Here is a 72,089-nt window from a genome sequence, read left to right as displayed (position 1 = left end):
CAGCCAAAGGGAAGGAGAGAGCAGCGACTTACGTGCCCTGCCATGCTGCAACTGATGCCCCCACACCATCTCGCAGCCTCCTGCCAGCTCAGCAACTGAGTGCAAGCACTGCCAGTAGCAGGGCAAGGAAGGGTCAAGGCTTGGTGTTGCCACAGCAGAGGAAGGCTGGAGGATCCTGCTCCACCTGGTCAGTGTCCTCGAGCCACCCCTTCATACTGCAGGGCAACCCTTGCCTTTGATCCTCTGCAGCACACCCATCTAGGTTTCACCCCAGATGTTTCTTGACAAAACCACAGTTTCCACTTGAGATAACATCATGACTTGCTATGGGGAATCCCAAGTGAGATGGTTTTCTTCCTGTAAAGACAAGCAAAGCAACCCCTCACTCACCTTGTTGTTGTTTATCTGTATACAACTTCAGCAAACTTTTATATGTGCAAACTTAGCATAGAATCAAAGGATCATATGCTCACAGATACAGTTTTTCTTATTTTTTTAGACTTTTCAAAATCCACAGGCATTCTCACAGCCCTTTCCAAATTTTCCTTCCCAATTTTTTTGTCATATTTTTGGAAGCACTGATGTCGGAATTGGATATGGCATTCAACAGTGGTCTCACTGTTGGTGCAGAGAAAAAGCAAAACAAAAAAGCAAACAAACGAACAAAACCACATCACCTCCTGAGTTACATTTATTTCTTAGGACAGTGGTATGAGGTTGTTTACCACTCACAGGACAGTTAGGCTCCCGGCAAATTTTCAACTTTCTGAGCAGAAAAAGATTGCCTTTCTTAACGCTAGACCAATTTAGTTCCAGTGAAGGGCCCTTTAAAATCTTATCCATAAAAAGTCCAAGTCCCTTTTCTCTGACCTATATATACTGCCTTCCAACTGAGTTCAGATTTTTATTCCTACATTACTGTATTATGGACAACTTGCAGGTGTACCTGACCTTCTTCTATAGCGACCTTCTTCTATAGCTTCTTAATGCATTTCTGCCCTAAGATGAGAGCAAATATTAGAGTAAAAACTCATTCTGAAACTGTTGTTTTTTTGAAACTTAAATCATAATGCAGGCCTGAGAGGAACACCCTACAGAAGTCTGTTTTATGAATATTTCTTTTTCCAACTAAGCTGGTGATCTCAAAAATTACAGTGTTTGGCAGACTAGATTAAATGTCTGTTTTCTTATATTTATAACCATTGATTTTCCTCTAATTTCTTGTTCTAGGCTAGACATTCCATGATTCTCAGCAGGATTTATGGCTATTATAATTTTATTACCAAGATTAGTCTCTTTGTCCTCTTTAGCTGCTACAAGATTGGCTTTTCTCCTTTTCCACTTCTGTATATTAATTTAAGTGGGGACTGATATTTCTACACGGACCTTTCTCTTTCCTTTATTTATCACAATAAGAGGTATTAGAAATACGTGACCTTAAATTTAGACATCTAGAGGAATTTTAGCTGCCTGCCATGTGATATTCACAAATGGCTGGTAAATGTAACACAGTTCTGATAGGAAACTTTCTGAGTGACAAGAGAGACCACAAAGAATACTATAGGGTATCTGAAATGGTGGTAGACTCCTGTGCCAATGAATCTTTCCAGGATGTGATACAATCAAGAGATGTGTGGACACTATGCTAAGAGATATCTGTTGTCTCTTGGGCTTTGAGCCTGATGAAGCATGTCCATTTACAATGGGACAAATGGCAATTCTATTAATTTGTCTCATCTAAGACTACAATGAGCTGGACAAGTATACTAATAGCTCATATCCCTTCCTCAGTGCATGGTGCCCAGCATTGTGTTGGGACCAACACAGATTAGCTCCTTGTTTTTATATATCCAGTCTGTCACGAGATTAGTGTCATCATAACTAAGAAAAGAAACAAAAACATTTGGTACATAGACTGTTTTAAAATGCCAAGCTAGAAATACATATACTTTGCCCTGAAAAATAATAATAGTAATTAAAAAAGCAAAAAAACATAACAAAACTAGAAGGGAATTGCAGCACCTGATGGAATGGGAAGTGAGTCTATATATTGGTCTCTATGCATTTATACGTATCAGACTGATGGTAAGAATGCATCCACCTTGGGAAGCTTTTAATAGAATCATGGTCATTTTCACAGAGCCCAGAGTCATACCTTAAAACAGTGAGCCTTCTACTTTGACAGGAGAATAGACTAGGAGATCACCTCTTTCTTCCTTTCAGTTTAGTGGCAAAAAATTAGCAAGAAGCTCTTCCAGCACTTTATGTTTCTACAGCTGCCAAAATACAAAGTCAAAATCTGCCAGAGAATCCAATCACTGCCTTGCTTATAAGCAGGAATGCTCTGGCCTGGGTAGTTTAATGCTAACCAAAAACACAGAAAGGAGGGCAGACCAAAAATAAAATAAAATAAAATAATAATAATAAAAAAGATAACAGTAATGAAAAATCTATCCTAGGGTGCATTCATCTTCAAGAATAGGAACTTTTTTATTTCTTCTTTGGAAAGTAAACTATACTATGCTACTTTATCTTTGCCCTTCTCTTAAGCTCTTTGATAAGTATTATACTTTAAGGAATATCATCAACAGTTTCAATTATTTATGAATGCTGAATAAAAACAGATCAAATAAGACATGGAGCTGAGGCTGAGCCTCAGACAGGCTGAGGAGCACAGAGCTCTGACACACAGAGATGGGTTAGTTTTTCAGACTTTTTTTTTTTTTTATGAGATTTTTCTTGACAAATATAAAAGCATACTACTACATACTAGGAAGGCTAAATGAGGATCTTTCAAACTTCCAATAATAAATGTCATCTAAAATAACGTAATAAAAAAAAATTCATTTAACAATGAGATTCAAATTCCTGGTTTGAAAAAAAATCATTAATAGTAGAGCTCATGTTTTTATGGTGCCCTAAAACTGTTTTAATCAGTTCTTTCAGTCATTTGAGAATAAGACACCCAACTAACGTGCAGTAAATGTAATCTCCTTCTCATGTCTGTATTTTAGCTAATGCTTTCTAACATATGGAATGGTGACATGAACTATACTGCTTGCAGCAGGTATAGGGCAAGATGTCATCTCCCTGTCTTCCTCCACCCACACCACAAACACAGTAGAGATTTCTTTTCTCGGTAATATTAATTTGTTTTCCTGATTATCACTAACCTACATATTAAACCAGCTTGAAACAACCCTTTTCTCACAAAGGTGTTTTCAGGTGTGTCATTTCTCAGAATTGATTTAAAGTCTGCATGACTAAACCTATTCAAAATGAAACAAGCAAGCAAACGAAAAACCCAAACCCAGTGACAGGGATCTCTGTCAAAGGCAGCAGATAAAGATGAGAACAAGCAGCTGTGTGTGTAGTGGGGGGGTATGGTGTCAATAAAATATTGATTCAGCTTGGCTGTAATCATAATAGATCCTCTGACCATTCCCGTAGTCCTTATCTCCCACTCCATCATATTGTCTTTACATGACTTCTTTAATTGAAGTGATATATCTTTTTGGTTACTTGCCTTGTGGTAACATATGATGAAAGACTAACAGTCAAGTGAGGGAGGAGAAAGACAGGGGCAGCTGTTACACTTTGCATTCACCTTCCTAATACTTGACTGGAAGGATCTGGAGGCATGTCTCAGGCAGACATCAAAACAGCTATTTTACAAATATGTTAGAACATCAAAGCAAAAGCTCTCGTGTACCCTAGTTGATTTCCATTGCAAATGCAACGCTAACTCATTTATTTTCCAGTTTGCGCTCATGATTATTTTAATTTGCCATGTTTGTTTGGAGGCAGCCGTCAGGTTGATGCCGTGGTGTAGTGTCACACAAGCTGCAGCCTGAGATACCCCAGCTGGGCATCTCGGTATCAGGAGAATTTATTCATGCTTTGTACAGGAAAACTTACAGTGGTATTTCAGAAAATAGCAAAATCTGTTACTTTGGAATGTTACAGATATTTTAAGAATCCCATATGGGCATATCTAGTCTACTGTTTCTGAAGATTGTCAGAATATACATGTACCTTAGTGGCAGATAGAAAAATCTCAGGATGCAGTTGCTGGTATCAAAAGCAGGTTGCCTGCAGGTCCAGTTGTCCTTCTGCATGAGAAAAGCTGAATGGAAGCTGCTGGGTTAGCGGAACTGTCACTGGTGCCAAGGTTGACACCTAACTGAAACTTTATTAGAGGATCAGTTACAGATCTGTCTCAAAGCAACAGTTCTACCAGTTTTTGAAGAGGAAGTGTCAGCTCTAGTTGTGAAAAATCATGCAAACACACCCTGGAACCACACAAAAGAAAAAAATAAAAGAAATCTTAGCTTTATAACCACTGGATTTAACCTCACTGGTCTGTTGCAGGTATCTCACGGGTTCATGGAAATTAGGACTGGAAGGGACCTTAAGAACAGGTTACAGTAGAGAAGTTTTTTTTTAATGTTTATCCTAAATGTATCTTGCTGCAATTTCCATAAACATTTGTCATGTTTGTCAGGGAGCAGTGTCAGTGGGGCTGTGCTCCAGAGGAGGATGCGCCAGGAGTTAGGGTTAACTGCCACACAGGCAGTGCCCTCACCAACCAGGGTGCAGCCTTGCAGCATGTCAGCATGGCCAACAGAGTCAAGCGCTTGTAGCAGGGTCTGGACACAAGCGAGGGGATGAACAAATGCCAGGTCCATCCAGGGGCAGCTGGAGATGGAACAAGATGTGAACTGGAGACAAGATGACAACATGAACCTGAGATCCACCTGGGAAGCCCCACCAGAGAAGCAGGGCAGGGGGCGTTGGCACTGGGTTCTGGGCAAGGCTCGTCACTCAGGGCAGTTAGGAACTATAGGTGCTGTCAGAGGCCTGACAGTATTCACAGTGGACATAGTGATTAATTACATTCTTTCATTTCTGTGGAAGTTACATCTGCTGTTTTTATCTTTCCTTTGAAGTTGCACTCTTATACTCATGGAAAGGAAAAAGAGAATTGTAAAACTGTACTTAAAAAAAGTGTATAATATCATCCAACTCAGTTCTCAGGTTTGGTGTTATCTCTATAGAAGCTGGGTTTATCTTTATAGAACCCCAAACTTGTGCAGAATTTGCTGTTCCATCTGGATGAATATATGTCTATGGGGCCTAATGGAATTCATCCCAGGGTACTTGGAAAGCCAGCTGATGTCATCACAAGATCTCTCTCAATTATTTTTCAATGGTCTTGGGAATCTGGAGAGGTCCCAGTTGATTGCCAGCTGGCAAATGTTGTCCCAGTGTTCAAGAAGGGCAAGAGAAAAGACCTTGGTAATTACAGCCTTGTCAGTCTCACTTCAGTATCTGGTAAAATTATGGAGAAAATTATTCTGGGAGTTATTGAAAAACACCTGAAGGACAATGGAGTCACTGGTCACAGCCACCACAGGTTCAGAAGGGGAAGGTCCTGCTTAATGCACTTAATTTCTTTTTAGGACAAGGCCACCCATCTAGTTGACCAAGGGAAGCCAGTTGATGTAATCATTTGGGATTTCAGCAAAGCTTTCCACACTGCTTTTCACAGTATCCTTATGGACAAAATGTCCAGCATGCAGCTAGACAAATGCACAATATGATGGGTAAACAATTGGCTGATGGGTCAGGCTCAAAGGGTTATGGCAAATGGGGTTACATGAAGCTGGCAAATAGTCACTGTTGGGGTTCCCTAGGGCTCCATTTTAGGGCCAGTTCTCTTCAATGTTTTCATGAACGATTTGGACATAGGACTAGAAGGTATACTAAGTAAGTTTGCATACAACACTCAGCTGGGAGGAGAATGTGAGTCTGCTGAACGCAGAGAGGCCTTACAGAGAGATCTGGACAAATTAGAGAGCTCAGCAAGCACCGAGCACATGAAGTTCAACAAGAGCCAGTTCCAGATTCTGCACCTGGGATGGGGCAACCCTGGCTATCTGTACAGACTGGCGGATGAGAGGCTGGAGAGCAGCCCTATGGAAAGGGATCTGAGGATTCTGGTCAGCAGCAAGTTGAATAGGAATCAATGAGGGAAGTTATCTCGCTGTGCTCTGTGCTGGTGTGGCCTCACCTGGAGCACTGTGTGCTGTTTTGGGTGCTGCAGTGTGAGAAGGACATAAAACTATTAGCGATTGTCCAAAAGAAGCCTGAAAAGATGGTGAAGGGTTTAAAAGGCAGGACATATGAAGAGCAGCTGAAGTCCCTCAGTTTGTTCAGCCCCAAGCAGAGCAGGCTGAGGGGAGGCCTCACGGCGGCCTGCAGCTCCCTCACGAGGGGAGCGGAGGTGCAGGCGCTGAGCTCTGCTCTCTGGGGACAGCAATAGGACCCGAGGGAACGGCATGGAGCTGGGACAGGGGATGGTCGGACTGGGTGTTAGGGAAAGGTTCTGCACCCAGAGGGCGATCGGGTGCTGGAACAGGTTCCCCAGGGCAGTGGTCACAGCACTGAACCTGCCGGAGTTCAAGAAGCATTTGTATAATGCTCTCAGACACATGGTCTGATTTTGGGGTGGTCTTGTGTACAGCCAGGAGTTGGACTTGGTGGTAGTTGTGGGTCACTTGCTACTCAGGATATTCTACTATTCTCTTATACTAAGGAAGGAATCCTCACCTCACCTCACCTCACCTCACCTCACCTCACCTCACCTCACCTCACCTCACCTCACCTCACCTCACCTCACCTTGTGTTTTCCCTTCCCTTCCCTTCCCTTCCCTTCCCTTCCCTTCCCTTCCCTTCCCTTCCCTTCCCTTCCCTTCCCTTCCCTTCCCTTCCCTTCCCTTCCCTTCCCTTCCCTTCCCTTCCCTTCCCTTCCCTTCCCTTCCCTTCCCTTCCCTTCCCTTCCCTTCCCTTCCCTTCCCTTCCCTTCCCTTCCCTTCCCTTCCCTTCCCTTCCCCTTTTTCTTTTTCTTTTTCTTTTTTTTCTTTTTCTTTCTTTTTCTTTTTCTTTTTCTTTTTCTTTTTCTTTTTCTTTTTCTTTTTCTTTTTCTTTTTCTTTTTCTTTTTCTTTTTCTTTTTCTTTTTCTTTTTCTTTTTCTTTTTCTTTTTCTTTTTCTTTTTCTTTTTCTTTTTTTCTTCGTCTCTTAGCAAAAACAAGATTTTTCTTTTGCTTTTCTTTGGTTTTTGAACTTTACTTTAAATTCAGATATACGAACATGTTCAAAAAAGCTGTCCATGAGAACTGCACACATTCATACCTTGCAGTACTATTTCTTTTATCAAAACAGTTGTATAAAGATTACTTTTTTTTTTTTTTTTTTTTTTTTTTTTTTTTTTTTTTTTCCCCAGAGGTATTATGAAACAATTTAAGCCTACAGTCTGGGAAAATCAGGTAATACGCAAACAACATGCACTACAATTGGTTACAGTTCCAGTTAAGATAGTTGAGAACCCAAATCTCTGTCATCTTCTTCAGCTTATGCATCCAGCTGTTGTAGTATGAGAATTGTCAGTACTGCCTCTAAGCAGTATATCGTCCTCCATGTTTTTCATATATTCTGGAACTAGCTGCTTTTTTTTTTTTTTTTTTTTTTCTATGAGCTCATACAAAAAATGTAGGCTGATATCTGATAATTGCCTCCTATTATTTTTCCAAACTATCAATGTTCAGCTTTATTTAAGAGAGAATAGAAAGAATGAAAATGTGAAGATGAGGACTGTTGAACATATTGAACTGAAAGTCTAAATAAATTATATCTAGGTCAGACTATTTAATATAATTTAATTAAATGAAAGACCTCAGAGTTTCTACTTTGTAGCATGTTTTATTGGAATTTCTGTTCCTCTTTCAAAGAGTACACAGAGCTATACCTAGACACATTGCGGGGTATTTCACACACATTGTGTGAACAGGGCAAACACTGAGTTATTTAAGAAAAAAAGTATTTTGACAGAGAATAGCTTTGTACAGAGAAAATGCATATATTTGAGAAATAGATCCATTTACAGTGCAAAAGCTTCACATGCTCAGCTCTTTCCCACATTTTTTTTGCCATATGTTTTATTAAACTAGGAACTTTTGAACCTTTGTCCCTGTAGGGAATTTAATTTAATCAAGGCTCATTCACAGGAGCGACAGATACTATATCTTGTCTCAAAGTACAGTCTAATTCTGCCTTGATGCTACTGCATAATGGATGCATATTTTACACTTACATTTCAGAGTGTATTTTTTAGCTAATATACTCTTCAAGTACTGTAGAAAAATCATCTAAAATTGAAATGTGCGCCAGTCAAATGGTAGAGATTAATAAAGATTGCTACCTGCATGAAAAACCTAAACTGGATTTCTAGTGAGCAGATATTTTATTAGCAGAACTAAGAAGTTCTTTTCTGAATTCATTCTCATATGATAAATTAAATTTGGACAGTATGGACATTAAATCATTCACAGTTACCTTAAAACAGCTGTCAACATCTGTGCCCTTGCTGAGATTCCTTCAGTTTCCAGCAGCAGGAGCACTCAGCTAGCTGGAAAAGAAAATGAGTTATTTATATAAAAATACTGAGCCACCTTCGAGAAAAAGTCTCCCTGTACAGTGACTGGATAAAGGGATCATCTGAGATTATTCACTTTGTAAACCCCTTGCTTCTGTAGTTTCTAACTAATAACCTTTAAGACCAATGACATTTTGCAAGCTTAGATTCCTTATCTATGTTTTTTTTTTTTTTTTTTTTTTTTTTTTAAGACAAAGCATTTATATTTTGCCCGGAGCTCACATACTATTGAAGTTTTCCATGTCACTATAGCTAAATAAGACTATCCAGATGGATGGTCATCCAGATTTGATCATCAAGATGACCAAATTCATCTTTTCTATGACAGAAGCTTGACTTTCATCACCTGGGGGCATGGGGAAGGGGACAGATGGACAGATAGGACAGGACAAATTTCCTTATTTGTTGACAGGCACTGAACTTTCATTTGTTAGCAAATGATCTTAGAACATTCTCATTTTCTTTCCTTTAAAAAATAATCAAAAAAATCAAACTATTGGTGATGCATCTTCAGAACCCCGTTCACAATTCTTGTATTTTATTTACCTATTGCAAATGGATGGTGTACATTATGATCTGATAGTCTCCCAGATTCATCCGATGCATGTTTTTTTTCTTATTTTATATACTTCATCTTTGCCAAATTTCATTAGTTATGAATCATACTACTGTATTATGTCAGGAACCTGTTGTGTAAGAAGACTGGAGTGCAGTTTAAAGAGAAAAGAAACAAAAAAGGCATTTTCTTTCTCAATTTCAGTATAAAAAAAAAATAAATAAATATGTTTATGGACAGTCCAACTAGCAACAGCAAAAAATGAATGAAAAAATGAACACAAAACCAGTCAGCATGATTACTAGTGATCTGATGTTTCAGACCAGATTTGGCTGCTTACTTTACAAAATAAATAAATAAATAAATAAATAAATAAATAATAAATAAAAAAATCCCGTATCTCTGATTGTTATAGATCCTCTCAGCAGGGGTAGCAAGTCAAGAGCATAAGACCCATCATAAAGATAAAAAACAAACAAACAACAAAAAAAAAACAGCCCACATCATACATGGCTGACAAAAAATAAAAAATGACCTATGCACAGATATAATTATAGGCTGCAAGATTCAAGGAAAGGCACTGTTTAGCGTGGTCAAAGGGGAAATCTGAATAAAGAGGTGATGCTCATTACTTAGGAATTCCATGTTAGTAATAAACTAACCTTTATCACTGTATAATTTTTGCAACTGTTGTGATATAGAGCACTACATAGTTTTCATAAGTGCATTAATATGTGTGAAGTTTTATGTTCTGTACGTTCTTAGTGTATTTTTTCTTAATTTATGAATCTGTTTGGGTAAATGAATTTTATTGACTCTTGGATACTAGATCAAATACTTAAAGGATCTGCAGAAGAAAAAAAAAAAAGAACAGACTAGGGAGAAAAACATATAGACTAAGCTTTTCTGAGCAGGTTAACCTCATACGGATTATTGCTGTTTTAGAAATGTACATCAGTGGTATCTTAAAGACTGACTACCTACACCATTTGCAAAAACTCCTTTAGGCTTTGTGTTATTTTCAGGCCTTATATGCTGAGGGCCCAGCATTTAGACAATTATATAAATTGATGAATTGCTTGCAAGTATCATATATTAAGAGTGTTTCGTTTTACAACTAGTGAAGGTTCAAAGAAAGAGAGAAAATCATGTCTTTTTCAGTTCTAGTCACAAAATTTCTCACCATTTTGCCAGTGCTCAGAATTTCACTTAAAGTTAGTTAACATCCGGTATTCTTCCGAGAACACCCATAAAAACATACGTATACACAACATTGGCTGTGCAAGACAATAAAGTCAAATAGGATTATGCATTTAACAGATCAGCACAATCCTTAGTGCATTTAGTACCTTCAGTATTGTCATACTACTTGTTGAAGTTTTGTGTAAGGAAGGGTACGTTGGGTAAATTTAGCTTAAGCTGATTCTGTACCAGTTCAGACAAAGCCATTGTGAAAGTATCTTAAATATTTGTCTACATCAGCGTGCTGCAGTGACTTAACAACATGAATATTTTTATTTATTTATTTATTTATTTTCTCATGCAGTAAAATCCAAGCTGAGAAATACACCCATTTTCCAACTGGGCTATCAACTGACGTATTAAATGTTCTTTTACTTAATAAAGGCTATGATGATCTGCTATCATTTATAGTGCTAGGGTAGAAGAAAATTGACATCCACGTAACAGAGAAAGATGTACCAAGCAGAAGAGCGAAGATTCATTGCCTGTGATTTGAGAGGACCATCCAGAACATGATTACAGGTTGAAGGGTGTTCCACTTATACATACCATGTGGTTAATTTGTAACATGTGATGTTTTGAAAGGATGGATCCAAATTCCTCTGAAATTCAGACTGCAAGGTCTTGATGACATCCATAACACGAGGTGATTCCCAGGGTTTGGTGGTTGCTCATCCATAGACTAACACCAGAACTTCTGAAGGAAAGAAACAATTAGCTTGTCCTGTTTCTGAGGAGGGGGTAGACTGCAATAGGAGTGATGAGAGGCACACAGGCGTACCAGGGAAGTTCAGTCCTAGAACCAGTCCTCCATGATTCTGAAAATTAATTTTCCCTTTCCGAACTTCAGTCAAGTAGTGTTTGTAGAAAGGCTGTCATACGAGGAACTGATGGTGAGAATGCAGGGGAATGGTTTCTGAGCTGATTGTCTGTGTTTCTAGACCATCAGCAGTCAAAGCTAGGATGCTGGTTATCCTTTCATCTGGGGAAAAGCTTCCTAAGAAACTGAAAAAGAGACCAGAAATCAGCTTTGCTGTCTCACAGTAATGCTGGACTCTGTTTCTAATGCTTTCTCTGACAGTGCTGGATTCACAACTGGCTCTCTCTTGACCAGACCTCTGGCACGATGCAGTAAGCAGTACAAAAGCACCAAATGCAAGCTTAATTTTATGCTCTAATCTAATTTAGGTTCTTTTTAATGGTCATCTCTTCAGAGAACCCATGGAAAGAGCTCCCAGTGTCTTAGCACAGGACAAATATTCTTCACTAGGCTTCAAAAAATTCAACATACATTTCCTATAGTTTATTCAAAATTGTTTTTTGTTTGTTTGTTTGTTTGTTTTCTCCTCTCTGCCCACATCAGTTAGATATACCTTCCATTTCTAATGAAGTATTAACCTGGGCATAAGCTTAGTATATTAAGCGAATGATGGGCTGATGAAGATTTGCTGTTACTCCTACTTTGAATCACAGAATTGTAGGGGTTGGAAGGGACCTCAGGAGATCATTGGGTCCAACCCCCCTGCCAAAGAAGGTTCCCTAGAGCAGGCTGCCCAGGTAGGTGTCCAGATGGGCCTTGAATATCTCCAGAGAAGATATGAGTGAGATGTGCTAGAGTAAGGATAGCATTTTTAGAAATGGTTGAATGACAGAAAACTCATGAACTGGAAACCCAGTGAGAACCCATGGAGATGATACTGTACTTCATTGCCAACTAAAACTTTTAAGGTAGGTTCCTATTTTCTTATTGGATGAATTTAACCCTAATGATAATTTTCATGATAACAAATGAGATTGAACACGCATTACCCTGTTACTGCCAGAGTCCCGTGTCTCTGCACACCCATCCAGAGATGCCATATGCTAGAATATATGAAAAAAAAATGACTGCAAAATATTAGGAATATAGTCCAAGGAAAATCATGTGAAGATTGGACTTATAACTCAATGGGTTTATCTTTGACATTATTTAATCGTCTTAATCTTCAGTAGAAAAAAAAATCTGTTTTGTTCTTATTTTGTCTTTGAATTTTCAGGTTTTCAGAAGTTTCAGCTCAGATGAACAACTGCAAGTAGCTAGCCTGGAAGAAAATGAAAGGGGAGATGGCACAGGTGTAAGACTAGAAAACAAATACTTAGAAACACTGTTGAAGATTATGTACTTCAGCATTTGAGAAGAAAAAGAGACTACAATGGAAATTACATCTTTCTACTCCATTTTTCTACCTAAACTATGCCCTCCAGCCCCTAAAACATTCTCCTAGCTGCAATTCAGTCTTAGTTTACTCACAAAGCATTTGAATGTAATGAATAAGGAGAGACATTTTAGTAAACTTGACTGACACATGTAGACAGATCTTGCTGTCTGCCAAATTCACTTTGTGCCCTGTAACTCAGAAGTAGCCAGAGCTGTGTGCTGGAAAATAAACTCCCTATGTGAGAAATTTTCACTGGCACAGAACTGCCAGCTCCAGACATTTTGAAATCACAACTCAGGCCTCAGAAGGGTGCCATTCAGCTTTTAAAAGTATGATACATATTAAGAGTACTACATTTTGTGTTTTGGCATTTAGAATTCAGGTTTGGACTTCATCTTGTGCAAGCTTTCTTCTACAAGCATGGAACCTAGGATCTTATATTTTCGTAAATGAAAGCTGACATTCATTTGAAATGTTGTGGTCCAGCAGCAGGTCTCTATGAATATTTGTAGAAGTTGCAAGGCTTGGGATAATGTTGCAAGAGTTGGCTGTAACTCTGGCATAATAAAGGCTACATCCTGCACAGGAAATCCCCTATCAGGTGTAAGATAGATAGAAGATTGGTAACAAATAATATATCAGACTGAAATGAAATATGTCAGAGAAAAATGAGGGAGTAGATGAACTGAACTGGGTTGTCTCTTTTTATTGACATGAACACAGGTTCTGCCTCCTCAACCTTGTAACTCACAGAGGGCTTTCATAGAGGGAGAGCATTCCTCCACCATATCAGGCTTTTGCTATCTGTCTTGGTCTCTCTATTTCTCATCTCTATGCAATCCAGACAGGAAGGGAGAATGTAAAAGCCACTGACACGTTATTAAATGAAAAATGTTCAGAAGAGGTCAGGAACAAAATCTCAGGGCTGTTTAAAGTTGCTTGATTGCTGCCTGTGTAGCTAATAAGGCAACCATACAAAGGTCACCATGTCTCATCCTATTACATCAGTGCCCTTTGAAAGCACATTGTGTCCCTTCAAGTTGTGTCACATCAAGAACTGGTTGAGTGCTTCATTGTGACTGATATTCATTGCTAATTTAACTTTCTGTTGCTGGTAGATTTTTTGTGATTTTTTTTTTCTTGTTTCTGGAAGCACATTTGTTATTTGGAAGCGTGTTTAAACAATTTGCATATGCTCCATTTGATCATCCCCATTGCTAGAATAGTCAAACAAAACACCTGATTCCTTCTACTTCTTGTTCAGATGACAAGAGCAGAAGAACAAACTGAAGAACAGCATTAACAAAACATGTATTCATTCATTCCTAAATAACTTTATTCAACTTTAAAAAATATAAAATAATCTGCCAAAAAAGTCCGTGTATTAAGTGGAAAAGGAGCATGAACTTGTAGGATTTTCAATGCTGACTGTACTTACCGTACAAGGGTGTGAGCTTGCTTTCTTTCATTCTTTTTTCATCATTACAAAACCAGTTAACAGTCTAATCCCTTCGAATGCTACGTTAAGCGTAAAACTCGGAATTCCCCGCTAGAGGACACTCTCTTCTTTTAAATGACAAGCTCAGCTTTCAGATAAGGAATGGAAGACCATATCGTTTGGTCCTGCCCATCAGAGCGGTTAGTTTATAAAAATGTGCGAATGAGGTCAATGCTGAGGGACTTGTGCGAAGTCTCAAATGTTCACTCTCTAGCTTAAAATGGAAAAAAAGATTCTTAAAGCAGCATCCAGTTCAATTAACCAAGCTAGTAGATTGAACCAAAGTGCATGGAAAATCTCACTCTGACACCTGTAATGTTTTATACACACTGATGAACTCAGAAATATCTTCACCTCTTTCTATCATTCACACTAAGAAATTTATCAAATGTGATTCTTACCCATGATTAGAACACGTTGTTTAAGTTTGACCTCACTGAATGTGGGAATGTTTGTGCTTAATGTAAGCTAATAAAACATGAGGGAAATGTTGCTTTTTCTTAGGGTCCATTTTCAAATCAAACCTGCCCCAGTTTAATGGAGAAATGCTAATGAAAGGGCTAATGTCCCCCATTAATCTGCTTGTACCTGGCTGTGTGTTCCCTCTGCCTTTTCTCTTGCAGACCTAATGATGGTGCAGCTGCAAGGTGAGCTGGGATAATCAACTGGCTCAACAGAGTTAAAAAAAAACACCGAACAGTCAGACAGGCAGACATAGTCAAAGCACTGGGTCCTCTGCAAGGGAGAGGGAGATACTACACAGCTGGCAGGTGGATGGCTGAGAGAAAAAAGCAGCAGCAGGACTTCCTTGCAGCAGTAGGACTTCCTTGCAGCAGCAGTTTGCCATTTGCACCAGACTAGGTGCAACATGATACCGCAGATTTTCAGGCCACGAAAAATGTCATGCAAACACCACTTCAGTTTTTGTTTGTTTTGTTTCTGAAACCAAAGTTAGGTCACATCCTGGCTTCTGATCTGTAATGTAAGATTCATGTACTTTCCTGGAGTTCACCGGGTTCACAGCTGCTTAGTTTATATGCAGCTACAAAACAGGTGGCCTGAGAATTAGACCAAAAAAAAAAAAAAAAGTATATGTAAACTTGGGTTTACCACTTCCTCCCCTCTGCCACCCCCCCGCCCTGAACAATATAGTCACATGGGTATTCTCCATAACACTATAAACTGTATTACTCAACGGACGCAGCCACTGAAAATAATGAAAACAATATACTTTGAATCCATGAGTTTATAAAAATAGCCTCTACAGTGCCTTTTGAATAGACTAGAGACTTGCTTGGACAATGTCTATCACATGCACTCAAGTCATAACACATTCTTAAATGTATGGTATATGTATGCTAAAAGCCAGATCTTCTCTCACTAAGAATATGTGTTGAAAACATATTCTTGTGTTGAAAACACATATACTTGTGTGTGATGATTTCATATTTTCCCCAGTCTGACAATTTTGTTACCACTCCCTGTTTGGAATGAATAAGAGAGAGATTATAATTATTAAAATAAAACTAACAAAAAAAAAAAAAAAAAGTAGTTTAACATTCTGTATATATATATACATATATTTTTCTTTTAGGTGTGATATTTTTTTTATATTGGTCTACCTTCTAGGTATTTATACATTTGATAACATAATCAAATCTTTAAAATACTTACTGCTAAACATGTTTGTTTGTTTGTTTGTTTGTTTGTTTGTTTTTTTTTGTTTTGGTACTTGCTTTTGAAACCTACAAATAAAAAGTGAACAGACTTTTGGTAGACAGCCCTAAACCCAGAGACAGCAAACTAATATGTAGATCCTATGATGCCAGTTAAGCATCTTGCCTTTCTTCTTGACAGACTTAGGAACAAACCATCTTCCATTATAAAAAGCTAGACTGTTTATCTCAGTGTTAGTTACTCAACACTGGATGACACATATGGTTTAAATATACAACAGCCCACAGCCTAGAAAGGGAGGCTGGTATTGATATGAAGTCACAGAATAAGTGTGCATACTTTCATGAAAAAGTACAATCAAATTGCAAGACTTGTTGAGGTTAAAACCTAAGAACTACAGGTAAGAAAACAATTCTGTTATCTACCTCTTTTCATATGAACAAGTAGCTGTGTTATTTAAATTTAGCATTCTGAGTTTAATTTCAAGACAGACATATCAAGGGCTATGATGTGTGCTGTGTTCCCTTACAAGGGAGTGGAAACCATTTTATTTGTACTCAGGATAGCCCTCATGAATTTTGGTCTGGACTGTTAGCCTATTTGTCTGCTGCATGATGCTGCCTGAGGAAGGAAAAAAGAGGGGAAAATCTGGTCTGTAAGCTTCCACTTGCTGTCAAGTGCAACTAATACAAGGAGAAAAGTCATTGTGGTATACTGCTAATACAGGCCCACAGCAGGGCTATGACTGAATCAATTCTTCTTGTGTGACTCAAGGCAAAATGTAATTAATAGTTCTTTGCTTATCCATCTAGTTTTGAAGTCTCACACCTTGCCATGGTAACCATAGGTAATGTCTATTCAATACATGCTGAAAAGTTCTGGAAAATAAAAAGGTGGCAATTTTAGCTGGACTGCTGGTGGAAATAATCAAAGTTCTGAGTGTTAAATTTAGACAACAAGATTCAGACTGAATTAATATAAAGCAGATTATCAAGACAAAACAAGCCATTCAGTATTGTCAAATTATGCTTTAAAACTAGCTAGATAGCATACAGTCAGCAATGCAGCGTCTTCTAAGAAGCCTGCCAGGTGTGGATGATATTTTTTTTTTTTTTTTTTATGGAATAAAAAACAATAATTTGGCGAGTATAAAGGAATGACCAAAATCACAGAAGTGAGAAGAACCATCAGTCGTTTATCAGGAACCCAAAAAAATAAACACAAACAACGTTAGTGAAACTGAAAAGGTGGCAGTATTTTGGAAAAAGGTACATCTTTTCTTAGACCAGCTGATACTGTTGGATAAAATCTGTGTCTCCTTTCCACTTTATGTGGTGAAGGTACCTTTGTTTCTGTGAGGCCTATGCATAGGTGGCAAATGAAATTCTTTCCTGATGATAGTAGTGGAAAGGTCCTGGTTTCTAACTGTAATTTTGAAATCCTCAGTTTCCTTTGGAAGCAACGGTCAGTATCTATCCTCAATTGTTTTAAAGTCTATAGAAGTTAAAACCAGAGCAATGGAAAAGCTCAATTATGTCACCCGGCAGTAGTTACCTACAGATGGTCAGGTTGGTGCTGTCCATGCTGCCCTCTGGTAGAATTTTGGTTGTCACATTCAAAGCGTTGGTCTTTCTCACTGATAGTGACCCCAGACCTTGGCTCTTGATATGTGCTCCTGCTCATAATCATCCAATACACCAGGAATGGGGTTGGCAGCTTCAAGGCACAATGGTGGTCACAGCAGAGCTTTCCTGAAAGGCACACCAGCACCATGGAGTGATTCCTCAGAGTCTGTGAACCAGTGTACCCCTTTATTACCTTCTGCTCTAAGTGCAGTTCTTTGACCTTTTCCCCCCTTTGTATAAATTTACAACATGTACACTAATAAACACTGAAAAAGCAATCCTTTTTCCCTATCTTGTTCTCATAAAAAAAAAAAAAATCACTACCAAAGGTTTTTCTCTACACAGGCGCTTCTCCCTGGGGGCAGGATGAAAGGAGAAACAAGTGACAGATGTTAGCTGTTTTGGTTAATGCACTATTAGAAAGCACTCAGACACTATGGTAATGAGGGCATTATAAAAGTCCATGTGGAAGAGAACAGAATAGGCACATTGCATGTAACATCAGAGGCACAATTGCATACAGCTTGTTTTCTGCACCTTGCTAAAGAGCTTTGTCTGCTGGCCAAGCCACTCCGCTTGTTCTGTCCTGCTGTTGGCGACAATGGGACAGAGATACACGCAGGGTGAGCGCTCTTTCAGAGAACGGATACTCTCTCTTCAATGTCCTAAAGCACTCAAGGGATTAAACAATAAGAATCAGAGCCAGAATTGGCATTTTAATGGGGAACAACGAGTTTGAAAATTCCCATAATTTGGCCTTTGAGCACCATCTAAAAAAACTGCACACAAAGAGGGACAGAGAGGGAGACAGAGAATGTACTCTGGCCAGACTTATGGGAAATTCAGCATGTGTTTTAATGAGGGGTAGGTTAAAGTCAGAGCAGGTGGCCTTGCTGGAGACATTTTCCTCATGCAAAATTCTGACATTTCAGACCTGCTTTCACACATTCCTTGAATAGATGTCATTACTCATTATCACGTTTATCATTACAAGTATAAAGCAATGAAGTGTCAACGAGGGGAAGGATTAAAATAGGCTTTACCTTGCAAAGGTTACTCTGTGGCATCTTGTTCTAAGAGGGGAAAAAGAAGCCAAGATTCTGACACCAAAAAGGATTCCTCGGGGATGTTGTTCTACCAAGACCAACACTTTCCATTACCCTGCTCCTCTGCAGACCGGCATAAAACATTGACCTGATCTTGGAGAGATAATAGCCTTTTTTTCCCCCCTTACCGGACATTTTATTCTCTACAGGTAGCATCAGCTGCACAGTTCAGCTCTTTCCTCCCATTTTGGAGGAAAGTCAGTACAGTTTTCATGTATGGCAATAAAATACTTCACCAAGAACAACTTGACAGTCAGTTTCTGAATCTATTTGTGGCAAACTACCATGGAATAGCTAGGGTGAATGGAAAGCAACACAGTAACTGAGGTTTGGAGAAGGGTGAACACTTGGCATGCATGCAAAACTAGAAGGGCTGAAATTATCTCCTTACAGATGTCACTCACTAAACCAGGGTCTGTCCAGGAGGAGGTGATGCTCAGACCAGATCACAGGATTCCTTTCTCTGCTGTGTTAGAACTGCTCTGTGCTCTCCTTCCCTAATTTTTTATTTTTAAAATATATGTGTCATATTTTATTATATATAAATATAAAATACACATTTTTTGAGCCTGACCTCTTTGCCAGGCAGCTTCATGACACAGCCAGCACACAGGGAGAACAGCAGAACACCGTGGCACAAGGCAAAATGAGCAGGAACCAAGAGACGGTAGTTAAGAAAGAACTGTGAAGTATTCCTGCTCACTGCACTGCTCATGCAGTAAAACTGGTTCCTAAAACTATTCCAGTCCTAAATTTAGTGACATACGCTGTATGCTGGGAATTGGAATTGTGCACTTAGAACTGCTTTAATACATTTTTTTTAATAGAAAGAAAACTGGCATTTCACAAATAGTAAACCCTGCTATTTGCAAATGAACTTTAAGAAAAATGCATCAGTTAATAGAAGTCTCTGTCATTTAGCCAAATGCAAACTCAAGTGAATAAGATTGCCAATTATCATTTTGAAAGAAAGGTATTCAAAACTAATTGTATGCTTCACTTGGAGAGCCAGCTTCTATCCCTTTGTATTTATGGTGCCATCTTCTATCCAAATGCCAGAATTATGTTTTTTTTTTTTTTTTTTTTTTTTTTTTTTTTTTTTTAAATGTGGAATTTTCTCATCTGAAAAAATTAAAGCCTCAGTAAAAAACAAAATTGAAAAAAAAGCTATCCTCTTCAAATTAAACCTGTCAATTACTTTTTGATGCCACTCCATTGTGACCAGCAGAACAGTCAGAATGACTGGAAAACCTGTTGAGAATGGTAGGAAAATTGCTGGTTCTGTATACACACATAGTCCTGGTGTGTAAATCACTTACTTCAGTGTTGGAAAGAACCTGATCCTGCTTACATCAAGAGGAATGTTAAAACTTCTCTAGCTACAGAAAAGCTGCTGCATAACGTTGCCTTTACTCATGTACTCCTCCAGTGCACGTCTACAAAGAACTGAAGGATCTATTTTGCTTTCTCAAGAACTTGCATTACGCAAGTGATAAAGTGCTGCATACCATGCTGACAGTGGAAGAATACTTAAAATAGTGTATGCAATATAGCCTGTGATACAAAAAGCTTTCTGTGGGAATGGGTAGTGCCCCCACTCATGCAGAATATCATATTAACCTCTGCAACATAAAATGTCAAATGCACATGCCACTATGTAGACCAAATGAAAAGAGACATTGCTTGATTTTGAAAACAATTTGATTTCCATTTACTGATCACAGATTCATAGATTTAAAAGGCCAGAGGGACCATCATGATCTTTCTGTCTGACCTCCTGTATCACACAGGCCAGGAAACCTCACTCATTAATTTCTGCCCCAAGACCATAACTCCTGCTCTTGTGAATACAATTGTCTCAGAGACAGATTGAGTGCCCACATCCACGAGTAAACTAGGACAGGGTAATTTTGTGCACTTGCTAAAACTATCTAGTGGGGGATGTATTTTTTTCATGAGCTTTGTTTAAAACTTCTAAATGGTTTTGCCACTGTCTCTGATAAATGAAGTCCCACACTTAGTCTGTCAGCAGTTAAAAGCACAGCAATACATGTTTCTCCAAGAACTACCTAACCCTTGGCCTCTGCCAATGAAGGTGCCAGGTTTGGTGGCAGTTTCTGTAATACAGAGAGTTTTCAGCTCCAAACTGGACAGACAAGTTAATTCCCTTCACACGGACCACTGAACAGCCATCAGGTGATGATAAATTTCAGCGGCTGTTCACCTGCACGGTGTTCACTTTTGTAAATGTAAGCCACTGAAATATTGTAATGTTCTATATGGAGTGTTATTACTGATGTCTCCTAACAACTCATTTTCCCCTATTAAATTATAAGCAAAATTTACCATTCTAGATACTAGTTAAAATAGAATGAAGGTGTAATTTTCCATATGATACAGTATACTTATGTTATTTCACCTTTAAAAGTATGCCATAGTACAGAGCCTGTGGTATTTTATACAATACAACTCTTAAGATAACTCCTGTCACTACACTTTGATACTTTGCATTTCCTGTAAATTAATCTTTAGTTTCCAACTGTTAATCTATGGAACTGCAATGTACAATATAAATGAGATCTTTTAAAAATAGCACAGTAATATAATGAATTAAAATGACAGTAAAGAAAAAAAAAAAAAAACACCTCACCATTGTGCCAGAAATCAGTTTAAGATGCTGGCTTAGTCCTTTTTAAATGAAATTGAATTGATGAAGTTAAATGCAGTTCTTGCACAGACAAAAATGTATGATAAATATTTATGTGATCAGCACTTTAGAAGTAACATATATTTGCCATATAAACCTATATAATCAAAACGTGGGATATCTTTACTGTTTTTATGCAGGATATAAATAATCATAAGATTGCAGTGAATGAAAAATAGAAGAGTTTTGTCCCATATAAAACCACATTTATTAGAAGATAACGGTATGTTGTTAGCCCTTTTGTCTGAGAGGTGAGTTAATTTTCAGTGGTGTGGCTTTATTCGCTTAGAACTAGAAATGAGTAGTTATCTTTGCTGATAATGTTATTTATTTGTGTATTTTACACATACAAAAAAAAAAATAAATCACCATATCCATACATTTGCATGCAGGAGGATTCAAATAGGTGGTATTTCTTTAAGTTTTCATAAAGAAATTTATGAAAGTTCCTCTACAGCTTAGCTCTCAGCCCATAAATCTTGACGAAGGCTTTTATCAAAGCCATGTTCCCAATGCTTCTTTAAACTGTGTCTTGGTATTTCCTGCTGCTTCTTTTCCAGTTTCTCTTCACCTCTTTCACTAAAATATTACTCAGCAAAATCTTCCTGACTATTTCTGCTTTTGTTTTGAGGAGTAGCATGCTGTAGCATTTTGCATAACTGTCCTCTTATATATCAGCACTTGGTTTCCATGCTGGAAGACAATGTTTTTTTTAAACCACTATAAGCAAACACAGTGCTACCTCCTATCATTTACAGTGAAGCATGGGAGAATCTATATTAATATTTAACCTTTGTTATCACTTTTACATTGTGCTCATGAAAGACAGTAGGGAGAGGAGAAATAAGAAACAGCTCTAGAAACTGTGGCGCAGGACAAACACCACACAGAAATGAACACAGCACTTTTTGTACCTTTTAATGGTTTTACTTTATTCACAACTGTTTCCAATTAATTGTTAGCTGAATAACGAGGACGATGACAACAACAACAACAACATAATACTCGACATCATCTAATACCAAGCATAGATACCAGCACTCACAAGTCCTAGTGACTTCTTGCACAATAAAAGGCCACAGGACAGAGCCCTTTGCTATAGGTGCTGTTAATGCACTTAGCTGGGTTTCTTTACTACTAGAATCCTCCAAGGGATTTTGGATCATTCACATCAAAGCTGTCCACCACTGATGCAGGTGTTTGTTTGGGCTGTGATGCTGTAATGAACTCAAGTCTACAGATGTCAGCAGCATCAGGGAACAGTTCCCAGCAAATAAAAGCATGTGGGAGGACCTTGTTGCTCCTGTGCACAGGTTCAGGGATCTGCCTATGGTGGGTAGGGAAAATCCATGTGAATGGGAATATAAGGTAAATTACAGTCTAAAGACAGTATTAATTACCTTGGTCAACTGAAACTGAGAGTCTGTAGTCTTCTGTGCTTACAAAGGGCTCATCCTGGATCAGTGATATAGGAATAGCTAAATAGCTGCTTCTCCAAAAAGTTAATGTCATCTTTGGGTAGAATTACCCTGAATTCAACTGTCTAAAAATCAAACGTTTAGTCTACACTTAGGCTCAACAGAGAGGAAGGTACCCTTAGCAATGACAGATCTCACTGGACACAACACTTGCCTTAGGAAAGGATGAGCTGCCCTCTGGAAGTGCCTGTAACAGTCCCTTATATCTAATGTGATATCTTAGACTAGATGCTTACATTAAGAAAAAGTGAGGTGTCTCAACATCATTGCACTCACAGAAAAAAGCTTGCTTAGGTAGCAGAAGCCATCTGTCAGCAGTCTATGTGTGATGCACATTTCTGATCATCTGAGTTTGAAGAGTTAGAGGGGTAAAATTATATTACCTTGGATTAGAGGCTTTGCACAGCAGTATTGTGGCCTTAAGCCACTGCTATTTATTGCAATAGCAGGGAATGATTCTGTATTCTGTATTGTTTTGAAAACACTGATTTTGGTAGCTAGTTGCTCTATCTGAGATAACAATTAGCTTAGGAATAACAGGCAACTGTAGGCAAAAGCAAAGAATACAGTACAGTAAAATGTTCTTTATTCTTTTATGAGAATTTTCATAGTATTTCATGTGATTGGTCATAATTTTGTCAATATTTTAGGTGAAGCACCTATTGAAATACTTCTTCTACTAGAAGGTTTTCCTCTGTGTTTTTGTAACATCTCTGAAGTTATTTGTTTGTGATCATAAGAACTGGTAAAAAGAGGAGGGCAGCAGGCATCAGAGCTGATATGTGAAGTGTCAATCAGTTTTTGGATCATCATTTGCTATGACAGCAGTGGGAAGGAAGAAGAATGGTGCTCACAAATTTATTTTAATATGTCCTGAAATCTTGTGATTGATTAGAGGAAAAACAGATTGTTTCATCCTTTTTCCACAATTGGATTTTCTGGTTAAATCCAGAACTGCCAAAGTGCAATAAAACACTCTCATGAAAGCAGTAATCTCCCTAAATCTTCAAATTCCACTGACCTCCCCCAGCCTCATTTCATACACAAACACAGAAAAAAAAAAAAAAGAAAAAAAAAAAAGATGCAGAAAAGCAGCAAAACTGATTACCATCAGCAGTTTCCTTTTTAATGTATTAGACCTTTAATCTTTTCTTAAGTGTTGGCCATTAAAATTATTAAACTACTTCCCCTCCTCCTGCCAATGTGTATTTTTGAATGAATCGACTAAGATATTTTAAAAAATATTACTGCATTATTTCCAAAGCTCTTCTGGTCTGCCTTTTAGAGTAAATTTTGCATTGTTTAAGAAAGTCATTTCATCACTTTCTGCAAAGCTGGAGGCTTCAGAAACTGTTTCTAAGGGCCTGTGGATTCAGGAATCTTCTCTTGACAGTGATGAGCAGGCAGAAAGCCTCCTCTCTCTGAAGTCACCTGCTGGGAGTAGATACACAGACTTTCAGAGCTACCTTTCACATCTCTTTCAAGCCCATGAAGTCAGTGAATATTGGTCTGTGGAATGTCCACCACCAGAAGGTTAACTACTGGTTAGAAAAACATTATGACAAATAATTATTTACATGCTTCTAAGAGGACAACAGCACTGCGGGCTCTGTAGGGGCAGCAGCAAACAGTGGCAGGTTAGGCAGGTCCTTTCCTTTGTAGGATGAAAATGAACAGCGGAGGTGTTGAAAAGTGGTGAGGTATCTAAGAAAACCCTTCTGAGGGGCCTCAGAAGTCATTGGCTTTTCAGAAAGGCAGAGGACCTACTTTCTGAACATCAAGCTGCTAGAAGGAATTTCTATGATGGAGTTACCCCAAAACATTTGTAACACTTGAAAATAATAATTAATAAACTTCATACTGTCAATCCCAAATTAACTGTTATCCTGTATATCAGTGAGGTTGTGGTTCACCAGCTCTAAACTTAGGAACAACTGAGAAGCCTTTCTTCAGCTTTTCATAGTACAGATCTAGTGCTTATGACTGAAATTCGTAATGCAGTCTCGCAAAATGAATCATGGCAAATAAGCAAGATAAATTATTTTACTAAATAGTCAATACACGGACTGCAATGACTTCTGTTGTACACTGTCTGCTCTCCGTGAAAAGTGGTGACCAAGAATTAGGTGCTGAGGGAAAAATGTTTGGGTGTAGCAGCTGAGTTTCTGGATGTAGAGATCTGATCTTGTGAAAATTTAAGCAAATGACTAACTTCCCACATTTGAGTGGTCCCACTGAACAGAAGTCACTTCACCCTTATATGTTTACAAATTCGGGGGCACAAAATTTAGTCATTTACTTTTTATTTGTTACAGTCAATTATCTTTAATTTCATTTATTTAAATTGTAACTGAGAGTGTGCCACATCAGAACATTGACAATTAGCCAATCCAGCTAACATAGTGCATGAGTTACAGTAAGCATACATGAAAAGTTGCATTGGTCATTTATTTTGAGCAAGTTCGCCAACTTGGCCCATCTTCCCAAACAGTTCACTTGTTTGATACAAGCAATCAAAGCCATTCCACTTATCCTAATTGCTTTATTTGTGTCTTCCACATTCCTGTAATGGTTCTTGATCAGAATGGCATCAGAAAAGAAATGTATTGTCTGCTATTATTTTCACAGTTACCAAATATAAGCAGTTAGGTAGTATTACCTTTATATATATCATAGCCTCTCCCTTTTTAAAAGTCTGAAATTCATCTATTGCATTAGATCAAAAGTACAAGGGATGTTGGCTGGGTTAGCTTAGCTCCTGGCTGGCTCGTGTAACACAGCAAACAAATCAAACTGGCAGTGTAATCAGTTATTACTAGGTATATTGATAACTGCAGTTCTTGTGCATAACTTATACGAAGATAACCTTGTTTGTGATCAGTGAAAGTTTACTTTCAGTTAAAGCAGTTACTTTCTTTTCATGCGAGCATCTTTGTTCTAGATTTTTCTTAAACAGGCAGGAATAGCCAGTAAAGTCAGGCAAAGACAGAAAAAGACTGTGTGACTTAGATACAGTTGCAATAAACACTCCAGCAGCCCACAAGAAAATAGATAATGTTTGCTCAGGCAAACATGCAAAAGCTAGGAAATGCTAGAATTAATGTCCACATAACCTTACTTTGACCTTCTGTATACACATACCTTAATTACATTGGCCTCTGGTACCTCAGCGGGGTGTGAATCAGAATTGTGTAAGGCAGGAGAATTTTGGTTTTACAATCCTCCTCAAATAAAAGGTGGCTAGAACAATTTTACAGGTTTAAAACAATGCCTTTTCCACTCCCACTGTTTGGAAACATCTGTGTTATTTTAGATGAATCACTTCAGAACAGGCAAGTGTCCAGCATCTAAAGTACTGTCCTGCTTGGTGGAAGCCCTGTGATGTTGAAAAATAACATAAAATTGGGATTTACAAATGAAAGTATTTGTCATCCACAGTGACATAATGATCTGGATGAATTTCTGTCAGGAGTTGTGATAATTTGGGTGGTTCAGTGCTAGACTGCTCCAAGAGTGAGATTTATGGAAGAGTTTTCCAGCTGTTTGCTCCATCCATTTCCCTTGCACCATGTGTTTTTAAGTGTTCTGTTGTGCTCCATGTGTGGCTACTCTTGAAATTGTACCCCCCCCCTCCCCCTTTTTTTTTTCCTCCTTCTTCTTTCTTTTAAAAACAAAACAAACCTAAACAAAAACTGGATGATTTCACCAACTGGGTTCAGAAAGTGCTTTCACAAAAAGTCACAAGAGCTCAGCTGAGGAGCCAATAAATCGTAGTGGTGGTTGACATGGTAGGTGTGAGACATAAGGGACATTAGGAACCTGTTAAACCAGTTTTTCTTCTGGAAAAAAAAAATAAATTGTGGAGCAAACCATTAATTTTTTAATTGTGCTCTCACCTGTAACTTTAACTTATAACTCTCAAGGCACAGTACTGTGGTGCTACTCGAATAGCAGTCCTTTATCTAGCTCCTGAGAACCCATACCTCACCATATTGGCAGGCAATCCTGTATTCCTTACCACCACACCACTCTCTGGCCTGGAAGTGGCTGAGAGTGGTGAAAGCAGAGCTGAAGCTGGTACATTGCTTCCCACTGATCATATCTCAGTAGGAATTAATGGACTTTAGTAGAATTTCCCTGCAGACCTCAGTAGAAATTAATTAAGTACCCCTTCTCCACTGGATTAACCCAAGTACTTTCTTTGTTTCACTTAGTAATGAATCTTCCATACACAGACCAGGTGCTGCAGATCTGCCCCTGCCCAGCCCTGGGCACCACCATGGCCCCATCTCAGCTGGGCCCAGGGTCTGCAGCAGAGCCTGGTGATGGCCGGGCTGTGTGTGACCCCAGTCGCTGTCCCTCTCCCAACTCCTCTCACCTTGCTGGGGCTGCAGAATGGGGCTGGTTGGGTAGGGAGGCACTGCTCTTCCCTGGTGGCCCTTAGGTCCCACCCTGGCACCACCCCAAGGTGCCCTGGTGCCACCTCCCAGTCCAGCTGCACAGCCCCAGGGCAAAGCTGTCTACAGAGTGAGCCCTCTTTATGTCTGATGTTATTAATAAACTAATCAATTTTGCTGCACAGGCAAACTGAGATTGAAGCTCCAAAAAGCACACACTAGCTTCTTGAATCCCTTTCTTCACAGCTAGTATTCCCTGTGAATAGTGTTTTCCATAAAAATGGGCACAGAGTTAAATGAGTTTGACTTCAGAAACTGTCAAGAATTCTCAGCACTGCTGTAAGCAGTGAGCAGGTGTCTGTTCTGTAGGTGACATTTGCCAGCTCTTGGAAGGCAACAAAAATCAAAGCACTTGGCCTTAGGACTTCCCGGAGTCACAGGAACTTCCTACAAGCTGCCAAGGTACTCTGACACCCCATCCTCATGTCCTTGAGGCCATAGACATCGATCCTCTCCTTGATTCTGAGTGCCATGGTTGCACCTTAATCTCTTCCAGTTCTCCCTCTGGGCAGAAGCCAGTGCAGAAAGCAAATGAGAGGAACTGCATTAATCTGCACTCCCTTTTCTTCTGGGTTCCTAGCAGCGAACTGTGCATTGCAAAATGTGTCTTTCTTAAATGTAGCTAACCTTTTCTAGCCAAATCCAGAGCACATGATATCGCTACCAGGAGACTCTCATGGGCAGGTGAGAAGAGGACAGATGGCTTCTCTCTGAGCTTTTACCTTTCCTTTTGGCTCCTATTCATCCTCATCTGTCTTACCATGCAAGGGAGCAGAGGTCTCTTAACAGGCTACCTAGAAAATTCAGTGTTGTGCACTGCAAACTGGAGAAAAAAGCTCCCGATTCATCACTGCACTGCTCCCAGGCTAAAGCAATGTAATACCACTGAAAACAGCTGAGATGAAACTGGAATGGAGCCGCAGTGGATCAACATAGAGAATAAACCGTCACTTTGTTATAGTTATACTTGCAGCCCTTGTGCATCAAATGTGCTCCTTGCACTGCAAAGCAGCAGCATCATGCTTGTAAGTACAAATAAAACACACCTCTTTGGATAGCCTGACCTGCTTAGAATAAATAAATAAATAAAAAAAAAATACAGTAATCTAGTTTCCTGTAATCAGGCTGTTTTTTGTTTTTGGAGCTATGAGCTTGTAATATATTGCTGCTGACTGTCTTTATTCAACAAGAATAATGTCAAATGCTCTTCTGGCAGAAAGAAATGCAAACTTTGACCACACATTAACCCCATTAGTATGGTGTTAACTTTTGACTTTACTTCTGGAACACTGTTAGAGATATTTAAAAGCAGAACAAAATGAAAGGAAATGTTAAACACATTCCTCTTTCTATTGAAAACTGGAATGATAATTTACTGCTAACATCATGAGATGGCTGAAAGGGGTTTCATGTCTGTGTCTTGTATAGTATTACTGGAGGTAACCTGGGCAACTTACAAACAGCAGCTGAAAAAAAAGAAACATGTAGCAGTGCTTTTAAAAGGAATTACATGTGTACTTTATTCAGTGAAGTAATTTCCAATACCTACCTTATGAGGAGCAAGGCTGTTACTTCAGTACCACATGCATCTACTAATTGACAAAAATACAATGATGATCAAAATAATACAATGAAAAATATCCTTATTTATTAAATTTCTTCTATTGTAATTTATACCAGCACTTTACATACAAAGAAATCTTTCTTAATAAACATTTGTTAGAGGAGTAACCTGCCTAAAGAGGTGTAATTTTGCTCTTTGAAAGGCTAAATACATTGCTTCCACAGGTTTAATATTGGCATGTAGTAATTTGCAGCTTCAGCTCCAAAAAGTATCTGAGAAAATTAGGGGCCATAAATTACTAATTACATAAAACTTACAATAGCCAAATGATGGCTGCTTCCAACAGTGAGATTGCTATAACAAAAGCCAATACTCTGATTTCCCAAGATTACAAGATTCTAGATGGATAAACATGAGGCATACAAAGAGAGATGTGCTCAGCACTCTCTTAAGGTAAACCTGCATTTTATTTTTCAATGGTTGCATATATTTACTGATGGAGAAATGTGGAGTCAGCTGCAATTACATGGAGAAACTGTTATAACCTATGGGTAGTAAACTCCAAATATGCCCCAGGGGACTGATTGGAAGTTACCTACAGTTCTTTCATTATCACAGCACTTTGCATCTCCGGTGACTTTTGTCATGGTAAGCAGATTGCTGACAAGTGAGTGCAGGATGAAAAAATCAAAGTACATCAGCATATTTTATGAGATACCCACACTTCATCTATTTCAATGAAGCACAGGAAAAAACAATCTTAACTCTACTGTATCTCTAAGCTGAAAGCTGTGTAGAGGGCATCTCCATGTTGCAGTCTATTGAGGCACTGATAGCTTGCCTCTTCAGATGGCTTGCCTCTTCTGCTGAAGGCAAAGCTCAACTGCTTCTGCAGGAAGGGCAAGTGGTCAGCATTCTAAGACTGAAGTTTTTTAGATCAGAAAGCCTTCCCTCTTGTTAAAGAAGAAGATATATTCACCTTTTTTTTTTTTTCTTTATTTTTTTTTCTGTTTTGTTTGTTTGTTTAACTTCTGTAAAGAGGACATCTGTTTTAGCGTTTTGTGTACTAGCATCAGATTATGTTATTTGGATGTTAAAATTTATGCAGTTCTTTGCTGTCAGCCAACATAAAACGTATTGGCTGGGATTTCTCCAAGGTTTCATATTACATTTGTTGTAAATTATTTAAATTATTTTAAATAACAGGTATGAGAAACATGGTATAATGCAGCACAATAATTTTAGCTAAAAAAAATGTTTCTTTATAGTCACTTTTTTTTTTTTTACAGTACTAAAATTAGTCAGAGTAGTATAATTTATGATTTAGTAAAGGAAATATTAGGCTATATGCAGAATAACATTGTATTAGACATTGTACAAACATACTGTAACAGATTGTGTCTTGGAGAGCTATGATGTAAGAGCCTTAACAGGAAAAAACAGTGGAAAAGATAAAAGAGTGACAAAAATATCTTCCCAAAATGCAGTTCATAATAAAGCATTAAAGGCAACTGTTGCACCATTTGTGATGCTGTATGCTCCTCATTTGTGCCATATCAAACAATGTGGTGAGTAACAACTCCCTCTGCTCTCTCTCTGTGTCGAGGGCTGCACCAATCACTATCAGCCTAAGAAAGGCTGTGGACATCTCAGGGTTCAGCTACACGCATGAAACATGCCTGGCTGAAGGCTGAGAATGTTTGCTGTGTACAAAACAGCAAAATTTTTTTATTTTTTTTTTAATGACTTTTGTTGCACTTATTTCCAAAGATCAATCAGCAAAATCTATCACTAGGTATCCAAAATTTCTCAAAAGAATTTTAGAAACTAAAGCAGTGCTTATAAATTTGTGATTGGTTTAAAAATGCAGATAGTCTGGCATCTCAGATGTTCTTTGGAAATCCCTAGATACTGACTACAGAAGGAAGAGTAGGCAAGCAGTTAATCTCTGGATACCTCTCTTAAGGGCTAAATAAAATGGCTGTAATAAATGGATACAGTAAAAACAATACATATGTTATAAACTGCAGCTACCTTTCACAAAGCCATGTGTTTCCTGTTTCTTTTCCCTAGCTATCTCTTCTTTTACTTCCTTGCATTTATACGGAGAACAAGGAAACATTATACATATTTATATAGTACATAAAAGACATTGTGCTTAAAAACTCCAGATAAATACATGTTCTAGAATTAAGCTTCCACATAAAGCAGATAGTTCATACATGTCTTTCATTGGATTGTTTAACCGTAATATTTTTTGCCTATAAGATTAATATTTTATTCCATTTTACCCTCCATAAATTCTTAAGAAGCACACCTTAAATAAGTGACTAGAGGTATCCAGTTTCCTAGTAAGAAGTCAGAGATCCATTGAGTTAGCTCCCAAGCACTGATTTTCTAATCATACTTGAAAGCATATCTTCATTCTCTTCATTAGTACGAGTAAGTAGCAATTAATAGGAATACAGAGCCTCAAAGAAGGTGCAGAAGACAAGGTTTTCCAGCTTTTAGCTGCCCGAAGATCTCCTTCAGTGCAAACAAATGCTAATAAATACAGTCTCCTTCTGATTCTCCTCTGCCCTCTTTTCCACAAGCACTTTTCATATAACTGCACAGCTTCACCAGCTAGTCACAGCCGTGCCTGCTCCACTGCAGGAAGTTACTGATGTTGAACATACAATCTCCTAGCAGTACATGTGTCATAACCTGCTGCAGGTAGCCTCGTGGCCTCTGACACAGAGCCTTTCCTGGTAAAAGGAAGTCTCAAGCGTGTGTTTTAGGAGCCCCCTGTCTGTGTTATGATAAAATGCAATGTCTCTTAATGTCCATGCCTTCACAACGGGATGCTGCTTAGGGGGAATGCTGCTGATTCTTCAGCACAACATGCTCTTAATCATACCATATCACATAAGCCCATTTTCCTACAAAACATGAATGTAAGAACATAAACTAAAAATAAATGAAATTTAGTAATCTGAAAGCAGCATTTATTTTCTCTCATTTCTTTTCTCCCTCTCTCCCCAGCTCTCTTATTAACTCTCACTAGTTTCTCTCTATTCGATCTCTACTCCCATGCTTTTTCAAATCTTTCCTCTATCTTTTATCCCTCACAAAATCCTCATTTCATATGAAATACCACTGTGAAAAATGTTGGCCATAAAATAATTCAGGAATTTCACAGAATCACAGAATTTCTAGGTTGGAAGAGACCTCAAGATCATCGAGTCCAACCTCTGACCTAACGCTAGCAGTCCCCACTAAACCATATCCCTAAGCTCTACATCTAAACGTGTTTTGAAGACTTCCAGGGATGGTGACTCCACCACTTCCCTGGGCAGCCTGTTCCAACGCCTCACAACCCTTTCAGTAAAGAAGTTCTTCCTAACATCTAACCTAAAACTCCCCTGGCTCAACTTAAGCCCATTCCCCCTCGTCCTGTCACCAGGCACGTGGGAGAACAAACCAACCCCCACCTCGCTACAGCCTCCCTTGAGGTACCTATAGAGAGCGATAAGGTCGCCCCTGAGCCTCCTCTTCTCCAAGCTGAACAAGCCCAGCTCTCTCAGCCGCTCCTCGTAGGACTTGTTCTCCAGGCCCCTCACCAGCTTCGTCGCCCTTCTCTGCACCTGCTCAAGCACCTCGATGTCCTTCTTGTAGCGAGGGGCCCAAAACTGAACACAGTACTCGAGGTGCGGCCTCACCAGAGCTGAGTACAGGGGGACAATCACCTTCCAGGGAGCTGTGTTTATATGACCAAACTGATCAGTTTTAGTCTACCAACATGAAAAAGATACTGATGGCCATTGAAGAAAGTCCAAAAGCCCATTTTAGCAAGCTGAGGAAGAGAAAATAACAAGTTGGTTTTCTGAATAAGAGAAGGTTCCACAGGCTGGAGGAGAGCCACATGCAAGAAAGAATGAGGAAAAGAAAGATCCTGGAAAATTTGAACCTCAGGAAAATGAAGAAACGGAGATGTAAGTATGCACAGAGAACCTGCGTTATTTTATTTTGATTTATTTTCTGTTTTTCTTGCTATTAAAAGAAAAAATAATCTGTCTAGAATCTCTTTTAAAGAGATTCTAAAAGATTCTAAAAGATTCTCTTTTAAAGAGATTTTAAAGAGATTTTTTAGCATTATGAGCTTTACTTGCTGTGTAGGCACAGAGAGGCTAATGCAAAATCTAATTGCTCATGTGGTTGGTGATGTAGGAAAGGGAAGTTCTAGGTTTAACACTACTTCATTGAACCCCACTCATGTCATTATCTGTACCAAGAGGTGCACGTTGGAGAAGATAAGGCAGGGTGAGCTGAATTTTACCCAAATGAAAGACAATTTTGAAGGGCATTAACATGAAATTAAACCACAAATATCTAGTTACTATTAAAGAGAGGAATATTTCACGGACTCATTTCTTTCCTACCTTTGACAACCAGCCTTGTCCAATCTGAGGGAGAAATAAGTTATTCACCACTACTGCCCTCTCCCTTGGTGGAACTCATATGTTCGGGTTCTCAGGGCTGCACATGAGTGATCCAGTTACTGGGCTGCTTTGTCTCATGCCTTCTAATTGGAATCTATAGTGAGACTCAGTGGAACTTGAGTGGCTCTGATACATTTAAATCAACTAGTGTTTGAGTGGATTGCTGGCTTTAGTACAGCCAGAAACAACAAAAACAACAAAAAAATACGTAAGGACCTTCCAAGCACTCAGTAGCATACAAATGCTACTAAAAGGGTTGAATTTGCTATGTGATTGTTTAGCGCTTTGAACAAACTTTTAGTCAGCAACAGTTTAAATATTTAAGCCTTTGAAGGCATACAGATTTTTTTTTTTTTTTTTTTGGCCACACATGGTTCTTCACAGTTTTCTATTAGTAGATTACTTTCCAAGTATCTCCAACCAGAAAAATCTGATTTCCTGCTGATATTATGTAGATGTGCATTTCTGACTTTTTGAATCAAGTTGAAATATTTGCCAACCATTTTTTTTTTGTTAGAGTGAACCATAAGGTTCATACATACAGCTTTGCAGGGTCAGTGGTTTTTCAGACATTCCTGAATTAGAGGGTCGTACTGCCAACTTTTTATTCATTACCAATAGGCCAAGTTAATCTAACTAAACAAAATGGCTACTCCTTTGCTCATTATTTTTATGACTATACTTATTTACCACTTTTTCTTCTGCCAGATTTGTCTCCATATGATCACACTTCGTGCCAACATGAAATACTGTGTTAGGAATCCATAAGTACTGCAGCCAATATATTTGTAAATCCACCCATCCTACCTCCATAATTCTTGACTAAGTTGTCTACATTTTGTATCTCAGTTACTGCACACCATGTCCTTCAGTCTTGACAAATGTGATCTTGCCTCACTATTTTTCATTTGAGATGCTTCTGTTAAGCAGCTTCTGCTGCTTAGGATCTTTCTGATCCTAACCTACCTCTTTAACCCTGTCATCACTTCTTCCAGTGTTGGCTTCCCCTCCTTGTGTTAAAACATAGATATTTGTCCCTGTTCTCAAAATGCTTTCTGTTCTGCCTACTACCTCTTTGTTAAAAGACATTGACATGACCTCCCTCTTCCCACCCTAGGCACATTTTCCCTCTTCAGTCAACCATGATGCTTGTCTACTTCACCTTGTTTGATGCAATTTCAGACCTGTATCTTTCTGCTTTTACTACTGCCCCTCATATTTGAGAGGAGCTACTTTTAAACACAACTCTCTGAAGATTTTATATATCCTGTTTAACTTCATGTCCATATCTAAGCTCTCAGTTACCTTTAATATTACCCTGATGTGCCATGACCATGGCCTAGAATGATTTTCTCATTCTCTCTATTTTCTTGTTCTCTCTTGCCTTTTTTGGGTAGTTTTTGTCAGATACTTGTCGTAAGAGAGTAACATTTTGCCTTCTGTGGCATATCAACCTAGGAGAATCCTTCTTACTTTATTTTCATAAAAATGGCAAAACCAACATTAGCACCATTAGCAGCATTAGCATTCTGTTCTTTGCTTATAAAGCAGTAGCTGAAACTAATGGATGTGATTACGTTTACACTATCTTTGTGCCTATTTGAAACTCAGGTGCAGAGGTTTAAATGTTTAGCAACATTTGATATTAATAATGAAACAATAAGGATTTTCCTATTTAGACTAAAGCCATATATGAGCCATATTTTTTTCTACATTATTACATATAATCTTTCATAATGAAGCTATCCTTATCACATTGCATTTGGCCAACAGTTTTTGGCCTGATCTTTTTTTATTCATTGGTCATCACTTTATTTTCACCCTGAAAATACTTTTTTTTTTTTTTTCCTCAGCTTCAATTCTTAAATACTTCAGTATCTTAGTATGCTGCAAGGTACTTAGTAAACTTGATTCTCAATTATGCTAAGCTTTTTTTTTCAACCACTCTGCTATCTAAAAGGATCTTAAACTTTATGTAAGCAGTCCCTTGAGAATAAGTTTTGCATGAATAGCCCTGTGAGTATCAGAAGAGCTCTAACTCCCTGGCCCTTCTATCATGGGGGAAATACGAAGACAGGAATTTGTTGTGCTGTACAAGTTCTTTGCTTTTCATGACTGTTAGTAGGTCATGGGAATCAGAGCCCTTCGGTGCCTCAAATTTATGGCACAAGAATATCTGGTTGAATGCAGAAAGTACAAATGTTTTACACTGAGAAACATTCACGTGTTTCTGTCAGGTCCTAAGTTAGCTGCTGCAAACTTTCCTTATTATTATTATTTTTTAAACTGTCATTTTCGGAGTAATTTTTATAAGCACAAAACTCTCAGTACGGAAGTACTATTTCTTCTTGTATTCTGAAAACATGAAGGCCTACATTAATTTCTCTGATTGGTATAGTGGGTATAATGCATCCAGCCCATTCAGAATGCATTCAGTACATCATCATTTTCTAATAAGCAATCATAGCCCTTAATGTTTAATGGAAGACTTATGTCATTCTTATGTAATGTTAAATGGAAGACTTATGATTTAAGGTAAGCCCAGGTTTGTTTATATGGCTATAGCTGATGGGATCTACATTTATTTTCTGTTGATTTCAGACTCTGATTTGAAAGTACTTTTGCCAGGCTTTACAATTTGTGTTGGATAGCATGCATTTTGCCAGCCGTCCTGGCTTAAGAGACCATCACCCTATCAAAAAATCTACAAACATAATGAATTTAAAACATAGACATTTGTCTTGGCTGCTCCATCATATTCCCTTTGGTCCTATTTGGATTCTTTTCTAGCTGAAAATAATACTGTCATGCATCCAAACACCATGATGATAGGTGCATACAAATTTTTAAATGAAAATAGCCAATACACGTAGCCAGTGGTAGAAAAATACTGGATAAAGATTATATACTTTGGTCAGTGATCACGGGAATTTTGAATGAAATGTTATGATGTTTCTAGGATCAGTGAAAAACAGGGTTAAGGAGTTAGAGCCTGGGGTTTCTTTTCTTTCTAAATTTTGCCTAAAAGTTGGGTATGCAGCTCTCAAGACAGAGCTTACAAACTGTGGGCAGATGAGTCAGTATGGATGAGATTGGAACCTGTTGTTCCATAGCACTGATGTGTTACAAAGCAATATTAATCTATCCCTCAGCAGAATACTTAATATATATATATAACAAGCAAACTTTTAAAGCATATTTATCTCAAGGCCCTCTGCCTCCCACTAAGTCCTACAAAATCAGACTTGAAGATTAAGGCAGGATAGAATTGCTGCTTCCCAAGCAATTTCTATTTTGATCTGTAAGCTACCCAGTTCAGGGGATTTTGCTGTCAGAGGAAAGATCACCAATTGCAAACATCTTCTTCAAAGAACCAGAATGCATGTGCACTAAAGAGGCAAAGTATGATTGTGCAGCCAACACTGATTGAATCATTTGCTGACTTTTGAGTGTTTTATTTTGCACCTTCAGTTTTAATTGTAGTGGAATTACATATTTTGGGATGTGGTTTTTCTTAGGAATATTTTAAGGGTAAAATTAGTTATAATTTGTGTATCTGATATATGTACACAAGAAAAGAAAGAGGGTTAACATCTTTAATAGTTTTTGCTCAACTGTAGCAGAAAAGGGTTTTGGAGAAAACAGACACTACTGAAGTCTGAAGTTGTTTCTTTTGCAGTAGTATATCAAAGTCCTATGGCAAACACTAAGGCAGTGAGAGATTCTGAATGGAAAAATCATACAACTAACACAGAGAGCATTAGCTAGCCTAAATTCTAGGGAGGATAGCAGTTTCTCTGTGATAGTCCTATGAAAGGTATATGCATTACTTGAGGAAAGAATAGGAGCTTAGTACATGTATTACATGTATGAACAAAATACTGGGAGCTTCTTAAAGTCAGAGTGTCAGTTTTGTTGGGAGCTCTTGCAGGCAGACCATCTCAGGCCATTGCTGCATGATATATATATTGGGTTTCTAACCTGCTGGATCACCAGGCAAGGCAGATTTAATCCAGTTTAGAAAACAGTGCAAGGCATAGCCAAATTAGAAAAAGCATGCAGTGGTGATTTTCTGCCAGCACGTGTCACTGGTATCCTAGACAGCTCCCTGCTTGTCTGCCCTGTGCATACCAGGACACCAGCCCTGCTGCACAGCAGGAATATTTTGGGGCAGTTCTCTTGTCAGGGCCAGCTTTCCATTTCCAAGGTCAACTGTTGACCCAGGAAACAGCTTCATAAAAAGTACCATGCCACTGTCAGGCCAAAATGCCCCAGGAATCTTGGCATTACAAGTACCACGTACTATTTTTGCCCTTCCCCTGAGCTACAGGAATAGCAGCAACAGCATGTATCCATGCCTGGCAGGACTGGGCAAATGATGTGGCTGTGTAGAGGCTTGGCATCAACTTTCTGTTCATTGTGGACCGTAGGGAAGGCAGCAGGCAAGAGGCAGAAAACGGGAAGCATGGGCCAACAAAAGAATTACAGCACAGTAAACAGCCTGTTCTGAGAAACTTCTCCAAAGCAATAAAGGGAAACATTAAGCTTTTCCCAGAACTGATGTGTATAGGTGTCTGATACGGCTGGGTTTGGCCTAAGGCTTGGTTCTGGATAGACCACAATGACATCTGCTGTAATTGTTGCACATAAACATAATGACCTACATCTGATACCAGTGTCCAAAAAGATAGATGCCACAGGGACACTGAAGGGAAGGAAACAACTTTGGGTGAAAAACGAGTAAGGATGGAGTGGCAAAAAAAGCTTGTCACCTTGCTGGACCATACAGTAACATGTCCATGTCTTCTCAGTGCATCAGGGCTGACAGGGTGAATTTGTATGAGATAAGTTCTTTCATGATTGTTTTAGTATGGTAGAATGATGATTTCACTCATCACAAAACTAAATTTACGGGTTAGAAAACCATATCTGTTGTTGAGTTTTCATTGCTCTGTGCTGCTTGCATCCTTTATGTTGGACTGTGAATTGCTACCAATGGAGAACTCACAAATATTTGCTTTTGTATCCTTTGCAATTAGAGTGAAAAGTTTAATCACAAGGCTGGGAGTACAGATGCGCTGCTTTCTCACGCCATCAGAGACAGATCTTGAGGGGGTCTGCTGTATGATCTTTGCTCAAGTAATACAATTATGTTTTAAGGAATATCAATACCTGGAAGTCTGGGATGGGGAGAAGAAGAACCCCGCCCCCAGTTCAAGTGGAAACAGAGACCCGCTGCTCCACCTGGACTGTCACAAGTCCATGGGGCCAGATGGGATCTACCCAAGGGAGTTGGCTGAGGGAGTTGGCAGATGTGATTGCTGGGATGCTTTCCGTCATCTGGTCACAGTCATCTGGAGAGGTCCCAGGTGACTGGAGACTTGCTAATGGGACATCCATCTATAAGAAGGGTCATAAGGAGGATAAGGGGAACTACAGGCCTGTCAGCCTGACCTCAGTGCCAGGAAAGGTGGTGGAATAGGTTATTATGAATGCCATCATGCAATGTATGTGGGACAACTAGGGGATCAGGGCCAGTCAGCATGGGCTCATGAAAGGCAAGTCCTGCTTGACCAACCTCATCTCCTTCTATGACCAGGTGACCTGCCTGGTGGATGAGGGAAAGCCTGCTGACGTAGCCTACCTAGACTTCAGCAAAGCCTTTGACATGGTCTCCCACAGTATTCTCCTAGAGAAGCTGGCAGCCCATGGCATGGACAGGTATGCTCTTTGCTGGGTTAAAAACTGGCTGGATGGCTGGGGCCAGAGATTGGTGGTGAAGGGAGTGAAATCCAGCTGGCGACCAATGGGGGTTGGTGTTGGGGCCCGTACTCTTTAACATCCTTATTGGTGATTTGGATGAGGGAATCAAATTATATTTAATATAATATGAAAACCTAGAAAAAAGAGACATAACAGGATTCTCTATTTGGAGCAGATACTCCAAATCTACTGCTCCCACTGAAAAGTAATCTTATCAATGTTGGAACCATGGAATAAAATGTATATATGTAGACTATTAATATGGATAGAATATTAACATTGCCAAAAACAGGTAGAGACTATTTCTTCTGGATTTGCAAAACAGGGCAGTTTAAATCTCAACTTTCTGAAACCTGAATATCGGGAAATTCCAAAATTAGAGCCATAAAAATTGCGTTAAAAAATAATCAGAAGTGGTATATTAATATCAATGTTTACTCATCCTATTTCTGATCTAAATAATATTTAACCATAAAGCAGGGCAACACCAAGTAGAACTAGAGAGGTCACTCTGGGACCATGACAGATTTTCTCCTTGTAATAATGGCAATAAAGAGAGAACATGAAATACTAAACTCTGCTTTACATGTTATGCCTTGTAGAAAGCTTGAGATGTTATAAAAGAATTAGTGACCTGGGAAAGCTTTCAGAAAAGGGTTTTTATACGTCACACAGAGAGAAGGGGATTTAAAGAAGGGACTTGTTTTTCTAAAGAGTTAAGAAAATCAAAAAAGTTAAGAAAATCTCAGCCAAAGTGGACAAGTGAATTTAATTTTTGTTGCTCATGCTCAGCTGTTTGGATTACTGAGAGTTTTTGTTTGCTACATGGTCATTTTTCCTCTTAGGTTTTTATTTCAGATCTAAAATTATTTGTTTACAGTCAAATAACATTTTCTTTTTAACTCCAGCCAAAATACTATAACTGCATTCTTAATGTTGTTACAAAACAACCTACCACTGAAAACAAAGCAACAATTCTATAAAAAAATAGAGGAAACAGTCACGGTCCACTAGTTATAATAAGGACATATTTCCAAACATATGTAAAAAGTATTCCCTCAGCTACAGGTGATGCAGGTTTAAATTCCTTTGCAAGCAGGTACTAGAACTAGGATCTTCTTCTGTGCAGAAACTTCTGACTAGGAGGATGCAGAGTGGATTTCCCTCAGTCTTTGCTATCAAAATGCATTGGACACAAAAAATGCAGATATTTCTTTTTTATCAATATTTACTCACTTTTTATCCTGGATTTGGTATTACTCAAGTGGAATCACACACTGAAGTTTTAGCTTGCCGTGAATCTCTGCTAGTGCTCATTATCCAGTTCTGGGACCAGACCTAAACAAGCCAAACACCCTTATGGCTTGTGCACCTGCCTAAGTTTCCTTCCCACAGATATCAGGCCATGGGGGCAGAGATGGAAAGCAAACACTTAATGTTTCCCTTCAATGCTTGAAACATGGCTGTGATAGGTGCCTGGATTTGGGAAATGTTTTTAAGTCCAGCCAGGCTTTCTGAGCCCATTCCTGCACTCAATCTCAGTCCCAAACGTTGTAGACACCAGGAACTGATTGCCCTGTTTTGAAGGCAGACAAGGGGACAGGACTCAGAACACCAGCAGGCAGCAGTGCATAAAGTGGAACAAGGGAGAGGAGGAAAGTGGGGGAGCAAAGGAGGTCACATCCCTCTTGGCCATCCTGGTAAATCCACACCTGAATTTCATTATATTATTGCCATACAGCTGACATCTAATTATGTAAGCTCACAGAAGGCCCAGACTTTTGAACTGAAGAGCAGAGGTCAATTTTTGCTGCTAAATCAAGGTGGCAGAGAAAACATATGTTCTATGGCTGATCCCTCTCTCCACCTCAATCTATTAGAAAAAAAGAATTGCAGTTCTGATACCTAGGAACATCTATCTTTGCATTTGTTTTCTATGCTGTATGTGGGATCAGTTAGAGCTCTCTAAAATACACACACAATAAGCAAGCAAACAAAACAAACAAACAAACAAACAAAACCCTTGCCTTTCTACACAGGTTTTTATTTAGGTAGCAGATACACTGATTTTTTTTTAATTTTATTTTTATTTTTTACTTTGAACAACATATTAAGCTGTAGTCTCTGACATTGCCTTTTGTTGAACTCTGCCACTGCCCTTCCTTGCAAGCCATTTGGGATTTATTAAGTTTTAATCTTCTATCCATATTCTGTTGTGATTACTTTTAGCTCAGATCCTTCAATAACTTAGTCAAAAAAATGCAAACAAGCTAGGAAACAAACAAATAAACAAACAAACAAAAAACAACAACACAAAAAAAGCAGGTGAGATAAAAGTCTTTTTTTCCAGGTAATTTGTATACTCTTTCAAGCAAGATGTATTAGCATCATGCCTAAGTGATAAGGATACTGCTGAATTTAATTAATATCATCTTTCTCAGTCATAAATCACTATTAATCTCAAGTAAGTTTTTGGAAATGGCCTTTTTATTTTTTTTATTTTTTTTATTTTATTTTATTTTTTTATCCCTCTTGTGGACTTTTCCTAGATTTCCTTACTCCTTTTCTGGTGGTCTCCCTGACAAGTTGAGCTTCCACCTGGCTTGAAGGTACATACAAAGTTACCCTCCTTCCTTTAACAAGGACCTAGCTCTACACTTCTCTCTGTTCCTGTCTTTTTTTTTTTTTTTTTTTTTTTTTTAATTTCAAAGGTAGATGAGATGTTGGAAGTCATTACAGCACTGCCTTTCAGGAAACAATATCATTTAATGGCTATTGTCTTTCCATATTAGAGCATTATTGCAATTCAACAATAATACTGATGTCTATGGAGAAAGGCCGAGGGCATCACTAATGCCTCTACATAGCTTAAGCTATAGCTTTTAAATGAAGTACAGCCACTGACTTCACCAGGACTTCTTGCTTCCAGAAGTATTAATGAAGGTGCATAAAATACTCAAATTACTTAACAATTCATATGTTTTACTAGATGTCAACTTTCCCATGACTATTTTTTAGTCCTTTCTTTCATTTCATTTGGGAGCTTGGACCAGTTTGTCTTCGCTACTTATAATTATTGATAAAATTTATTTTTGCTGGAGGAAATTTATTCTTTAAGAATGCTGTGATTCTCCTATGGTTTCAACTTTGATTTCTATTTATACACTTCCCTTAGTTAACATTATTCCACCACCCTGTTTGCTGTGTCATTTGTATGCAGACGATATTCGGATATCCTCTCAGTCCCTGCAGAGCCTACAAAGAAGTTTGATGTTTTGTGTAATTGCCTCTGTGATATTTAATCATGGGTAGCTTCAAATTTTGTTAAACTTAACACAGACAAAACTGAGTTGCTATTGATTAGTTCACTGGTGCAGAGGTCTCAGGTGTCATCTGTGGTAGTTTCCATTTGTGGTAGTTCTTTTATCCTTCAGATAATGCTTGTGACCTTGGGGTCATTGTGGATTCGGTGATTTCTTTTGAAGCTCACATCAATCATGTAATTAAAGTGTCTTACTACTGTCTTTGGAATCTGTCTGGGCTGAGACCTATGCTCTTTCTAGCCCACTTGCTAAAACTTTAATCCATATTTTGTTTGTCTGACTTGACTACTGCAGCTCTTCCTTATGCCTGCCATTGTTTGCATTGGGGATACAGTCTAACTATTTAGGAATATGGAGTACAACACTCATGAATTTATGACATTCATTGACTTCCATTCTAAGCAGAGGATTTATTTTTAAAATTTGGTTTGATGGTGGTTATCATTTAGCTTCTTTTTAGCTGGGAGCTTTTAATAACATTCATTTAATTAGTTACTCTTTCTATACAAACATGTAGAATTTTTACATGAATCATCTCAATTTACTCTGTTATTTTTCTACCTACTTTTGAGTGTGGGTATTTTTAAAGCATTCAGATTTCAAGATTGCTGTCACTTTATATTATTAAATGTTATGTATTTGGCAAGTTTCAGCAGCATTGGTTATGATTGCATTACAATCCTGTTTTCACTTATTCGTCACTTTGAGGGCTAATGTTTTCCAGAACAGTGTCTACTAAAATATTACTTGTTTCAGTTTCAGTAGAATTTATTTGAAAGATTCTTTTTCTCAGATAGATGTTTTTGCCAATACAGTGTCATAGGCCACATTCTGCTCTCAGTTATGTCTACAGACTTCAGTGGGATTGCACAGGATTAATGGAAGCCTTGACCATAAAAGAGAGCTGTAAGACTTTTAAACAATCCAGATAAAACAATACTGATAAGTATGTAAACACTTATTCAAGTTTAAAATTGGTTTAACCTTACTTAGTTTAAGCTGATTCCCAGTAGTCTTAAGCCACACTGAAAGAAATTAAAATAAAAAGTGATGCAGCCTATTAAGCTGGTATAAAAATCACGCTGTATGCTTGCATTTTTGAAAGTTTAATGCGTAAACATACCTTAACAGCAATCTATTGCAACATACACCTAATTATGGTTCATACCTCTCCTAAAAGGTGAGCACTTGAGATGAAGTATGCTCTGATATAAAATGAGGGCTAAAAAAGGCAATCCACAGAGAAGCAGGATAACTATTATGTGTATTTTAAGTGATTCACCATAAAATCTCTTGAAAAGAAGAGTGACATAGAATACCAGACGGATTATCAGCCATGTGCATGCCAGGGGGTCAAAGCAATCCACTAACTGCTTTTTAGCGCACCTTTGCTTCTATTGCTTGATGTTAAGAGATACAAAACTGAGAATGTTAAAAACATTTTTCCCCCTACTTAGATTCTTTAAATAAGCCGGAAACAATTCATTAATATTGCTCATGCTCAGTGTTTATAGGACAGTCAAATGGGTGGATTTTACTGGAGTAAACTGCTACAGGAAATACTAATTTACACAGAATTAAGTGGAATAGTCTACTGTCTGCCTTTGTTATGATGCTTTTTGTCTACATACCCACCTGTAATCCAGTTCTGTATAGGGTATACTTAGATGTGAAAATCAGATGTATGGGATAAACTTAATGTTTTATTTATAACAGAGCATTAATATACAGCACACTATGCACTATGCACTATGCACAAGGATGGTCTGATGGCATTCTGGAGCAGCTTGTTCCTAGCTGAAATGTGAACTTTCATCTCTGACAAAGAAGTGCTGGAACACTACAGCTTTCTGTGAAGTTGGATGCTCTTCCTGAATCATTACAAAATTGTCTGGCAGTCACTGCAAGTGTTAATTGCTGCAATGAGAAGATAACTTAAACTACCTCTCTAATTAGAGAAAGCACTCTGGCCCAAGCAAGGCAAATGTCAGAAGCTCTGCCTAGTCCTCTAAAATGGAACCCAGCAGTGAAGAGATTAAGTTTGCAGTACGCAAACAGCAGTTCCGGCTTTTCCTGTCCATCTGCAGCCTCTGACTGGAGGCTACTGGACTTGGAGAAAAGGAAAGGTGTCTTCAAACTGTGAGGAATAAAGGAAATCTGAAGCTAAGCAAGAAATTTTTCAGACAAGAACTTTCAAGGGAAATTTATTCCAAAGTCTCTAGAGAAGTGCAGTTTTTGTGTCAAAGATGCAAAGATTCATTTAAAGCTTGTGTAAGCAACCAAACTTTATGAACTCACCCACGAATACAGCTAATTGATATTAATCAGTCACCCATTTGCTCCAGGGTATATAACAAAAGAGCAAGAATTGTTCCAAAAGATTATTCTAAAGATATTATTCGCTTCAGGAAGTGTTGCAAAGTCACTTTCTTCCTCTTTTGCTTGAGCTTAAAAAGTTTGCAGAAGCCATCCAAGCAAAGTTGCAAACTCTTCCCCACCACATAAATACAAGGGTCAAACACAAAAATAAAGGGGATGTAACATGAAGAAGGATTTGTTCCGCATTATGATGTGCTGCTTTTTGGCAGCAGTGGAAGTTCAAAGAGAATTACTTTATCTCTAATATGGACATGAGTAATAGATGGCAGAATGTACTGAGACTTATATAGACAGATTTATGAGGCATGCCAGAAAACAGTGGCCCACTGAGTTTATTTAAAGCCATAGAGTCTGAGCAAGTCTGCAGCAAGAACTACAGAAATCATTGCCCTCCTTGCAATAAAGCTGTCTCAAGCTTGCTAAGGTGAATGTAGCACCATTGCCCCCTACGCAAAAGAAATTGGATCCATTCGACAGTCTCAAAGGCTATAGAGACTCTTGTCTCTATAGACTTGCTGAGACAGAGCTACATGAAAGTTCGTCATTAGTGAGAAAGAAGACATTGGTTTTGGAAGCAAAAGTCTCTACTGTAAGCTTGCTTGACTTGGTTGGCAGTACAGTGAAACAGAGATCTATACAACAACAAACTTTATTACAATAGATTTCTAAGATGGCTTGCTCACTTTTATCAAATTTAGATACTTGGTATTTAGTCTGTTGACATTGTGATGTTTCTAGTTAGTAAGAAAAAAGTCTGTGTGACTCCAGAAAAACATGCCCCAGGAAAGTGTGAGAAGACTTCAGCCTCCCTGAGGAAGAATGTAATGTTCAGCTGCTGTGTAATGACAAGAGGTGGAACTGGTAGTAGAGTTACCATGCAGTTAAATATTCAGAACTCATAATGTTTCATGGTGCAAATGCCCCTGGGAAGAGAAATAAACTCTTTTCTATGGCAGAGCAATAAATATTTATATACCATATTGCCAAAAGACCTCCATCTTGTGGAAGTTTTGTGTGGAAGTGGAGTATGGAAGGGAGCTGAGTTTGCAGAAAAGAAAAAAGTGCAGTCTGTCTCTTGCATTTACAACCTGAAGATATGGAGAGGTAGAGGAAGAGTTTGTTTATATCTCATGCAAATAAAATAGCACATTGGAGAATTTGCAGAGAATTTGGTGACTACAAGCATTACAGGAGTGTTGCTGCTTTTCCCTTTCTTTGTCTTCATGCTGTGTAGGAGAAAATCATATAAGATCTTTGAATCAACAGAGCCGACAGATTAGCAAATTTTACTTTTTGATGGAAGGAAAATTGACTGTAATTGTAGTTTCTTCTTGAACAATCTAGCCTGAGTAACCAATATGGACAGAAGAGAAGGAACCAAAACCCTCCTGAGAACAGAACATTAACCTTCCCAACTTTCACAAATGCTCATTGACACACTCCCTTCTTAGAAGAATATAATCGGTGGAGAAAAAGAAGAGAATCAAAGATTACAGGCAAATCATTCTCACCCACACAGACTGTGTTAAAGGTATTTTGCAGAAGTACAAGCATCATATACTTAAATGTAACACCCACAGCACCTATTCATAAGACACCACATGAAAGAAATAAGTTTCAACTTGATTTTCTATGTCAGGGAGTTTAAGTTATCTCCCTAAGACATCAAAGCAGCAAAACTACAGTCTTAAGTCAGACAAGTAAGGCTTGAAGATTCACAGGAGCATCACAAACAACCCATCTCCCATTGCAGGCATGAGATGAGAAGTTCTTTGCACATCTAATGAATCCCAAATGCTCCTCAATTAGACTGGGAGGCACAATATTCATCTAAGAAGAAGAGTTATTCACAAGTTACAGATTGGGAAACTGAGGCATTATTACCATGGCCAAAACTCCAAATATCAGTCTCTGATTTTGCAGACATACTACTTGTTTTCCATCCAGAACTAGAAAAAGTATAAAGATGTTTGAGAATTTAAAAACAAAATTTTTTGTTTTGCTTCTCCATTAAGCATGTCAAATTGTCAATAGCAGAATGTTTCACAGTAACACATGAATTTAGATGAACCTCTGCTAAAAAACAAACACATCAGGAAGTCAATAGAAACTGCTTTGTCCAGATTCCTGAGGTCATTTCTGGGGCAGTCCCTCTGTATGGACTACCAAAAATTTAGCAGCCCACAAAATTATAAGGTTCCCGTGGCATGGTTAGGAGCCCAGAAACCCAGGCTATAGCAGAAGTTTTTCAGTGTCTTAATTCTCCAGTTTTCCAGAAGCCTGGAGAGGTCTAGCTAACATCTAGAAGTATGACAGGTCTCAGCTTAAACTTTAAAGGCTTTTGGTCTTCTAAGAGCAGCTCAGTAAGAAGCAAGAAAAACAACTGTTAGGAAGACTTAGGAGGAGCAACTAAGGGAATTGGGGTTGTTTACTCTGTAGAAGAGAAGGCTAAGGGGATACCTCTTGACTCTCTACAACTACCTGAAAGGAAGTTGCAGCAAGGAGAGGATAGTTATTAGAATTGCTTTGCAAAACAGCAATGCTCTAATTCAACCTACTCTTCGCTGTTGTTGCTCTACGTTTGCGGTGATCTTGGCTCCCTTGCTTTCTTTTTGCATGCAAGGACTGACTTTTTAAAATACTGGACACTGAATATGATGGACACTGCAAATATCAGGCAAAGTCACTAGGAATTCATATTTCACCTCTTAAAGGTGTATATGGCACCAATGTGAAAGACAGAGATGAGGCCAGAGAGGACCCACTGGAAAAACACGCGCTAAGACTTGGAAAAGAGAAGGTAAAAGCAAAGAAGCCCTGTTACTTCCCTAGTAGTCATCAGCCTTCCATGTTTCTGGAAGAGAACCTCAGGTTTGAGTTATGTTTAGATTTGGGCAGGCAAAAATGTGCCACACCAAAACCAGGGGCTATTTTGAAAATGACTGAAGTTTACAAATGCCAAAAGAAAGACAAAGGCACTCCATTCCCAGGGGTCCACCACCTGGCAGGACTATTGAAGGAGGGGGTGGTCCTCACCTTGGGTGGCCTACGGTTGCTTGCGGCACTTCAAAAGTCAAACCATCTCTGGCATTGAGGCTTTATTACATGTATGTGAATATTTATCACTCGGAGCAAAATGTTATCCACATTTCTTTCTGGCAAGATGCTACCCCTTTCTGAGGTGTAGGAGAGAGGCTTTCAGCTGGGAGGGATTAATGATAAGTAATTCAAAGGAGAATTGTAAATTGAAGTCTACTCCAAAACACTTCTTAAATCCCTGAGTCATTAGAGGCTGAATCACATTATTACTGTCAGCAGGATTTCTTTATCACCCCCTATTTACTGTACATTACCTCATGGTCCTGGTCAAACTGTACAACTTTTCCACAGAGATGAGGAATTTGACTCATCAGGATGAGTTTGACATGATGCAAGCTTTATTTCTGATGTTAGTTAGAAAACAACAATCCTGATTCAAGGATTTACTTAGGCTCACTGTACACACAAAAGAAGCTTTTCCTAACAAACAGGTCAAATAATAAGCCTTGTTTTCTGTTTTTCACATTTCACTTATTTACTGAAGCTCAGGGACGTCTGTTACAAGGGCAATTCTAAAAGTCAAAAGGTTACAGAATAAAGTACCACCCTTAAAAATTCATCATTTATCTGTCGAACAGTGACCTCATGGTGACTCTATCTCAGCTGCAAAGCCATTGATTGCATGGCTGTTCATTCTCCCTCTGTAAATCCTATAAAAAATTCTGAAATGTCAGAAGAAAATTTAACATACAACTTTTGTCATATATTAAAATAACGATGCAATATTAGAATAGATATTAGAATAATTATCACATATTTAGTTATTTGCAACAGTTCAGTATATAAGATTTGCTAAATTATCAGAAAAAGTAGACTGATTAATTTACAAATGTTTTAAAACTTGATTATAAAAATGTATACTCTCTAAATGTATATAATTTTAGTCTTACCAATATGACAGGTATTATTTTAAGGAGATAAGCTCCTCCAATTCAGATATTTAGTTCCTTTAGGCACAGATCTGTTGATGTTGGAAAGTCACAGAACTAGAATGTTTAAGCAAGCTGCAAGATAAGGATCAAAATTAAATGGGAAGTTACTTTGGTTCATTTGTTTCAGTGATTAGAGAAACCATACTATTAAAACAGAGATTCAATTGTTTTGTGCTGCTTATGACACAACTGCTCAAAGGGCAGAATTAAGTATGAAAAATTTAGGAGTTAGAGCTTCATTCTTTGCTGAAAGAAAACACTCCAACTTGCAGTCAAACAGCAATATTTACAGTCTGGGGGATGACAAACTTCAAACTTCACCGACAAGACGCATCTCTTCAGTAATACACCTTAGGGACCTGAAGGTCAATCTGGACTCTTTTCTTCTCAGACATCACCTTCTGCAGCAGCAGTTCTTTAAACACAACAGACCTCTACATACAGAAGTGCAGCCTTACTATTGTTACTGTATCTTCTCCTTTCTTTGTAAATCTCTGTTACTTCTGTTACTTCATTTGTTATGAATAAGAGGAAGTGTTTGGGACTGAATTCCGTATCCTGGTACAAGTTCATAGAGTATTTGCTAATAGCAACACATAGTTCATACCATCACCGAGACAAAGCCTATGACCCAAACCAGTTTAGAGCCTCATTGCAGAGAGCCTTCCTCTAACCAGCCTCTTAACCAAGAAAGTTATTATTGGAATTGTGCTTTTCCCTGATCACAGCTGAGGTTCTCCCAAGGCACACGGGAGATAAAACTAAGAGTAGTCTTACCGATCTAGAGTTTGGAATCACTCTATCAATTCAGACAGCAGCTGGCCTCTGGCAATATTTTTCTCCTTCGTATTAATTAACATTTCCCCTCAGCCTCCTGGTTACAGGCATGAAAATAAAACCTGTGCATGTTAGCAGAAGTTGCATCAGATACTGCACACCTAGGCAGCTATGCGGCAGTGGGATTTTCTACCTCTGCACAATCTTTCCTTATGTATCTTAGGGGTGAAAGACCTAAGCATTGAACATGAGAATGGTATGATCTTGAACGACTGAAAATCTGTTCCATCTTTCCATTCACCTACAAATTTACTCTTTCCAAGCTAATTGCCCTTCTCTAACAAGGAAAGCTGAATGCCTTTTCATCTTGTACAGAATAAGGTTTTCATTTTCAGAAGTCAGTAATGCCTCCTGTTAACTACACCAGGTCAGGATTACACAGGTTACTTCATGGAAGTCTTTCCTTCTATTTCTCCATCTCATTGGAGATACACATCTCAGCTTCTGAAAGGAAAAGGGATAAAGCTTAGGAAAAGCAAAATTTGCTTCAAAAAGGCCTTCTCGGGCTATGGTTTCACTATTCCTTGGAATTATTTTTTCTTAATAAAATATCCTACCCTTGTATTACTGAAGAATGCTCTTTCAACAAGGTCATGATGAAAGTGTATAAGTGATGGCATGATTTTCTGAGTACCCTCTAACCATCAGCTTGATAATATTAATTAGTTCAAATAGGAATCCTCATCAATGACTAGGGTTTGCAAAGAACAAAACTGCAGTGTCTTGCAAATGGTTAATTTGTCAAATTTCTACTAAATTGTTCACTTTCAACACAACTTTAACCAAGCACTAGTTCTCCTTCAATACTAAATCCTCAAAAAAAAAAAAAAAAAAAAAATCAGTTCTTTCACTATTTGAATTTCAAGCCATTGTTGGTTGAAGCTGATGAAAAACTTCGAGACATAAGCTATTTCTGGAAAATGAAGGAACAAATCTTGGATATAATGATCGCATACATTGTCTCAGTAGTACATGTATGATGATGTTCAGTATGCCCCTACCATTATACAACCGCCAATGCTTTGTTCTTTAGATCAAGGTAATATCCCTGTCTTCTTAATGTCATCCTGGGACTTCTGGATGCATTGCTCTGGCTGTTGAAGCAAAAAGAGTAACTGAAATTAGAACAGAAAACTGCATAAGAAGACTTAAGTTGTGAAATATGAGTACATGGATGTTGTAGCTAACCTACAGAAATATTGACATCAGTTCATAGAAAATCTCTTGGAGGTCCTCAATAAGTAACAACTGGAAGGTTTGTTAGAGGAGAATGAGTCATGAGACAAAGCCTGCCTCTTAGTATATTAGTGAAATGTATGTGTTGTTTGGCTGTGTCTAAAGAACAGAACACTGAGGGCAACACAAACCTTATATTCATGGATAGGTCAATATCAAAGATCATCTCTAGATCAAAACCTGGAAAATGCAAAATGTTCAGATTAGTATGCAAAATAAAACATCAATGTGGAGAGTGGATTTATATGATTATACTATGAATAATTCATTAGCACAAAAACACAATTAGCTTTTAAAAATGATCTAACTACTATGCTCATGTTTAGCAAATCTAACTTATAGTAACATCAGGAGGTAAAAGTCCATAATGCAAAATATATTAAAACAAATTCCTTTAGGAGTCCAGATGCTTTATTACTAAGGGGGAAAAGGGCAGTGGATTAGATGGGCTAGATCATGCCCAGAGAGGTTAACTTGCCTGTAGTCAATACCCTTGCATTTGCAGGTGTGCCCTCAATTGACCTTATTAATATGTGGAACTCTTGTTGGAAACCTTATTTCAAAAACATTAAGCTCTGGTTGTTTGAAGAAGCTCTGACTACGGTGAAGTGTGCCTTATACTTGTATGGGGTTTATTTGGTGGGATGATGCAGAAAAGCTGAAACATTTTTCATGAGAGGCTTTTCTGCACTTCCAGTAGATAGAAATCAGAGGGCTGAATCAGACAGAAGACAATCAATGCTATAGCTGGCATATGAAATCAATACATTACTGGCAACTGCAGCTAGTTTTAGCTGAACCTCTGCTTTCCAGAGCAATCACTCCAAGTCCTGACTTAGTCATTTTCCAGATGAAATTGCATCAAGCTCTTAATCTGTATTGTCCTGGTTTAATGTTAGCCAGCTTGATATAGATAGTGGTTTCCTAGGAGGCTGACGGTTGTTGACTGATCCTGCTCAAGAACTCAAGAGCAAGTGCAAAGAGCTTGCCATAGAGAAGCCTTCTAGTCAGTGCTTTGCTTCTTTCCTGTATCCTCTTTCCGAAGCTGGTTCATGTGAGGGAACACCAACAAAGTTCACCCACCTTTCTGTATTTTAAAAGTACTGTGTATTTGTAATAGTTATTTTTTCAAGAACGAAGAGTGCCACCACTAAGTGACATTTTGAACGCGAAGCCAAAAGCTGATACAACAATTCAGAAGCATACAAATTAAAGTCAATTGTAAAATGTATTTTCCATTCCATTAAAAATGTCAGGATTGAAAAATTTTGACATATAAAATATCATATTAAATATTCATATTAAATTAAGTGGGAACAAAAGCAAAACAACCCAAATATTGTGCAAAATTAAATTTTGAAAATAATTTATTTGCCCAAAATGTTTAAATGCAAATATTTTGTTTGCATTTGGATCCTTCCTTTTATTTTTTTTATTTCAAATTTAAGAATAGCAATGAATTTTGAAAAAAGAAACTTTTCATGCAGAAAATGTCAGAAACAAAGCACTTCTATAGTATGATGTTTTATTTAATTTCAACTGCTATTGTTGCCATTGTATTATTATTATTTATTTAAATAACACCATTTATTTTTTATCATTTATTCAAATAGTTTGTCAAAATGAAATTTTCCAAAGTAAAATAGTTTTAATAAAAACTTTCAACCAACTCTAACATCACTAGGTAAACTGTTGTCGTTTTCCTGGCTGGATTAGGAGTAGGTATAACTATCCATGACTACTATGGTCCTCTCTTTAAAAAATATTCTTGCAATCAGGTGAGTGACTAACCCCAGATACACTGTCTTAACAGAGGTCTTTTCACCGATAACAGTAGACTTCTGAGTTCAGCCCACAAATGGTTTGGCTAGATACTCCTACATGCTTAAATAAAGGAGGACCAGGGAAAAATGCTCAGCACAAAACTTTGCATGGCATGGGCTGCCTCACCTCTAAACCTCTGAGGGCTACTTGCCCACAGGAGCAGACTGCCTGTTCCTTTGCTGCATGGTGCTTTGTCCTGTCTCCTGCCCTGTGTGGTGCCTCTCCTGCCTATTACTATCTGGGGATGAGGACACTGGTTCAAAGCAATTAAAAGGTGCTGTAGACTACCGAAGTGCTGTCTCTAATTTGGTGCTTGGTGCTTTCTTGGTATGACACAGGGTGTAGCACAAGATTGCATGGGAGTATGCGAAGTTGCAAAGGACTGTGCAGGAAGGAAGAAGTCAAACTCAATGCAGTCTGGTCCTTGTCATCTGCTAGCAGAGATCACAAACTGTCTTTTGGGCAGAGCTTGTTGAAGTCCCAGAGAAAACTAGGTGTGGATTAATAGTTAAGCAGTGTCACCAGTCCAGAGGCTAGTGCTTAGTTTTTCCCTGGCCAGCTTTTACTCAGCAGTATAAATCCTGTAATCTGGGCAAGACCCATATTTTAGGAAGTCTGGCAATTTAATTAGTGGGGAGTAGTGTCTAAATTTCTTCCTTTTCTCATCGAGCTGAACAGCTGTATCTCTATATGCATATCGCACTACGCCTTTATTCCCCAAATTTCTTTAATCTGTATTAGAAAGCTCTGTCAACAAAAAGGCAGCCAGCACAGTTTTAGAGGCAATATTTGTTTGGCAGACAATGTTCACTTGCCTATTTGTGTTGATCATTTTGTTCTCTCTGAGCTGTGGGAAGGCATCTCCATATTTGCTGCACTTCTGTCCTGTACTGATGTTTTATTGTGTACCGTGCCAGAAATGTCTCTTTCTGCACCCTTTTCTCAAAGAATGGTGGCACTTTTAAGCCACACTTGCAATAATCCTCTTTTATTCACCAAGGAGCTACTCCTTTTCATGCTATTTTCAGACTCTGTTGCAACACAGGTGTAGCACTATTCAGCAACTGCTTGCCTACCCTATTTAAAGAATGTTACTCACCAAATGTACCTGATTTAAAAACTATGCTTAACTCCACTAGCAGAATGCCTTTTCCAATTCTCTACACACTGCAAATGTGTGAACCATAACTGCACAGTACAGCTGCAATCTTGCCTTCTGCAGGCACATCCTAACAAACCATTTGCAGAACAAGTTGCAGGTCCCTGTGAATTCTTCAGAAGTTGGGTTTGTTTTAAAGTGAATAAGATGTTATTCATAATATTTTTATTTTTATTTTTTTCTAGAAACACTGTTTCTAGAAAACTTTGGAAGTCTAGTTGAAGACATGGGAGGTAGTTATCTGTAAGCACTCCATGTAACTTCAAGAGTGGAATAAGGAAGTAAAATGCTATGACCCAGATTTGAAATCTGAAGTACCAGAGACATAAAGATAGCTTGCTAATTTAGTTGTAATGAAGAGAAGGAATAGCAAAAGGAATTAAGGTGACTAGATAAAAAATCACAATTACCCACATGAGGAAGAGATTTCAGATAGCTGAAGCTCCTTTATCTAGTAGAAAAAAATCATCAAGGGATGCAGGCATTAGAAGCTGAAGCTAGGTAAACATGGGTGAGAAGCAGCAGATATGTTATTTATTTTATTTTATTGTAACGTGATTAATTGCTAACAGAGTTTACACAGAGACATCGTGGATTGTTTGGTGAGTCTGTCATGATGGTGACTCACATCATGGTCCCTTCCTCTCGACACAATTTTCAACATGTAGACTTCTGCCTTCAGCGCACTCTGATATGTAAACAATAACTCAACATTTATCCAGTAACTCTACTGCACATTTATGAATTTTAATCAACCATTGACACACTTACATAAAGTGAAACAAATGAACAGAGTTGACAAATGGGATTTTTGCCTGGAAAGGATTTTAGATTCCTATTAATATTCAATTTCTCTCTAGGACTCTTGACATCAACAGTTTCAGCACTTGTATGGCTGTCTTGAGCCTACATTATTATTTTCTATAGCCCAAACAAGGAGCCCATTGTGCTCAGCATATAATAAAAAAGCAACTGCCGTTTCTGAGGGCTCACAATCTAAGGCAGAGAGAACAAATGGCTGGTAGATGAGGATCAGGTAAGTTTGAACTACGTTGAGTAAGGTAAGAGCACTGTTGATATAGCAGTTGACTAGCTGTTGGAGCCACATAATTGGGGGCTGTGCATGGATCTTTGGATGCAGCAGATAGATTTCTGTATTGAAGTGAATCCTCACAATTTGGATCACATATTTTTTAAAGCCATGCCTGGTTTTTCAGCTAATGTATTTTTCCCTTGGTCTCCCTGAATCACTCCCTGACCAAGCTCCCCTCAGGTAAAGGGCTTTGTGCCTTTGATTATTTCATGGCATTTGCTGCAGCCCAGTTTTCATCAGAGATCTTTCCCAGCAGACTAACAGCCCCATGAATGAAATCAGCAGGGAGGCTCTTCATTATCACAATTCTGGCAGTGTCTGTACTTTTATCACTGTACTGGTATCAATTATTTGGAACCACATTAAATAAATGAAGTCACTAACATGAATATGTCATGCCCAATTCATACAGAGGCTCATGAACTCTCTTTTAAAAAACCCTCCCTTTTATGCCTGCTGCTTCCCTTATGAATTTTTTGTAAGCTCTGACCTTAGACATTTCTCAATCACTGCAAGCATGCTTAGCTCAAGATTGAATACACATCCATTTCATATGGGTTAAGGGGGGTAAAATCATGAGAAAAGCAGATGGCATAGGAAAAAATGACTTTTCAAAGAAAGTTCAATGACCTCCATACAGATATGACATGTTAAAGTCACTGACTTCTTTTTAACTCAGCACTTGTGTATATATATTTAGTATTATATAATGTGCTTGTAAGGACAAAGCCTCTTCAGTGTTAGATCTACAATATTTATTGTAGAGTTCTGACTCACCTTTCTTGGGTGTAGCCCAGAGTCACCATCATACCAGAAATGACAATGAAATGGGACTGAATTGGCCAGTGCCCTTTGGTTGTTTGATGGGTCACAGCAGCATAATGATCGCTGTTTTCTGCAACTTAAAGACAGTCTTATTTATTTATTGTTTCTGCTGAATCAGAATTAGGCTTGGCAAAGACTGTTCTCTGAAAAAAAAAAATTAAAAAAAATAAAAAAAAATAAGGAAGGAACTGAAGGAACTAAAAACTGTCTGGGATTTGGAGAGCATTTTTCTAAAGCATGATGTCTAACCAAAATGAACATATTTTGATCTTAAGTAATAAAAACATGTAAACATCTCAATGATGCATAGACTATTAACTGCAGAAATCCTAAAGGCATTTCACTATACTCATAACTTAACTGACCTGTTTTAGCAGAGAAGGAAATACACAGAACTGCAATGGGAAAGGAACTTTGGATTTTACTTTGCACATAGTCAGAATAAAAATCCCTGAAACCTATGAGCTTACTGAGAGTTGAATTACTGATAGATGGAAGTTGTAATGGGTAAATGCTTTGTGGGAGTGTTTGCAAACTCTGAAATTCCAATTCAGCCACACTCAAACATGTTTCAGCCACTTTTCCACTAACATTAATCAGAGTGGCTTTTGTTTAAAGGAATGTTGGAGAAAGGGTAGTGTAAATTCAAATACTCTTGCAAACACACTTCATTCAAACTTGCCTGAGAAGTGTTTTCTCTGCTTATAATTCATACAGCTGGAAGAATGGTATGTTTCTTAGGTGGCCGACTACACACCCAAAATAAGGAAGAGTAGATAGAAAATATAATTATAGTAAATACAGCTTGTAAATAAGTACAGTCAGAATACCGTCTGGTGAAATGATTATGCAGCCTTTACCTCATGTTACCACCTTTTGCATAGATGTTTAGTTCTTATGCACTCTACTTCTGAAAATTACAGTTAAAAATCCTGCCCTGTTACCAACAGAGACAAAAACATCGACCTCAGGATATTGGAGAGTGAGCATGAATTTAGATCTATGACTTCACTAAGACTACTTAGTGGTATGCAGATCTGAGCAAGTGTTTGCATCTTTACAAAAGTAAAGACTACCTTATAAGAAAAACAACAAAAAAGTGCCATTTTTTTAAGTGATCAGGAAGAAAGAAAGAAAAAAAAAAAAAGGTGGAGGGTGAGGGTGGGAATGGATTTCAGATTAGAAATACACAGCCAATGACTAGAAAGAAAGAAAGAAAGAAAGAAAGAAAGAAAGAAAGAAAGAAAGAAAGAAAGAAAGAAAGAAAGAAAGAAAGAAAGAAAGAAAGAAAGAAAGGAAGGAAGGAAGGAAGGAAGGAAGGAAGGAAGGAAGGAAGGAAGGAAGGAAGGAAGGAAGGAAGGAAGGAAGGAAGGAAGGAAGGAAGGAAGGAAGGAAGGAAGGAAGGAAGGAAGAAAAAAAGGAGTTCTTTCTTAAAATGAACTTTTGGGCTTGGGTGCCTTTTATTTTATTTTTAACTGATTTCTTAAATGTAAAGAGAAACTGATTATTCAGGTATCACCTCTGAAAGCAAGCCTTCCATTTCCAGGTCATCAGCCGGAATACTTTTGTAAGCTTGTTTCACTTGAGAGTTTCTAAAGAAACCATACAAGATGTCTATGCTCAAGATGTCAATGCTCTTTGTTCAGGAAGCAGAACTGAAGCACAGAGGTTACTTATCTTAGTCCTATGTCATATGATAACCAACTGGAAGAGTTTAAAATGAGAGACAACAATTTGTTACTCCAGTTTACCATCCTCCTCCCTCTAGATCACACTCTTTCTGTTTTCTGTAACATATAAATACAGTCCATTCACAAGTGATATTTTAAATGGGCATTTTGTGATGAGTTAAGCCATTTTTATAGCATTCATACCGCAAAGTTGTCCAGCTGCAACAGGGGTGTCAGAGCAAACCTTCTCTGTTGTTGTTTTGTTGACAGTCTCTTTGCATGTGCTGTCCAGTAAGATATGTGCAGGAGATGTAGCAGTCCTTCATCTAACATGCATTCCTGGCATCACCATGTTATTTCATGAAGACTGTCAGGTTTACACCACAATGACAAGAGAAAATGGTATCTGTTCAGGGGAGAAAGCAAAAGACAGATGAGCCAAGTATGCAGCTCACTCATCAGAAATTGTAGGTGTCTCTCAGTTGGGATATATTTCCACATATTCCTAAACTGTTCAGTATCATTTTACTGTATGATTGTCCTGCAAGTACTTGGCATCACTGCAAGGGAAATCCTGAAATCAACCCTTCTGAAATCCATGAATTAAAACAATCAGATAAATGCCATACTATGTATTAAACATAAAATGACACATGTGACTGTCAGTACAGGTGAAAAGAATTTCCAGAAGACCCTAGTGCAATGCAGACTGCCACCTCCATTTGTTTCTGATTGCTATCACACTGCACAGATGCAATGATTGAGAATGAAACTTGAATTTGGTGCTAGAAGTCCACTGTAACATCAATCACTTGAAATAAAAATGTCATGCTTATGATTCTTTGGAAAATGCTGCACTTAACTTCCAAATTGTTGCTTTTAGAAAAAGCTAATTCAGGGTTGGGTACATTAATGTCAATGTCCTATAAAAGTGCCAGCTGAAAAAAATTGTCAGCAAAGACATTTTTTAAGCCTGTGTCAGCACAAAAGGGTGCCTCAGTTGTTTCATCTTACAACAGCTGCATGCTTTCATTGACATTTGTTGCCCTTTCTTTGTGCACTCATCCTAACCTCATAGGTTATTTCCTGGCCTCCCTTCTGTGACCTATGACCGATGATGACCTTTAGCTAGAGAATGTGACATTTTGTTCTCCTCTGGCTGACATGTGATGCCCTCATTATTCAAAGGTATGTGAAAATAATGACCTGCACTGACCTCTCAGTTTCCTTTCATTTATTGGTCTACACTAGGTGCTTGTTCAGCAGATTGCTGTGACTAGGTCCTGGGGTGTACAATTTCTTTTGAAGAAGGAAGCTCATGAACTGCACCAATGTTTTAGCATTTTGTGTTTGTTGCTCCAATTGAGGAGTGGGAGGCAAGGTGGTGTGTGCATTTGTGAGAAGAGGGTTCCGTTTGGTTTGGGCACTGGAGGCATCTTCATAAGACTGGCAAATATGACGAAAGACTTGTGCTCTTCTGGAGTGGCAGTTGAATCCCAGGCTGGATACATACCTTAGGGCACCTCAGATACCAGCTGCCAGTGCATGAGCTAACGATTCGACTCCTTAGTTCTCAATCATCTGAATGAATGGATGACTAAGTTACCTGAGGAATTCAAAATGGGAGTGACTGCAGCTTTCCCACCACCAGGATTTCCAAATTTCCACCATTGTGACCACAATGGAAACACAGTCACAGATGCAAGTATTTCTTGTAACATGCTAACAGTGCTTTCTGGAGTAAGTCATTTTGCATTTCAAATTGTGGAAGTTTCAATGTTCTTCAGAAACACAAGCCTGAACAGATTATTATTATTATTATTATTATTTTCAAGAAACAGATATTATCTCCTGTGAGGTGAGACGTGCCCTCATTGACGGTAGTAAATATTTCAAATGCTGAAAGTCTAAAGGAGGAACAAACCACTTCTGTGTGGGAGATTGTGAAACCAATTAAGAATTTATTCAAGACTTAGACAGCATGAATATTTAAACCTCCTTTCCTTGAAGAAAGGATGGTTACTTCAGGTCAGGGATGAGGGCATGTATGGAGCAGCATAAGGAACAGATGGCTGCTAAAGACAATTTCTGACTATAAATAGTTCCTATTAAGAATATAGAAATAATCAATTAGGAACTAAGCTCTGCTTCCTGTTGCATGAGAGCAGAGCAGCAGCAGAAAATGTTAACACATATGTCAGCATGTGTTTCTGGCTGGGAAAGAGATAGCAGGCCCTTTCCCACTGAAAGGTGGGAAGCTGCACTGGGTCTGAAGGTTAAGATGGAAGATTGTCAACAGCTCTTTAGAAAAGGTTTTAGATATTTGATATGCAGACCAGAAAATGAATAGAAAATGAGGATCAAGACTTTAACCTTTTCTCAGCACTCTGCAGATGAATGCAGAAACTAGTGGCAAAGTCTTTTTGCCCTTTTGGTAAAGAGAAAGAAGGTGTGCTCCGCTACCTGGAGTTTGCAAAGAACTTCATGTGGAAATATGTCCACTAAAGGCATAAAAGGTACCTGATGTCCAGACATAGACTTGCAAATTTGAAGGTCTGACCTGGGCACTGGGAGTTTCAGGCCAGACATTCATCCTGAATTGTAAGCCAATTGAACAGCCCATTGAAAGTTCAGGCTGACAACTACAGGATTGCAGTGAGGATTAGATTAGAGATCTAAAATACAGCCTGTTTTGGGTAAAAATAGAAGAGTTAGCATTCTGATGAAGGAAAGTCTTAGCTGTCTTGGTAAAAAGTGCCACCTCTATATAAGTGGTCTAGCTATGGATATGACTTACATACCAGTTGTAAGTGTGTGTCTTCATCTAAAGGAAATATAACTGAACATTTCTGAGAACCTGTCTCAAAATGGGTATCTTCTGTCTACCCATAACATCTTTGTTTTACTTGAACTCAGCTTTGTTGTACTGATCCCAACAGCAGGTCTGAGCAGAAGGCTGAAACCCAAGAGTGGCACATATAAAGGGGCACCTGTGACATACTACATCTGCTCTGCTGGTCATTTCACAAATGCCTCTGACATTGTGTTTTTGAGGACTAGCTACTGATGGAATAATTGAAAGAAAAATAAAAGTTCGTAACTCTAATTAATAAGGGTTTTAACTCTGGGCCCTAGCTGGTACCGGGCAGTCCTCCTGCCCCAGCCTGACAGTGTTCCAAAGCCTGATGCTGAGCAGGACTGTTACTCGAATCCTGCCATTCCACTTTGGCTGACAGCAAGTTTTGTACAGCTCACACATGGAATGCTTTTAAAAGGACTCAGCTAAGGAATGGACCCACTTTTATTTGTGAGCCAAGCCCACATCAGATGTCAGGTTGCTTATGACCAATCATACAAATGCTACTACGGCAGCATTACTCTGGAAGGTTTCTTAGAAACCTTATAGAAATATTTTTATCTAGTGCCCAAAAGACTGTGACACATGAAATCATGAGTTGCTTTTGATTACTGTGGCCAAGAAAGCTAACTTGCTTGTTTGGCAAGAACATGAGTAAAAGGATAGCACAAAGGTAACCTTTAAAACCAAGAGCATGTTTAGACTTCATTATCTTTTGTTTTCTCACCACAAGCTCAGTCTCAGAAATATTCTATTTTTCTTGCCCTCTGCCTCATTTGCTTCTCATTGTTCAGGAGCTCATAGGGTTTCACTCCTCCCAAGATCCATAAATCATATGATTAACTTTCAGTCCAAGACTGTTTTATATGAGCAGAAATCTAATTGGAATACAATCACCCTCCTACTGCTTTTCACAGCTTTCTTTGCATCTCAATGTGATCTGAATTTCAGATATCTCTTCTTGTGAGATATTTATTTTTCTCCATCATGAGTTGAACTGAATTGTGCTGCTATCTTTTTCTGCCCTTCCAAGCTCTGGCTGTAAATTAACCATTATCTGGCTGAAGTAAGTTCCTCTGGAGTTCATAAACAGTATTTCAGGATGATAGGTTCCAGGCTGGTTGTACAGGCACAAACCGCTCAGTCCCCTGAATATGAGGGGTTAATATCAGGTTCATTTTTCCCGTCTCAACTTGGGTGCTTAAGGGAGAAGCTCTGCCTTAAGGAGATGGAGCAGTGGATGGACTGAAGAAGAAGCAGAACTCCATTTGCAGATGCTGGATGAACTCTGGGTTGGGGAATCTGTGCATTATGCTTATGGGTTTTTAATTTATATTGATGGAGATTTGGTACAATTGAAAAATCCTACTGATTCTTGTCCTGCAATTTACAGGCTTGTGTTACTCTTACAAGAAAGAAAGTCAAAAACCTTTTGTTACTACCTTAGTGTTTAGGAAAACTGGCAGCCCAAAAGTCCTGAATACTAAGATACTACCTTTAACCATACAACCCACAAGCAGCACAAATTTTCCTTTAATTTCTCCCCTTCTCCTCTCCAAGACCTTCCACAGACCAAATAAGGCAAGTCTATGGGACATGAATCAAGCAATACTTGCCTCTTTTCTCCGATGCTGTTGGTGAGGGGATTTGTTTTTGTATGTATGTGCTGCTGATACAAACCTATAAAATAGGAAAAAATAAACAGAAAAATAAAAATAGAAACATAACATATAAATAGAAAAAAAAAAAAGAAATCTAATCACTTTTATATAAGCAGGTATAAAATAGAAACAACTTAATTATTATCACACGACTATGAATAGACAGTGAACACAAAAGTCATGATTCTGATAGCTCCATGAAAACTGCAAGATGATTCATCTTTCTGTCCACATCCCCCGGTCATTTACAACATGGACATGTCAGAAAACATCATCACAGCTTCTGCCCTCCCCTCTCTCATCCAGCAGACAGCAGGGTGCCATTTGGACCGAAGCAGAAAAGCACACACTGGATTTCATCCTGATGTGGAGTAGAGACAAGGCAAGATGCCAGCTCCACGTCCCACAGTTTAGACATAGATAATCAATCCATTAAGCAACTGACTGTCATTAAATAACTACATACCAAGCCCAGTTCTGCTTCTTATATTTTCAGCAGTACCACTTACCTCAGCAGAACTACTTGTGCAAATATCTTGGTGCATCTGGCTTGCCAAGTGTCAGAAGAAACTCTTGCAACCAGTTACTTCTGAGTTTGAAGTAACATGGACGTTGAATTACATTTCTTATCTAAAGGAAAACTAATTAATAAAATGATTAAGCTATTAAATAAATGCATCTCAATTCACATCTGGCTGTGATTCACTGGCAGGTCAATTAATCAAAAAGAAATAGACTTTCTCTTTTTCTGGACCTTCACATGCATTGTTTTACAGTGCTGGAACTGTTCTCACTTAGGTTTTTAACAGACTGGGGGAAAGGAGGATCAGACAGCGTAGCAGATGGAGAAAAGTTATTCCCACTGGTATGATGTAACACCTTTTTTGTGCCTGTTTTTGTTCAAAACACCTTTTTTGACTCTAAATTTTTGGATATATATTTTCCAGTATAGTGGAGAATGTAGAATGGGGATTAAGATGGTATTTAACTCAACTTATTTTCAGTCTTTCTAATGTAAATGTTTACACTTGAGCCAATAAGTAAACACTTCCATTACCATTTATTTATTTTTTTATGGGAAATAATTCATCTGACCAAATGAAAACTCAAAGAGTTTTGGAGCCAAAGCCGATTAGCTCAGAGGTAGATACGTACATTTAACCATACTAATCCCATCCACGTCTGCCTTCAAATCTTACTTCCCTGCTGGTCACAGTACAGTACTATGTGACAATGTCCACACTGGTGCTCCACTAGCTGTACTGGAAGGGACTTTTTGTTCAATATTCTCTTGGTTCTTAGTAATTTATTAAAAGGGGTTGCCATGGGGATATAGTCTCTGGGTGGCCTCGCTTTCTTTCTCTCATCCACTTATACACAGTGTGCACTGTACAGCACTTTATGCAAATAAGTTCCAAGCAGAGTTGCTTGTCATTAGTGCAGACAACTCTAGAGGCAAAAACAAATAGAATTTGTCAGTGAGAACTCTGTCATTAAGGAATTTTTTTGCACCCCTGCAGTGATTCATAGTGCACTTCACCATTTTCTGCCTATCTCTTCATATCTTTTTTTGTTCACACAGTAGAAAAATGTCATATTGAGTACCTTTTCTACAATTACAGGTTTTATTGATATCATATGAGAAAGCTAGTTTCAACACCTAACAAACTGGCAGCACAAGAGAAGGATTTCCTGGATGTCATCTCCGTTCAAACACTGATAAAGTGCAGCCAAAGCAGGGAAGACAAACAAAAGGATTAAAACTTTGCTGGAGAAGAAAAGAACTAGACCAGAAACCACACTCTGGATGCAGTGAAGAGGTAAAACTGGGCAACTATCAGCAGTGCAGCTTGTTTTTACAGTGAAAACATGCATACATATAACCTGATTTTGCTGAGGATACCCTACTTGAACCTGAGTATATGTCACAGTATGAAGAGATATGTGAGTTAGTGTGTACACCTCATGTGTTTTAGCTGAGTGCTACCCTAGAAATAACAGGAGATTCTGCTAATTCACTCGTACTTCTCTGGTATCTGAACTAGCCTGGATACCTCTATACTAAACTACTGCATACCACTACGCGCACTTTGAATGTCTCCCAGGTCCCAGTATCTTTGTCAGAATTGAGGTCTGCTTAATAATTCACTGGTTCAAGCACTGACCACCCAGCCAATGTCAATTTAAACAAATTCACCAGTAACGCTCCCATTAGGCCTAGGCAATGTCACATCTGCTTCCTGAAACAGCCACATTTTTAAACAGAGAGCAATACAAAATCTTTGGTGTAATTTCAACTACTGCAAGAAAGAAAATATCCTATCATCCATGAAAAATTCAAAGACAGCTTTAAAAACATTAGCCACACAGAAATACTTGTGTTATGTAAAATGTTCCTCATGAAACAGTGGGAGATCTGTCTGAAATTAGCAAGAATTACAAAACCTCCCACTCTGAAGGTGAAAGGAGAAGCAAGGTTATAATTATATAAATGACTATGGGGGAAACAGTTGCTCTGTATAGAGTGTGGGATCCAGGCAGTGTTGAACTCTACTTGGAGACAGCTTTCCTAAAACCAGTGATTTGTTCTTCACTCCCCCTGCCTCTCGTTTTTTGTCGGTTAAAGATTGTTAAAGACCCAGTCACTGCCACGCAGAGATTTCAGCCATGGGGTATGCCCCACCTGCACTCTCAGGGCAAGGGATTCACATGTTCTCTAGTCTGAGCCTGCTTCACTCCCTTTCACCCTCTCTTTACACATCACCCTTTTGCACCCTCACTTTGCTGCTGTGATTCTTGAACCTGTAACATCTGCAGATGAACCGGACTACAGGATTTATATATTTTGAGGCTCCATAACCATATTTACCCACGATAAACCAGGATTATAGTTCATTTTTCTGGGACATGTGGCAACAGAAACAAACAGAAATATGACCTTTGAAGGGTTCTAAAATCCAATTGTATCTTACATCAGTTTGCCTTAATTGACTCAAGGAATATACAAACACATAAAAATATGGCACTTGTGCACATTATTGATTAAATTTCCTAACCCATCTGAAGTAATCCCTGAATCTGAATCAACAAGTTAAAGTTGCTTAACTTCCTTACACATGGCTTCCTCTACAGATCAAATGGTGTCTGGTCCCTTGTCTTTCTTTTCCACCCTCCCCACTTTTACAGTTTGTTTCCATTTTCCCAGCTGTCCCCCAAAAGGGCTTGTCTGCTACAAAAGCATTTCCCACTCTTTGTCTGCCATTTGCACGCATGTCTCTCCCTTATCAGTTTGCAGTCAGACCAGCTGATCAAGCTCATTTTGTGGCCAAAGCATTCATAGAGCCATGTGAACTGTAGGGACATGGGGCCAGGGCTTAGAGAAGGCAAATCTTCCTCTTCCTGCAAGGCTGGCTTCAGCCTAAATTGAATGTAAGACACCCTGAGGCTGTAGAAGATTCTGCTTCTCAGTCTATGCCTTAACATCCTTGCTGTAGACAGTCCACAGTGGCAATTACAGTTGCTATTGGGGAAAAAAAAAAAAAATCATGCTTTTTTTTCCTGTTTTTCAATCTTTGATTTATACATTTGAAAATTCAACGGTGTGATGCTAGCAGGGACCAGAATGGCACAACTGTTACAGCTGCACATCTAAATGAACAGTTAGATGCCCATAGTCTTAGACCTTAATAAACATTTCAAAGTATAGAGCAGAAGTCAACATTTGTTAACTATCATCATGTGTAATATATGGTATTCTTACTGTAAGGAAAGAGAAGTACAGATCCCTACTGCTGCTGGGATAACTGTTGACACGTACTGACATTTAAACAGCAAGCAAAACAAGACCTGACCCTGCAAGTGTCCCCACAAGTATCGTTAGTCACTTATTCAAACCCACTAAAATCAAATGGGATTGCTCTGATGACTACAGATTTCAGGATCAAGCCCTTAGTGGGAAAAGAATCTCTCTTGAAGTAAGATCCTGCTCCACTCATGCTAATAGGCATATTCAATTTCCTTCAATTGTAGCATGACAGAGCTTGTAGTACATAAACATGAAGTCTGTAATTTTAAGGCACTAAACTGTTATTAAACCAAATATCTAAGGTATTTTAATTTAAAACTTCAAAGAATACCTAGCTGGGCAATAGGCATTCTTGCCATTAATTAAAATACAGTTGATGAACAAAGTCCATGAAACCATACAACTGAAAACCCAGCAACTGTGACCCAGCACTCCAGTACAGTGGAGTTGGAGGAAACCAAAAAGGATATAATGCTGCATCTTTCAATCTGCCATATTCTTAAAGATAAATCTATGCCACCCCTATCCCACTCCCACCCCCTAGCCTCATTCAGAAACTTCTTGAAAGTGCTTATCATCAGAGATGACTTGTCACTGTCTTAGTGAATTTTGGTGGCATTTATTTCTTCTGTTTTAAAGGATTTTAAATAATGGAAGTCTTTCATAAAAGTACAGAAGACTTCAAGAAGAGAACAACAGCTTTAAAGGAGCTATTACACTTTCTGATGTAAATATACATTACCTGATCCTTTTATTTACAATATGGATTATATATTTGAATTAAGTGACTTTTAAGAACATTGATTATTGATCTGATAAACTATAATGGCTAGCCATCAGTACCTGTTGTATAAATAACCATTTTTAAAAATTTGTTATGTCATAAAACTTCTTATGAAAAGTACCTAAGGTACTTTGCATGCTGAGTAACCACTTTTCACCATTAAGTACCTCAGCCAAAAATACATTTTTAAATTAAGCAGCTTTTAATTTATATATGATTTAAAAAGAACTTTTTTAAACCACTCAGCATATACTTTTTTGTACTTGTATAATTTTAAAATGGCCAAACTAACATTAGTTGTTTGTGTTTTATTTATTTATTTATTTATTTATTTATTTATTTATTTCTAAGAATTAAGATAATAGTAAAATAGAAAATCAGTTGGCTATACCAGGCTAATCAATAATTCTGTTACAATACATCTTCCATGACAATACATACTGGCAAACATCTGCCTTTGAGCACTTGTTTTTGTCAGTTGATTTCCAGCAAAGAGGGAGATACCACTGTTTACGTCCAAATCTAGAAAGGGTTTGTTGAGCAGGCTCTATACCACACAGTTATAGAAGTAGAGGAGTTCTTTCCGAACATAAGTGAACGACCATGTCTTAGTAAGAGAAAGAAGAAAACAGAGAAGGTGGAGTTGTTGGGGATGAGAGGCACTGATGCAGAAATCTACATGTACTGGAATCACTAAAGGCAAGCTGAATGGGGAGCAAGTGAGAGGACATACAGCTGACTCTAAAGTGTCTGCATTCAAGCAAGCAGGTGTGCAATGAGGAAGAACGATGCCCACAGCTGGAATGCCACGGGTCGGGAGTGGAGCCCACAGAGGAGAAAACAGAGGTAAAAGGGTGATGTAGATACCACCCACACAAATTTGTCCTGCTGATGCATTCACTGGAACAGCAATCCAGTGCAAGTTCCCTGTGACATATGCACTTTGTTAGCGACTCACCCAAATTGCTATCTGACATGCCAGAAAATATTTACAGAACCAGCAAGGTAAAACTGAACATCAGAGAACATGATAGGGAAATGACTTTAGAAAAGCTACGAGCACAAAACAAAACTCAAGCACGTGTAGATCGGGTCACGGGGGATATTTTCTTTACAAGTTTAGGACACTGTTGTTTAAACTGGGGCCATGCAGACTCCTCCTCATGTGCCTTCCTCAGCATCGCTGCTTGTGAGGGCAAGAGTCCAGTCGGTGACCCAGAGCTACCTCCTGTTGCAGCTGGGACCTCTGTCCTTTGCCAGGGGGATGTTCCTACACTTGCATATTTGTGTAATGTACATATACATCCCCACCATGTCAAGGTGTAAAGGTCTCTTACCATGAGGCTCTGTGCCACTGAGGATCGCTCCAAGACAGCGCTCAAAGGGTATGTGAAAGACCTTTGGGAACTGGAGTTTGCCCCATCCCCACCAGCATTCCTCTGGTTTACTTAGAACTGACTTGACACACTCAGCTAGCACAAATAAGAACAGCAGGGAGGGGTAATTGCACTGCAAATGCACTGCAAGTCACGGTAAGGATGAGTTTCATCAGGACAACAAACTACAGTTTGTGAAGAGCTGATTTTTGCAGGGGCCAGCATGTACAGAATTAGAAGCAAAGTCAAGCACAGTTTGCATTGTATTAACTGACTGCTTTTATTCCTGCTTTATTATCAGGAATTTAGCATTGCTTTGTGATGCCACCCATTACCCATGCGAGACATTTTCTATGCAAAATCAGATGTGTATTTGCCAAGGGAATACAGTTCAGTGTAGCTACATACCGCATCTCTCACCACACTTTGTTTTTTAATCTCTGGCATACTGGGAGCATGTGCCGAACAGCATGTGTACCTTTCAGAGATAACCTGGAGTCAAGGTGTCTCACAGAGTCGTCAGCACAAGTAACATGAACTTTGGCCTCATGCGGCCCGTTCCAATTTGCCCATGCTAAGCCCTCATGTTCCCACAGCAGATGCTAGTGCCTTGTATTTGCTGGCTACACAGATACTCCGAGGGAGTACTTATGTATGCAGTTGCTTATATATTTGGTCTTGCTTAGCTGCTGTTGTTTTGTTGTTATTGTTGTTGCTTTTTATTATATTTGCATGTGTGTGTGTGTGTGTGAAATAATGGAAATTGCACTAGTAATTTTGTTAGGAAGACACCAAACACCATGCTGTTTCAAACTCTTGGAGGCATAAAATATCGAGAATGTGACTGAATGAATAAAGGCAAACATATCAAGAACTGTTCTGCAAGTATTTGGGGAAAAAAGGTAAATGTTCCATCTGTCTTGACTACCTGTACTCTTTTTGTATTTAATTTCCACCAGTCTTCTAGGAGAGAAGGTCCCTAAGAGCTTACCAAAACTTGAAGTCATTATTTTTAATGGTTTTGCAAAAAATTTAGAAAGAATGGAACAACAATAAAGTGAATCTACTTTTACACAATGAGCTAGATTTAAAAGAGTTACATATACCCACCCAGGCAGGAAAAAGAGGGGCCCCTGGCCCTTCTGTCCAGCAGGTTTAAATGCCACATGCTCATCACAGATGCCCTAAGAACAAGCTAACAACCAATACTTTCAGCAATTGAACACATCGTTTCAAGCGAGGAACAAAAATGCGTAAAAACTTTAAAAAGTGCTTGAATCACAGAAAATAAAGCTCCTGTTTGTCAAATAAATTATTTCCTGTGAACTATTTGGTCATCTGTCATAACAACATAACATTTTTTGAGCATTTTAATAGCTGGTCGGGAATATTACTCAGTAATGTTTATGAATGTCTGGTGGAAAAAGGAGCAAATACAGTAAAAAGCATCTTTGATGTCAGCAGGTGTTCATGAGTAACCTAGGGAAAGGTCATCTTCATGTCAAAGGCTGCGAGAAATGCCACATGCTTTCTCTTAATTAATGCAGGCTAGGAGAGAATCCTTAGGGAGGACCTGAGATCAGAAGGAGGATACAATAATTGTTGTACCAATTACTGCTGCTTATTTGAGCGTCTCTCTCTTTGTGATTACCCCAATTTAACCAAACATGTAATTTCTAAGCTGCATCAGTTTATCATAAGTGAATCTACTTGGATGACTGTTCATTCTGTATTTAAATATAGATAGACCCATCCTTGCCAGGTGCTGAGTTTGCTCAACTCCTACTGAAATTAGCAGGGGCTCAGCATTTTGCAAGGATCACTTAGCAGTGCCCAGAATTGGGTTCTTTATGTGTCTTATACATCAAACCCAGATCTGTGCTTCTCTAATGACCATTTGCAGAGTAATCCATATTTCTTTTAATTCATTTATTAACAAACAGATATTATACACCCACTTGGTGTTTCTTCTAAATAAATGTTAGTGGCTGTCACTACTAGATACTTAGGTAAATTGAATGTATTCCTATTCCCTTTTGCACCACAGCAATATTATGCAGTGTACTTTAGCTTTCAGCTTTTCCCTATGTACAGAATATTTATGGTCCATTTTGGAGTTGTCATCCAAGCACTTGGGGTCATTTTCTTATTAAACAGCACAATATTAAAGCAATGGGGCACAGCAAGTGGTGTGTTTCTGGATATTTTGTCATGCCTCAGGCTCAGTTGCCATCTTCCACCCAAAATAACATAACACTGAATATTCATACAATAAAAATAACAAAACAAAACAAAACAAAAACAAAAACAACAAAACAAAACACAAAAACCAAATGACAACAACAAAAAAACACAGTAAAATTATATTATTTAAGAAATATAGTGTTTCATTATAAGATCCAAACTTATATGAGGGCACTTTTCATGTGGGATCTCTTCAGAGAGATGAAGTGATTGATTTTTATAAGATTTGGCATGCATGACCAAGGGCAGATGGTGCATAAATTTGAGCCCCAGTCTCACATTCTGCTCTGTGTAGGTGGACTACTCAACTGCTGTGACTGAGAAAAAAGAATACAATTGTGAACAGATAAGACTCTTGGGTACTGTGATCAGGCTGTAGGACTAGGGCCCAAACTCGTATTTCAATAACCATTTTAAAGACAGCTTTTGGCAATATGTTCAAGTATATAAGCTAGAATTTTTATCCTGGTATTTATATGCCATTGATTTATAGTGTAAAATCGGTAAGCTGTCTCTGCTTAAGATACAGTTTGTGCTGTTATAGATTGTGTGAGAGATGTTTATTTCACACACCATGCTAAATATTAGGCCCCAGCCATCACCACAACTAAGAAAAATATGTGAAATACCCTCCCTAGCTAAACTTACTGCAGGGGTGACAACAAAAGAGGAGGAAATAGAGACCTGGGCACTGTAGCAACACAAAGGACACTGTTCATATTGCACCAGAAGAGAATCCAGATGTCTTCTCTTTTACCAGATCCTATGCCTCAATTTTACATTTGCAGCGTTCAGCTGACTTTCTGTCACTGGACCAGTCTAATGCATTGGTTCAAAGTATGCTTGTTTTTTGTCAGATGACACTGAGAATAAAGCATGCTCTCAGAACATATGCCACCAAACTAGCAGAACATATGAGCCAAATGTACACAATTTCTTTATCCTGCTGTTTATACCTTTTCCTCTATGAGCATCAAGAAAGGATTCAAGGATGAAGAGAGACCACAATGCTGCAAGGGGGGTGGGCACAAACAAAGGACAAATAGATGGGCAAAGTACAAAGGAAAATTTCAGGGTGCCTAGAGAGAGAAAAACAAAGAATGTCAGAGAATTAATTTAGCAATCTTTGGAAATGTGGAACAGACAACATATACTACAGATGGGGACTTCTGAACTTTCACTAGCTTTTTCCTAATATCTTCAGTAATCAATCAACTATTTCAGAATATAGCATCAAGCAAGTTTTTTTGTGCTCTTATTACTCTGGATTATCACCAGTGCCTCCCTAGAAGAGTATAAATTTCTGTTTAGGAATGGGGAATGAATAAGCTTACAATGTACACAAAGTACAAGTACACATTGTACACAAGACAGCAATGTACTATGTCCATTTTTAAAGTGTTATCTATCCATATTAATTTCTGAGATTTGTTGTCCCCTAGGCAGATTTACAAAGCAGCTTCAACCTGTATTTCAGTTTTATAGGATCCTGCAGCACTTCCGTAACTGCTCAGAACCTGGGCCACATCTGCCAGGTGAGACGGCAGAAGAAATCCTCATCATTTAGTTCATAAATGAATGGGTCTGATTGCTGATCCTAAGCAGCTGGACTAGAAAATCGTAGAGTGAAGGAAACACCTGATGAAGACTCCACATATTCCTACTTACTTCTTTGTTTTACCTGGCCTATGAAAATTTGCAGGAACAGATTTCGGCTCATAGTGGGAGATACCCTCTCGTATAAATATCTATGGTAACATAGCAACAAGGGATTTTGTGCTCAAAGCTAGTTCTCTAACTGATGTCTCTTGATTACTAAAATGATCAGCTCTGGTGAAAAAATAAATAAAGTAGCTATTTCATGTTTGAAATCTAAGCTTTTTGTTTCTCAAACATTTTCAACTGTGGTTCTGCACACCAGTTATTATGGCTTTACTCTTTAGTTATAGATTCCTTGACAGTATTTTATATTTGACTTGATATTGAAACAATATCATTGCTAAGATGATCTTCAGGTGGTCATTCTATGACATGTTGTTTTCTAAAATTTGTATTTTAAAATTAATCATTAAATCCTTCCATCATATATTAAATAGGGGAGATAAAGTATAAAAACAAGAGCTATACCTGATACTTGA

General features: G+C 38.4%; 2 long non-coding RNA genes across 2 annotated transcripts; one reads left to right on the top strand and one right to left on the bottom strand.

Annotated features, from left to right (window-relative positions):
• Positions 1–48,845: 48,845 nt before the first annotated feature.
• LOC311430403 lies at positions 48,846–55,689 on the bottom strand. Its single transcript, XR_014688768.1, has 4 exons — positions 55,507–55,689; positions 50,785–50,833; positions 50,419–50,511; positions 48,846–49,861 (listed from the first exon to the last, which is right to left on the bottom strand). It is a non-coding gene; the product is annotated as an uncharacterized lncRNA (long non-coding RNA).
• Positions 55,690–58,488: 2,799 nt separating this feature from the next.
• Positions 58,489–71,822, top strand: LOC311422719. The gene is made up of 3 exons (XR_014685492.1): positions 58,489–58,964; positions 63,365–63,562; positions 71,429–71,822. It is a non-coding gene; the product is annotated as an uncharacterized lncRNA (long non-coding RNA).
• Positions 71,823–72,089: the final 267 nt, after the last annotated feature.

Source organism: Aythya ferina, assembly GCF_964211825.1.
Source record: "Aythya ferina genome assembly, chromosome: 1".
Classification (NCBI taxonomy): Eukaryota; Metazoa; Chordata; class Aves; order Anseriformes; family Anatidae; genus Aythya; species Aythya ferina.
The sequence above is the reverse complement of the archived record's forward strand: the minus strand, read 5'-3'. Positions and strand labels throughout refer to the sequence as shown.